Raw genomic sequence first — 58,937 nt, 5'->3', positions numbered from 1 at the left:
AAAATAAGAGAGCTAGTCTCTAAAACAGACATGGCTATGGCTGGATGCTAACATGTCTGTTAGCTGTCAGAATTCCGAGAAAAAAAATCTGAATTCTAAGATTAAAGTCAGAATTCTGAGAAAAAAGTCTGAATTCCGAGGAAAAAAACAGTCCGAATTCTGACTTTAATCTCAGAATTCTGAGATTAAAGTCAGAATTCTGAGAAAAAAGAATTCTGAGATTAAAGTCAGAAATGCTAATGCTACATCCACAGGGACACACATACACACAAACAAATCAAATTCCTAAAATAAACATGAATTTAAAGACGATTTATGAAGAACTGTATAAAATAAAACTTAAATTGTTGCATTTCTGGGAGCACGTTTATTTTTCTATTGGAAGCTTTTTCTCTCACCCTTTTTTCAGTTTCTTCCAAAACTAAGTTCAATCAGTAAAAGAACACACAAGTGTTAGGAAGGGCAATTAAATTGTTTATTTTATTACAAATGTACAGCTTATGAGTTTCCATTATGATTGACCTTTGTTTTTTTTCTCCATAAGTCACCGTTTTTCTTTATACAGTCATCGCCCTCCGTTCAAACTAATCTCTCCCATCTCTGAAAGAAAGCGTGGTGCAGGTTAAAGAAAAGCCGAGAGAGAAAACGGGCCAGGCCGCAGCGCGCCGCTGTGGTTAAGAACAAAAACCTGCAAACCGAACGACTCTGTGCGCGGATTGGTCCAACTGACATCCCCACTCTCTGGACAAAAACAGTGTAAAAAGTTTAAGCGAAATGGAAGCATTTAACATTCAAACTAGAGGCACCCTAAGTAGTGTCTACCCAGTGTTAGGAGGACCGGGCCGCGTGCATTTCAGACCCGTTCCCCGCCGCACGGTGAGATGACTGTAGCGTTTGGCCAAAGCGCCTTTCCTACCAAACGGATCCTGCACCTGATGCATGCTAAGACCTTTGGGAGAGCGCAGGACATCAATCCGACTTCAACCAGCTGCTGTTTGAAAATAGTGCAACTCACACCGAGATCAATCTGCGGTTCCTCCCTCTGTCTGTGGATCCTAAACATATAGAGCGAGCGAAACCGCGGCGTAACCAAACGCCTCAAACATCGAGATCAATTCACGCCGAGAGAAGACGTGGCAGCCTGAAGCCTTTAGGCCGACAAATAAACATAAATATCCCACAAACGTAACCCTAACATGGAGCTTAATAGAAAATAGCATGAAAATATATGTTATTTTTAATATTTATATATATTTATATATGGCTCTAGTCTAAAACATGGGCACTGATGATTGAAGGAACTTGCTTTTCTTATACAACCTCCCCATTTCTGTCTGTTAAGTAAAAAAAAAAAAAAATTTAAACTCATTCAGTCAAATAGGAGATAATGAAGATGATGTGCAAAGGCATTCGACATCCAACCGTACATGATGAACGAGCCGGACGAGATTCAGCAATCCCCCCCTTCCCCAAAAGAGTGTTCAGTCACCGGACAACGCAGTGCAGCTAAATACGCCGTCCTGCTAAAAGGCAGCAGTTTGAGACAAATGTTTAGATGCACGGCTGTTTGATCACCTTACTGACGGCCAAGCTAGAAGCGAGTTGTGGAAAGGATCTCATCAGCATCCATCCTTAGAGAAACAAGCAAATTTGTTCGGCACACTACGGCGAGCTGGACCCCCTCAGTAAGGGGAAAAGTGCACAAAAAAAAAACACACTACAATTGTTCCCAATGTTGTCTCCTGTTGGCAGAGTTCAGGAACAAACACGACATCTGCGGCCCAGATCGGCTCACCGTCTGAGCTGGAGAACAGCTCGTGCGCCTGATTGTGCTTGCCAGACGGTCCTGAAAGTAATAAAAAAAAGACAAAACAACACATGGCAAAGCGGATCAAGTACTCCCTCATAAACAGAGGACATAAAATCAGAACGTTTTCTACTTTCCAGGTCGCCAGATGTGGCGCTTTCTGCAGAAATTGGAATCAGGACGTAGTGTTTTGTTTGCTAGCATGCACGCAGGTTGATGGCTGCCAGGCTCTTCCTTGTAAACAAATTGGACCAAGTATTCTTTTTTTTTATATTATCCCGCTTGGCACTGCAAATGATTCTGAGATGATTCCACTGGCTCTGTAGAAAAGAGGCAGAACCTTTTTCTGTTTTTTTTTCTTGTTTTTAAGAGAAATGAAACACAAAAAAGACAAGAGGATCCAGTTCTGTCTGGGATGTGGCGAAGGGGCAGAAAACTAACTGCTCTCTCCTTTGGCAACTGTTTGAAAACCCCTTGAACCACGACGTAAGGTAGGAAGAAAACAGAAAGAACAGAGTGCTTAGAAATGCTGGGGACCCTCCGACGAGTCTCCCAGTCAGAGGGCGGGGCCTAGGCTCCCAGCTGTCTCCCTGCTGAATCAGATCTCATATCAACACAATAAACATACAAATAAAAGTTAAATCAAAAAGGACAGTCAGTTAAATTGTCATTAGAAAAACGATATGATAACAAATCATCATTATTCCAGTGTAAGTGTTTAAGTCAGTAAAAAAAAAAAAAAAAAAAGAGGTCGTTAGAGCTGCAAACCGATCTGATCTGCGGTTTGAAAGAAAATAAATGAAAACATGCCGGATCATGCTGTGTACCAACAACAAGACAGCCACGGGTCGGAAGCTGGAAAGTCTGAGGGCCCCTCCTCCTCAAAGTGACCTGCCCCAGGGCGGCGGTGAAAGGAGAGACGGAGGGGAGAAGAAGAAGAAGAAAGGGGGAAGAGGCGGCTCCGTCCACCTCTCTCTCTCTCTGTGGTGTCGTCAATCTCGCCTCGGTCGAAGCACAGAGGGACGGACGTCGGACAAAATAAATAAAGCAGTAACGTTTCAGGATCCGGTTTCTCTGTACATCTCCCAACATCAGGTTTCATGTTTGCTCCTCACAGTTTCAGCGGTTCACTTTTATTCCCGTCTCAGATCCTCCTACTTTCGCTCCCACGCCGGCGCCTTCGGACAATCTTTGCTTCTCGCTCATCTTCCAGACCTTCCTTTTCTTCCTCCACCTGTAGTCTGATCGGATCGCCGCTCTTTCTCCTTTCCCCTGAAAGCCCCCCCCGCCATGCATCGGCCTGTCATCTCCCTCTCTCTCTCTCTCTCTCTCTCTCTCCCGTCCATCCGTGCGTTTGTTCGCTCACTGCTTCTTCTCACGTGTCGTTATAGTGACGAGTTGCTTGGCGGCCTTGGCGATGTCGTAAGCGCACTGGATGACCTGCTGGGTAAGCAGCTGATAGTCCACTGCCGGGGCCCCGGGCTCCAAGGGCGCCGCCTTGCGACACTCCACCTGCAGCCGCGAGGCGCTGGAAGCCAGCAGGCGCAGGGAGCAGTGGACGGCGTCCAGAGCCGGCCGCTGTAGAGACACATCCACAATTAAAACGCTGATCTATTGCGTCACAATTCTGCCAAACATCCACATGTGCAATAAATACTCGTATGACCATTTATTCAAAACACATGCATGTAAACTACTCTGCATTGACATTTTGAATGTTCTATGAGAGCAGACTTCACGCTCTGAGGCTCCAGAATGGATGCTCCTTTGCTCTGCTTAAGGTTTGACTTTTATGCGTTTATAGATTCTCTCCTCCTTGCGTCTGGACCTGTTTCTGCTCGCTCCTGTCAACTCTGGTCACTTTGAAGGCGTTACTCACTAGGCAAAGGGACCCGCCTTTGATTGGCTACTTTTCAGGTAGTCCCGCCTCTTGAAGCTCTACTCTTCATTCTGCTAGCAAAGCGACTTCGGGCTAACAGCTTTTCTTCAAGAGATGGTAAGCAAAGCCATTATTAGGTATAACATGGTCTGGATGAATACTGGATTCTGATTGGCTGTAGCAGAGGTTTCAAGTAAAGTACAAATTTTGAAACCATTTTGCAGAAATAGCGTTGAGTTCTAGGCTTTATACAGTAGCCCAGCAAAGCCTTGTTTTTGCTTTGAGAACATGCAAATTGAAACGGACGGACGGCCGTAAACAGTGCTGCAGACAAGAGGCCGGCTTGTTTTGTTTTTATGACCGAAATTGCGGAAAACAACTCGTGAAGTTTGACCCGCTAGAAGAGCGAGGTGCACGAGAACGCTGACCCTTTTTCCACCTGGATCTCCGCTCTTTTTGGCCCTCATGTCCCTCCGTCGTCGGAATAAACTCGCCCCCACTTCCTCGCCGCCTCGGCCGTATCTAGACCCACAGCGTGTAGCACAGACCACGCTTCAATATTGTGCATAATTTAAAAATGTCTGTGTCAAGCTCACTGCAACACACTGCTGTAAGAGTATAACCAGGAAGCGAGGTAGGAGGGCAAAATAGGTTTAGCGCCACCGCAGCAAGGGAGGGAGAATTACGCCCAGGAGCAAATGGATAAAAATAGACCGGAGGAAAAAAAAAAGAAATGAATCGATACTTTTGCGGACGTATCGATGCATCGGATCGTCGGCTGTTGGATCGATGCATCGATACAAAACGATTATTATTTATACCCCTAACTGCGACACACGCAGACGTCCTGGTTTCTGAGCATAAATCAGCCTTTACATGTTAAACATGCATGTGAGGAGTAGTTTATGAGCATCTGTATGAAGTAAAGCTGCTCACAGGAGTATTTATTGCGTGTTTTTATTTTGGCAGAAAATTGACGCCATACTGATCTAAAAAATAAAATCAGTAGAAATCAGAGGAGGAGCCTTACTTTGGGGAAGAGAGACGCCATCTCAGTGACAGCAGAGTGGATCTTCTCAGAACATGGAACAAAGCTGATGAAAAAGAGTCGACACAGAACAGATATCACTCAGTCAGGAACTTTAAGGCTTCCAGATTCCCGAACTCCACCTCTCAAAGCGTCTCTTCCTTTACCTGTCGTGTTTAAACTCCTGGGCGGCCCTCAGCAGCTCCTGGATGTTCTTTGTCACCTGCTCCGTCTTCAGTATGACGTCCTCCGTGCACGGCAGGGTGGGATCCGGCTCGCGGGCCTCCCCGCCTCCCTCCTCGGACTCACCCCGACCCTCTTCTTCGCTGCTCCGGCCAACACTGGGAAGGGAAGCCAGATTAAAGATCTGCTGGAGTGTTTCAGAGAAATGTCATGGTTAGCTTGATGGTGCTGACCTTTGTAAATGATCGTGTGTGTTGTCATAGTCGCTGTCTGTGCCACTGCCGTGCTTCTCTGGTTTGGACACCTGGACAAAGTAACAGAGACGTGACTCAATGTTGCTGACCCTGTTTTTACCAGTTGAGCTCCGAGTAAACCTTATAAATTGGTTAAAGAGGTAGGGAAGTCATTTTTAAAATTTCCAATCATTCTTTCTTAAACATGTATATAAATGTACTCTACACAACCTTAACTGAGAAAGAATTAATATAGATGTAAATAAAATAAAGGAAACATACTGTTAGATGTCTACTTTGAATATATATATATATATATATATATATATATATATATATATATATATTTTAGGGATGGAACAGTTCACAAAATCCACGGTTCGGTTCACGGTTTCGTGGTCATGGTTTTCGGTTCGGTTATGTTGATTGTTACACCGAAATCCCATAAAAATTAATGAAATTAATGAAAAAATCCTAAAAAATTAATGAATTGTAATTATTTTTAATGATCCGTGGAAACCCTGGATTATTAAATAAATGAATTCAAAGCAGCATGTTTTGCTGCTTTGAATTTAATCATCTGGCGCATGCCCTCTACGATCTCCAAGGAACTCAGAGCATGTGTTGTGAATTGGTGCAATAGAAATAAACTGAACAGAACTGAAATTGAATTCTGCAAAACTACTAGGAAAAAAAAACACCTGGAGGTAAAAAAGGGTCATATTTGTCAAACCAGCCCAAACAGAATTCAGGATGATATAAAATCCAAATCTGCAGGGCATAGATTTATGAAAGATGGGAGCTATCACAGCTTTAACCCCTAGAACCCTACGGACCCACCGGTGGGTCCAGCTGCTACGTGACCTCGTAATTTTAACAAACCCCCAGTATTGATGTAAAAAACATATTTGGCACAGTTTGGTGACATTTATGGATAAATGTGACAAAATGGCCTCTCCGCCTAAGAAATTTCTCACTAATACCATTCTAAAATAAATATGATTCATCTGATTGAGTCCAAATTTGGTATATTTTTACACAACATTTAGATTTAAAAGTCTGTACTACTTTTTTGTGCTATAAATAATATTTTGGTAGTGTTTTGCAATGTTCATTTCAAAGAAAAGTTTGGCGAGGTTAAAAAAATGCAAAATATTTTGTATTTTGTCCCTAATATTTCAGGCAGGGTCAAAGCTACAATGGTGCTGACACCAGAAAACCATTCTATGACATCTTACCTTTACAGAGGTACCAAAAGTTTCTTCTTAAATCTAATAGCTTTGAGGCTATAAGTTATTTACTTTTGTGTGTTTTTGTCAGGCAGAAATTTATTTATACCCCCTGAGGGTGTAAGAGGTTAATAGCTTGGTGCTTTTTAGTTAATTTTTTTTAACCCTGAATAGAAGCTGCAAGGTATTTTCTCACCATGTATCTACCCATCTCTGTAGATCCCGACATATGTTGGACTCCATACGGCGCCGGACCACTTATACCCCCCTTCCTCACCTGCAAAACAAAGAGCGACACCCGTATGGAGAGAAGAAGAGAGAGGGAGGGATAAGACCAGTTAAGAAAAGGCAAAAGAACATTTAAGATCCACTGATGAGCAGAAAAAAAAGGAAAAGCAGAGGAAAGCAGCGTGCTCGCCCTGATACTGAAATTATCTGTAAACCCAACTAATAGCTTGAAAACTCCTCAAAATCACGATGTAAAATATAAACATAAACATCTGACGGTATTCTAGATGTGAAACTGCTACAGTGAAGATGAAAAACACAGACAGACAGAACGCTTACATCCAGATGAGAGGTGGCTGCACCGCGGTGATGGAGGGAACGACGGTGAAGAGACAGAAGGAAAAACACAGACATGAAAAACTGGCTGGAAGGAGCTGGTGACCTGGACAGCAGGAGGGAAAGGAGGGGCTAACTGAGGCCGAGGGCAGAACTGACTGGTCCGATACCCAAAAATGTTTCTACCAGAGATGTTAAAGTGTGTGTTCATGCTTCCAGATCCAGCAGCTGCAGCTGAGCTACCAGGGAGGTTATTCAGGGTGGGAAAGGGGTGCAGGCATAGAGAGCGGAGGATCTGCCAGGCAAGAGAAGAACTGAGACGTTCCAGCTTCTACATCTTTCTCCTTAATATCCCAAACATTTGATAAATGTGATAAGAAAAATGTACTGATTATCGATCAAAAATGGATCTTTTAAGGAGAAAGATCGGTTAATAAGATGCAAGAGATAAAGAGGGGTGAAAAATACACAGGACTGGACTTCCACCCAACGACGGGAAGTGGTTTACGGGGGTTTCTAACTTACGCTGGGTGTGTTGAGGGGCTGCAGGCGGGCTGCCAGGGAGTCCAGGGCTGGGGGGCCATGGGCTGTGGGCCCAGGGGCCGCCCCCGGCTCATACATTGAGATGGCTTGGCGTTCCCTCCGGTAGAGGTGGGGGTGAGGGTTGGCCGCAGCGGGCGTAGAGAGCCCAGAGGAGTCGGCTCCTGAACTAAAACCGCCGCCAGAAACCACACCGCTCCCCCAGTGACCTCCCCCTCCTCCACCGGGGCCCCCAAACCCATGGCCGGCTGCCCCCCCAGCCTGCTGGCCCCCCCGTAACGCACTGTTCTCCGTCTGCATCCGGGTGATCTATGGGAGAGCGGGAAGGGAGGAGGATGAGAGAGGATGGAAGGGAGGAACATGGGGAAGGGTTTAAACTGAATGGTCAAAAAAAAAACAGGCATCCATAATGACACGTGAAATAATAAGCTTCTCATGGGGGGAGGGGTGAAAAACACACAAACATGGATCAGGTCTAAACAAACACCTGCCTTAGAGCTGGGAGCTGGAAAAGTTTCCAACCAAGAATAAAAATGTAATCCTAAACCAGAGCTTCTTCACTTTTCTACAAGCTTATCTGCAGCAGGACGTCTCTGTGAATCAGGAGAGGGAACTCCTCCTGGTAAAAACATCCCTTTATAAAATCTGCTCCATCCTTTTAATGCATCTCGCTGATTTCTCCTCGTTTCTCCGTACCTCCTTCTGCAGCCGCCGGACCTCCTCACTCAGGTTGTTGTTGACTTTCATCAGCTGCTGAACTTTGGCTTCTGATGAGGCCAGGGCCTTCTTTACCTCCAGATACTCCTGCAGCGTGATGGGACCATCGGACAGGTCGGACGAGTCCATACTCTGGGAAGAAGAGGTGGGGAGAGACAGAGGACGAAGAGGATAAAATGAAAAAAATAATTTGCTATTTTTATTTATTAACCCTGTAATGCCAAATGTATCGTATTTGATACATACGGTTTCTGAAATGTTTTGCATCTGACACCTTTTGCAAAATCCTATTGTACACAATCAGATATACCTGATAACAGAGGGCAGAAGACTACACAAAAAATAATCTTGACTTATCGCATAGCAATAAATTATTAATATCAAAAATGTATTTCTGTTTTTTCTTTTTACATATTTTGTTAAAAGGCCAAATAAGGACTTCAAACCAAAAAAAAGTAATTTTCTGTTTTGTTTTATTCTTGGATCGGGCTTTAAAGGGTTAAATGATAGAATCATTATTAAAAGGGGTCATAGAATGCAAAACCCAGTTTACATGGTCACTGATGATAGTTCTTTGGGTGAAATGGACGCGCAGAGAAGTTCCAACCCCATCAACGCCTCCTTTCTCTGCAAATCTCACAATTCTAATCTTCCACCATAAAACGGGCGAATCCAAACGAAGCACCGAGTTGACGTCAATTCGGGGATGTTGCCTTATTTGGTTCTGGCCTGTACTTTTGTCACGCCCCCAAACTGACATACAGACCCGCCCACTGGTTCACGGCCCAAGAACATGAATAGAGGTAGATGGAAGACACCCGTTTAGCTGTTTAGCCAACAGTTGGGTTTACTTCTACAAAAATTACCAAGGAGGCAGTTTCTCTATTGAAAATAAGCCAGAATGAGGCGATGGGGGGCAGGGAGCCAGCGGGGCACTGAGCGACCGAACCTGACCCGACACTTTAGTCGACCAAAATCCCAGACGATTTTGAAATCCCCCCCGGATACTTTTTTTTGGTATGAAAAGTAGGACATGTCCAGGAAAAAGAGGACGTCTGGTCACCCTACCATATCAACAATTTGATGTTTCAGTGAGTGAGTGCTTGTTGCTATGATGCGTCTTTGCTCAGCAGCTTTGCTCGTTGTAAACCAACCAATCAGAGCACAGCTCATCTAAATATTCATCATCATACCATAACAGGAAGAAAACTTGTTGTTTCATTCTAGGGCTTTTAACCAGGCTGCATTAGGGCTCATAGAACAGCAAATATGTCATTTTCAGCCCAACCAATGTTACACACCCTATTCAGAGACCTATTCATACCCTATAGAATAATTCTATGACCCCTTCAATAATGTCTCTTTAAGCAAATGGGGTCCAAATGTTAATTTGGTAAAAAATGGAACGTTTTTCAGGGAGATGTTTGGACAGCTTCAGCCTCGCTCTCGCTTTATTTAGCCATTATTCCCAAATGGACCCAAATCTACTCCTCATTAAAACTCATTAAAACTGAGAATAGAAGAAAAAATTGTGTTGCATCTTACAAGAAAGTTTGAAGTTGTTGATCTTCTTTTGAAATGAAACAATATATATATATATATATATATATATATATATATATATATATATATATATATATATATATATATATATATATATATATATATATATATATATATATATATATATGTACCGAAAACCCCTCGTTTTCCAGCCACTTTTGCTGAAATTTGGATTTTCCAATTCTCTGCGTTTCACATCCAAATATATTGCAATATAATATATCTAATGAAACTGTTTTTTAAACATAAAGCATTTTAAATGACATGGTAATCACATTTTATGAATTTGAATGCCAATTAAGGCCTCAATTTAAGGGCAAATACACTCATTTTAGGAAAATTTTACTTCTTTTTTGATTGGCTTTTCTGTGATGTATGCCCAACCAGTGGCAACCCTCCAAAGACAGAGAAATAAAAAAAACACATTTGACATGTTTTGGTTTAAATAAATGGTTACACTTTTTTGACATTTATCACCAAAAATTAGAAGACTTTCTCTTTAAAATGTTTAAAATGCAGCGCTGTAGGATATTAGATGCACATCTTTTAAATGCCATTTGGCTCTGACTTTAGTGCATAAAGTAAAACCAGGCGGGTGGTGAGGGTTAAGCTGTGTGTAAATGAAGCGTACAGCTGTGTGGGGAGAGCAGAGGAGGGCCGAGCAGCCGTCCCATCAGACAGTAGAGCCTTAGTTCTCGCTCTCTGTACTCCACCCTCCCACTTCCTGTGGCCTGAAGCAGACCCACAGTCGGCTTTACTCCACTAAAGCAGTTCTAACTTCCAAAGCTCTTTTTATGGACACCAGCCCTGCTATCTACTGACCCCCCCATCATTTTTCTTTCTCCATCTTCCTCTCTGCCTTCTCCTGTCCAGCCCTGCGGTTTAAACTAATACAGTGCATGAACAATGCTCCACTGAGATCGACCCAGAATAGCTGATGATGTCACCCAGGAGCTATGACACACCCTCGAATGGACATCCTACACTAGATGCTCCATCTTGCTTTCAGGGATCCAGACATCTAATAAAGGAAAACATTCTTGGGATCGTCAAAACAACTCACAATGTTGAATTTTTAAGAAGAATACAGCTGAACAATTAAGCGGATTGATCGATTATTAAAATAATAGCTGACTAATTTTGTAATCGATTAATCATCAGTAGAAATACTCTAAAACATGCCTGTAGCTAACCCACTAAGAGCAGTAACGATACCAAAACCATTTAAACCATTTAAATATTTAGCATTTATGATAAAAAAAAAAAAAAAAAAAAACTTCATCTGTCAATCTGCTTCATCCAGGACTCCTCAAGTGGAAAAGTTTTAGTTTCACTTCGTTTAATTTAGTAAAAATTCTTCTTTATGGAACCTTTTGCTATCCGATATCGATCCGAATCGATTTATCGAAAAGGAGCTTGGAGAATTAATTTAATCAGTGGTATATGGGTAAGTTAAAGGGCGATAAGATCTTAAACTTGTGGAAACCTAGGAAGCAGGACAGGCGTGGTGTTTTCAGCTGTCCGCTTCTTTAGTGACTCACTTTTATAGAGTTGCGTTACATCGCGCTGGCTTTGCATCAAATTTAAAAATAGCTTTGGCAAACTTAATGTAGGAGCCATAATGATAAGTGAGCATGTGTTTGTATCACGTGGGACATAGTTCAGGGTTCCTACAGCATAAGGCAAGTTCAATTCAAGACTTTTTAATGCCACTTGAAATAAAAATTTAAGACCAAATTCACAAGAAACACCAGAAAAACCTGCTTGCGAGAACTTAACCCAAAGGTTTATTTTAACATAAACCACTGCACTAATGTTTCAAATTTTGAAAAGCTTCCCATACAGGAAGAAAGCTAAAAACACACAAATGACAGATATATTTTAACAATTATTTAACTGAATTCACAAACTTTGTTTTAGCAGGGAACAAAACAAATCAGTTTTTAAGCCACAACATAACCAGTGCTAAGTCTTTTTTGCAGCTATTTTTCTTTGTATGGTTTTCTTAGTATGTTTGATTTGGTGATAAGTGGAGGCGTTGCAGAGACAAGGGTGGAACTAAACTGAGAAATACCGGCTGTTTCTCCGTAACTCCATTTTGACGCTTTGTGATTCGTGCTTCGCATGTGCGACTCCACTGCCTTAATTCCCATCGTTCTGAGCTTAAATGACTTCTTGCACTAAATCCACTGAGCCTCATGTATGTTCCCTGGTTTTAGCCATGGAGAAAACTCTTGGCTGGAGACAATTTTCGTTACTTTTACACTTGCTCATATTTTCCAGAAAAAAGTTAATGGCGCATCTCCCAAATGTCCCGGCTGCAACAACGCTTTTATTGGTTCCGCTATCGGGACCGAACCAATAATGGCGAGCCGTTATTGATTTTTTAAATAATAAATTTTTTTTGTCAATTTTAATGTTTTATTTAGATTACAAAAATAAATCGCAATAAAAATAATCCTATTTATGATGTTTTAAAAATTAAGACGTACGAAAGACTGATTTAAGACATCTTAAAACCAATTAAGGCCTTAGTTTTATTTTGAAGAATTCAATGCCTTTTAAGAATTTTTAAGGACCCGTGGGAACCCTGCAGTTGCTGTGGTGACACTTTTGGCGACAGCTGATTGCTGGTGTAGATTCTCAGTCATCCAGGTCATAGTTCGTTTTGCACCGATACCAGTATCGGGCGGGGCCCCGATCCAGCACTAAAATGGTGGTATTGGTATCGGCGATTACCAACAAATAGGGCACCGAAACCATTTTGAAAGCCAAAAGTTATTTCAACTATTGTCACCCATTCCAGGTAGGCAACAAAAAGTTCTACTGGATTCACTTTGTTTTTGTCTTTTTCCTGCTTCACAAAAGTAGGCAGCAGCTTGAAAAAGCCATGCTGGTGATTATTTTACATCCAAGTAGTATGCAGTTCTTCATATATACACACTAACATCAATTTTAAACAGATGGTATCGTATCGGCCAATACTTCACAGCCAGGTATCAGGGCCATAAAATGGCATCAGCCTAAAACTAGTCATAGTCATTTAAAAAAGGTTAAAAAACAATCCACTGGACTTTGTTTCCAAGTTTGAAGACATTTCGCTTCCCACCCAGGAAGCTTTTTCAATTGAAAATGTCAAAAATTCCCTACAACTTTCAGAATTTGTACTTTTTTCTAGATCGTTTTTACAATGCATGTTGGCTGCATTTAGACCTAAACCGTTTAGCTTCACCATAAGGAGTTAATAATCAGTATTAGAAGATGGAAGTTCAAAGAGCTGAACTGTTTGGCAATGTATCTGTTAAACCAATGGTGGCACAAACTTTACCCCCCAAACAGAGCAAGCCAGCGCGTAGGTTCTCACCGCCTCACCTTTGCTCGGTTACTGCGCTTCGTGTTGTTGTTGTTCTGCGTGGTCAGCTCGCTGTCCGTGTCCTCATCAGAGGCTACGTTGTCGTAGTCGTGCTCGTCATCATCAATCCCCAGATCCAGTGGGTCTGAAGAAAAGAGAAAAGAGGACGATTCCTAAAGATTTTAACCAAACATTCAAAGCAGTTTAATCTTCCTTGAGAAAGTTTTAAATAACACCAGTATGAAAAAGGGAAATAAAATTCTGACAGTATAACCTGAAATTAAAAAAAATCACCATGTTATGATAAACAGTGATGAAATGATACGTATTTATATGTCTGAATTAAAAAAAAAAGATCAGTCAATATTTGGCCGATTCAGTGATCGCAGCAGTTCCTGAATCTTTTGGGTGTGCCTCCTAGGGGTGGTGCAGAGTAATTGCATATATATATATATCAGGGCTCAACCATTGCCCGATCTCCCGGGGCAAGTAGTTTTTATTGTCGGGAGAGTACAAATTTCAATGATCGCAAAAAAAAATTATCACTCAAAATTACTTTAAAATCACTGACATTCGACGAAAACGACCCAAAAGCTTTGCTGGCAACATTTTTGCTTTTTTGTATACATTCTCGCGTGATTTGAAAAAGCCGGGTGATTTTTGTCCCCCTAGCGTTAATTTTGATGTAGTTACCAAGACGACAAACAAGCCAGAAAGCGCTATCATATGGCAGTCTTCTGTACAGTGATGAAGGTCATACATTAAAAAATTTTCATTCATTTTTTTTCTTTCAGACATTGGAGAGGTGCATTTAAATGTTATAGAGCTAAACATGTTAGATTGGTGACCTGTTATGTTATTATTATTGTCTTGTTGCTGCATTTATTTTGTCAGAGAAAACTGATCCTGAGTCAGTTAAAAGTCAGGGAATTCTGAAATGATGTCAGACTGTGGAAACCCTGAATAAAATAACTATGGATAATGATTCTCTAGAAAAGTCACATTATATTAATAGTATTATCTTGTATAAACATACTGTGACTCTAAGATAAAAGTTATTCATTGGGACATTGACTTTTATCTTGTGTTTTATCTTAAGTTTTTTAACCTGTCAAGCATTTTTTAGATTTTTAACATTACAATTTATATTTTTCCAAGCACACAACAGTTTAAAGCAAAGTTTAGTTTGAAAAGAATGTGCAGGAAGGATTGAAAAGCATGTTAACACGGTAATGTAGGCTTGAGTTCATTATCTGACACATGCAGATACATACCAGGAACTTGGAAACTTAAAAAATACTGAATTACAAAAAACATAAAAAAACATGTTTCATTGATATATATACAAAAATGAACAAACACGGCAAAATCCTTCGTCATCTTTGCATTCGACAGGCTGCAACCGTGTCCTGAATTTCTTGTTTTCCAACCACTTTTGTTGAAATATAAATTTTCTATGGATTTTTCCTAACCTCGAGCTTCTTTTCCGAACATATGGCTTTGAGATCAACCGGAAGCAGTTCTGACACGTGGTGTCAGTTATATTTGATAAACCGGAGGAAATTGTTTTTATAGGTGTATTTTTTTTTTTATAAAGCTTTTTAAATGCCACAATAATCACATTTTAATGAATTTTAAAGCCAATTAAAGCCTTAATTAAAAAAATTATTTAATGATTTTTTTTAATGACTCACGGAAACTCTGTAATGTTTAATTCTGTTACACAGTAGCATAAATAGCTAAACATAAAATAATAGCAATTTTTAGGTTGTGTGTTTAGAAATTTAAAGTGGATTTAAGTTGATTTTATTTCAATATTTATTCTACTGCTGTTGACTTTTCATTACTAGGAGCAGATTTAGAGACTTTTTTCAAAAACTTTGTGGTAAACTAAAGGAGAAGTTTAGAAACCTCTGCATCAGTGCATTCAGCAGCCTGGAGATGCATTGCTGCCTTCACCATTCGGTATCTATTGATGTTTAATTTGATTTCTTATAAAAATGTTTGTTTGTTTTTTTATTTGAGAATTGTGTGACTTTAGTTATCATTATCATTTTTGTTTCCCCTTTTTTCTCCTTCCATCTTATAAGCCTCCTCCTTTCTAAAGGCTAATCCATGGTAACCTTTCCTCTCAGTCTTACCAGTAGGGCTGCTGAGTCCTTTCCCCTGCTGTCTCCGCTTGGCGTCGCTCAGGATGTCAATGATGAGCGTGGCAAACTCCCGGGCGTTGAAACGGGCCAGCTTCTGACGGCCCTGAGGGAGGAAAAAGTCCAAACTGATCGTTAAGGACCTTCACACACTGCCGCAGCCTCCTGACCTTCACTCAAACCTGCACGCATCTGTTTGCAGGCCCCGTTTCAGAGTGACTCCTGTGGTCAGCTACCATGTGTCGTGGAAAAACCCGGTAATACAAGACACTGGGCTTCCAGAGAAACAATTATGCGCTAAAGCACATAAACCCTGCAATTACGTAGAGCTTGCCGGTATTTGCAGGAGACAAAAAAAAAGAGGACAGTTTAAAGTAATGTGTCCCAGTAGAGCTAAGATAGAGTCTGATGGAGAAAGAAACAGCACCAGGTCACAAAGGAAGGTCATTTATTCTGCTAAGATCTAACAAGGCTCACGTAACACAGTTTTTTTGCACAGTTTCCTTTTCCTGAATCTTTGATGATGTGCCGTTTCTGTACCTGGTTCCGTGTGGCAGAGTATTCAGGATTGACCGGCAGGAACGGGACGGCGCTCCGCTCCGTTACCAGAGTGCTGTGGTTCTGTGTCGTCAACCACACTGCAGAAAACAAAACAATCAATTACATGCGTGTGTGTTAAAGCAACAAGGTCAACTAAGCTGGCGCATGCTCAGCCACCCACATCCAACTCACAGTCCAGCCACCCACACGGAGGCAGAAACAGTTCAAGAAAAACTCTTCAGTACATTTAAAATCTCAGTTTGACGTTTCGGCGAGAAGATGAAGTGTGTGGATGTCTCTGAGCCACTTACCTGCAGCTTTTCTGCCTGAACATTTTATTGCTGTTACTGAGAGAAGAAACCCAAAGAAGAAAAAGAGCGGAGGAGGAGGAAAGACGAGGAATCTGTGCTGCACTTCCGTGCTCCTACTCTCCTCCTGCCCTCACCACATTTGGCCTTCCTCTCCAACAAGAGCTTTTCTTTCTCCCTCAGTCCGTCCTATAATCCCTCCCTGCTGCATTAAGCCTCATTTTCAGCAACCCCTCCCCACAAAAACTGATTTTATATCCAAGTTGATTGACTAGAGGCATTTCAGACTTTTAGCTAGCCACGTGTCGGTCAGGAATTATAAAATAAAACATATTCTCATTCTCACCAGTATGGATGGGTGATATTCTATCGTGTGCGATACATCGTCAAAGAAATTCCCCACAATAACAATTTGAATTTATCGTTTTTATCATGAGATGACTACTTATCAAGTTGTGTTTGCAGTTGCACCACTTTGTTTTTTTTTAATAAGCCAAGTTAGTTTTGCTGTTTGCATCGTTTGAATTAATTTGGAATTTGGTGTCTCATATTTCAGACTTATTTGATTGGCATCACTACAGTTTTACAGTACTTGAACTTAATTGATATTAGGGATGCACGATATAATTGGCCCCCTATCGGTATCGGCCTTAAAACTGAATATCAGACATCGGCCACCCCACCGATATTTAACCCGATATTTGATCAGCTTCTGAGTTTCTAAAGTTTAAAAAAACAAAAGAAGTACTAATTCTTCTTCTTCCTCTTCTTTACAAAACTTCTAAATACGAGGGAAAAAATATATTGATACATTAAAATATCCTAATATCTTCATATGCTGATATATTGCCATTTAAAAACACCATATCAATCTCTTTTACTAATGAAATATTGCTATATGTCATCGTTATGCTACGAAATCCCCCGAAAATTCACGAAATTTTGCCATATTTCTATATGTTGATATATTGACGCGGTATCGATCTATTTTACTAACAAAATCTCACAAGAATTTGCAAAATATCACGAGAGTTTGTAACAAAACGATGAAATTTCACGAGATTTTGAAAGTAAAATAGATCGATACCGCGTTTTTAAAAATCTATTTGATATCAGCATATGAAAATATATTTGAGTATATTATTTTTCAAAGTGTCAGAAATGGATAACAAAACTGCTATTTTCAATGACTACTTATTTTTTTCCAGCTTTAACATCAGTATCGGTTATCGGCTACATGAGTTTTAAAATATCGGCATATCGGATATCGGCCAAAATCCCAATATCGTGCATCCCTAGTTGATATAGTTTAGTGGTTTCTAGTATTTTGTAGGGCTTTCAAGACAGAATTTAATGACAGATTTATAATACAAAATATTTTGCTGGTGGTTTTTATCGTCGCTTATCGTTACAGTGATAAATAAGAGAAATTATCGTGATACATTTTTTTAGTCCATATCGCCCATCCCTACTCACCAGTGCGACAATTTTTGTTTTGTGGGAAAAAAGAGAAAAGAACTGAAGGAAAAGAAGTTTCCCTCAGCTTCAGCACCAACTGTTCCTCCCCAGCTGTTTCTGCGCACTGCCGGTTAGCTGGCCTATATCAGTACAGACTTATTCTCAACTTCAATTTTGCGACACAATCTTCCCACCTGTAATCAAAAATGTTAATATTTCAACCTGTAAAGCAGACACTGTGTCTGCTCTTAAGACTTTGCTTAAAAGTTTCCTTTTTAATAAAGTTTCTAGTTAGAATGGTTCAGGTTATCCTGAGCAATCTCCGTAGTAATGCTGCTATAGGCTTAGACTGCTGGAGGACATCATCGCCTCTAAGTTGTTCTTTCCGCTTTTTCTCATCATAGTAGCTTCATCTGGTCTGTTCCTGTTTGACTGTGACTCAATCCTGGAGAGAAATATCACCTGTGCTGCAGCTGTCAACACCTGAAAGAGTTGGGTCCGTTTTTCAGTGCTTAGTCCCATTTCTCTCCTAGACGTGGCGACAGGCTCAGCTTTTCCTGAGACTACTGTAACTGGAAATGCTCTCTTTCATCCCTTTGACATAAAAAATGGCTCTGAGCTGCTTAACTGTTTCTTTCCCAGACAGAGCCACATGTGGAGTTCAGTTACTATTACTCTTTCTAACATAGAAAGTATTTATAGAGCAGTGCCTCTTTCTCTTATATCTCTTCTTCCATCCCATTAAACCCCAGTCGGCCTCGGCAGACGGCCGCTCACACTCAGCCTGATTCTGCTGGAGGTTTCTTCCCGTTATAAGGGAGTTTTCCTCTCCACGGTCGCTGCATGCATGCTTGGTGTGAGCGTTTGCTTTCAAATCAATGACAATGTGGGCAAACATCACTGTTGAGCTGAATTCATGCCCCGCCCTCCTCTGAGTATAGGGGAGAGTGTCTCCCAACCTGGAGACAGGTGAAGATAATTAAGCGATCAGTTGGGAGATGTTCAGTCACTAAGCAGCAATGAGCACTATGAGGGTGCCTGGGTGAATGCACTGCAGGAAAGTTTGTTCCAAGGAGAAGGAGCCAGTGAGCCACAGATTATTTGAATATTTAGATTGAAATGTTAAATTATTAAGAAAAGTAAAAAGAAAAAAAGAAAAAGAAAGAGGAATCATTTAAAATATATTTGAGAAAGTAAATTAACACTAGAATGTTAAAATGTATCACTGAATAATTCTTTGAATATGTTTGATTTTGAGTTTAAATCTTATATTTTGTTTCAGGAACAATTTTGTTATTTAAAGGATGTTAATCATTGTGTTTTCTGTTTATATTTAAAGGTTTTTCACCTACTACTACTACTGCTGCTACTACTATTGTTGATTGAACTTTCAAATAAAAGAGAAAAAAAGGAAAGAATCAACTTTGGTTGTTCTGAGTGAAATCCTGTGAAATCTCTGGAAGCAAGCTGCCTTTTCAAGTGGGGGAAACCTGCAGTTTAAATACCAAACAAAAAAGTGTGAACCACTTGAAAATCACTGTCTCTTCATGCTCTTCAATGAGAACGAATCTTCCAAAGTCAATGGCTGGATGCGATCTGCCTGCTCACACTGTACATCTAAAAACTACGTTGGACTCAGCTCCGCAGTGAGATGGCGCTACTCGGACTCGTCTATCCGGAAGCCAAACAAATAGAAGGGGAATTTGAAGCTCACTAGCGTGAAACGCGCTGCCTTGGCAATTTGTGCAATTTTGTGCTGAAAGCCCTAAAAGGGTAGCCTCGTGAGACCATCCTGATCTCGCGAGCTTTCAAGGTTTCACTCGTAGATCAGTCTGGAGACTCTCCGTTAAAGAAAATTTGGAGCCGTTCACCAAACGAACGTCCAATCAGCGTTGGCTTTGAGGCGGGTTGAGGTGTGACGCAACGAGAAGCGCGACAGTTCAGTCTAAAGAACATGGCGGCTTCAGCCGATGAAACTAGCGTTAGCGTGGCCATCGAGCAAGTTTTATCGGAATTACAGAGTATCGGTCTGTGACAGTGTACGTCACTTCCGCAAAAGCGCAATTAATTTAGGGTAGTTAGCGCCATTTCTGTGGTGAAGAGACAGCAGCAACAAACAAAAGAAAACTAACAGAGAGCAGACGTGTTCTAGTTGCTTCTTTGGAAATAATGGGACACTGGTGCTGCGTCAAAGGATGCAATAGTAATTCTAAACAGAAAACAGCAGATGGGGCCTTACGGTTTTTCGTATTCCCCACTTGGAAAAAAAATACGGACCGCAGACAGAGGACTTAACAAAGAGGCGTCGGGCTCCGTGGGTCGCTGCTGTAAGAAGGAAAGACATCATGTTGCATAAAATATCTCCTCATGTTCGTGTTTGCTCTCGGCATTTTCACAAAGGTAAGTCCTTATAAATATACACTAATAGAAATCAACACGCTGAAATGGTTTGCTTATAAAGTTGCAGGAGTTCGTGTAAACCTACTGAAACATGCTGTGGAAGAGAAGCGGAAAGTGATGTTTGTTTTATTTCTTTTTTAGACCGCTAAAATTTAATAAATAATGCATTATCTGTATATAATCATTTACACAATCTGCAATACAAATATATTTTTTTTTATGAATAAATATATATAAATACACTGTACATATAAAAACACTGTACATATAAAAACACTGTACATACCCACTCGTCAGCCAACTCAGTGCATTTATTCATCCTGTGCAATCTACTTAAGTTTATTTATTATAATCCTTTGTTCGTCTGTAAGCTTTTCAGTTTATTTATTTACCTCTGGCCTTACTAATCCGATGTACTTGTGCTGTTTCGGTATAGCAAATTTCCCCACTGTGGGAAACATAAGCATATCTTATTTTATAACTCATCTAATCTAATGGGCTCTGTTATTAAGGTGCTTTATATAGTGTTTTGAATAGATGTGTAAAACACTCAACCTTTCATCTACTTTGCAGGTCAACCCGCATATGAGATGATGGAAACTGACCCAGACTGGGCTCCATCCCTGCATCTGGGCCACACTGACATCAGACCAACAGACACAGACCGCTCTTTAAGACGTGGTTATCGGGAACAGCTGAAAAAGAATGCCCTGCAAGCAACTGAAACGGGGCTCCATCAGGCTGATGAAATCCTTCAGCGACAGGATGAAGTTACACATGAGGCGACAGAGAACCCTAACCAGAAACAGACTGACACGCAGAAGGCTGCTGAAAACGTTGGCCGGCCAAACACCAAGGATGACACAGAAGGTGGTCGTCAGGAAGGACAGACAGAATGTAACCTGTGTGTGCTCAGGTGTGCAGAGATGAACCGTCTTTTGGAAGAAAACAGAGAGCTGCGGCGTGAACTTGATGAGCTGCGGATCTCTGATTGCTTCTTTGGAGACAGTAATGAAAAAGTCAAGTACTATACGGGTCTACCAAACTTGGCAACCTTTATGGCTTTGTTTAATTTTCTGCTGCCTCTCATGTCTGCTCAAAATAAAATTCTCAGTCCATTTCAAATGCTTCTGTTAACCTTCATGCGTCTGAGATTGGATCTGCCCTCACAACACCTTGCTTATCTCTTCCGTGTTTCACCAAAGACAGTGTACAGAACATTCAATGAAATGCTGTCATTTTTATATGCAAATCTAAAGCGTGCATTTGTGTGGCCAGATAGAGACACCTTGCACAAAATTATGCCTCATCAGTTTGTGGATGCCTTTGGACATAGAGTCACAGTGATTATTGACTGTTTTGAAATTTTCACAGAGAAACCAGCTAATAAATGAATGCAAGATCAAGTACTGTTTCAACTTTATTCTTCTTTTTTTATTCTTCTTTTCACACAAATAGAATTTTGCTTTTTTTAAAGTTACTTTTGAAAAATAACAGCAAAACAAATATAAGTTTCACCATCACTTCAAATATTAACTATGTTTCTTAAGTTGTAAAAATGTGTGTACAATAAAGAGTGGATTTGAAATTTGAAACAAGTGTTGTTATTATCTTTTCAATCAAGCAGAGAATTTATGAAAATGCAATACAAAATCTCAAATACATAAATAATGCAGAACAGTGCAAAGCCTCAAATGTTTTACTTTTTCTTTCTCCCTCGTATATAGCAGATTGCTCTTTAGATTAAATTAGAAGATTTTCATTTTTCCTGGACTTGTTTTCACTGTGGTCTTCCTTAGAGATATGACCTAACAGGTGATATCTGTGAAGAAGACTGCAGATCCCAGTGAAAACCGGCCTGGGTAAAGTGAACAGCAAATACAGTGTGCAACTTATCAATGTGCAAAAATTATGACAAGTTTTTTCGTTCAGTCTGATGAGCAGCACAAACTGCTCTAATAACTGCAGCTATCTGTGCAACTGCCCACAACATCCGCCTTGTCACTGTAATAATAATATATAATATCGTTCCCTAGCAGCTTTAGAAAGTTTGTCTGGGTAGGGTATCCGTTCAGTTTTCTTGTTCTTTTCCATTTAACTGATAATCCTCACTGCTGGCAGCGCTCTCCTCTTGTTTTCTGCTGTTTTGTTTTTCTTCCGCTCACCACAAAAATGGCGCTAGGGGGCGTGTCAGTCACGTGTCTGACAAAGACCGATTTCTTCACTGAAAGAAGAGCAAAACACTGCTCTGGAGGCTTTTCTCAGAGGAAAAGATGTTTTTGCTCTTCTCCCGACTGGTTTCGGCAAGAGTAGCCTGGCTTGTGGTTGTGTTTTCGTCGTCGCTCTGTTAGTACGTCATATGCTTCGTTGATCTGATGGGTTTATTTGGCCCGTCTATCACCAACTTAGGCCAATCAGCTAACCAGTATTTTCGCCCCTTCCCAAAATTACTTCAACGGAAGGTTTCCAGATGGATATGCGGAGCAAATCCATCTGGCAGAGTCAGGTTACTAAAAGGCGACAACATATTTGGATAAAAACATTAACAAACGTGGATACTACGGCCATTTCACTCATTGCACCTCCATCATAATAATTCTGTGTTTTCATCTGAGAGGAAGAACAAGAAGAATTCTTGTTTGCGCTCTGATCGATTTGCCCACAACGGCCGACTGAATTTCAAACACAATTGATTGTCTCCCGACCTTACGATTCCTGATCGGGAGGCGGTCATTAGAGGCTGATCGCCCCTCGTTACCCCCTGTACACTACATGACGCACGATCAAACTGCAAAAAAGGAAAATCTATACAAGTGTAATAAACTTGAATTAAGCATTTTGGTCTTATTACACTTGTCCTCAATGTATTTTCTTAGTAAGACTAAATATTGTTAAGATTATTTGACTTGTTTTAAGAAAATTCATTTTTTTCATCCCAACTAGATAATAAGACTAATTCTGAGCAGCTTTTTTCTTAAAATAGCACACATTGTCGACTGAGTAGCGTTAAAATTTAGACTGTGAGTACATGTTTACTTGTTTCAAGACAATAAGACAATCCATATTAACCTGTTTTAAGAACTAACCCCATCTCATTAAGATATTCCAGCTAATCAACTGTGATTGCATTCAAATTGAAAGGGTTATTCAGATTGTCATTCATGATTTAGCTTTGAGATTCTGAACCTCACCAGGTTCGCTTAATTTTGTGACATTTTTGCTAAAATATTCATAAAAAAACGTTTTGAAGTTTTTGTCAAGTGTATTTTTCCCATACATTCACTACACCTAAATAATGAAATTAATTCTAGCTAAGAAACAGACTAGTTTTAAGCCTTTAAATTAACTGGTATCAAGTACATTTGCCTTGTTTTTAAGCCTGTTGGATGCTTGTTTTGAGCAATAATTTGTTAGAAGTTATTTAATTCTAAGCAATAATGACTAATAAATGAGAATAAATTGCTTACAATAAGAGAAAAAATCTTAACGAGTAAAAGAAAAAATAGATTTTTCTACTTGATTTAAGTTTTTTTGGATGCTTACTACTTGGATATTATGTTCTTGTTTTAAGAAATCTTACCGAGTCTCATTTGCTTGCTGCACTGGCAGATTATTTTGCTCAAAATAAGGAATTATTCACTTAAAACACTATATTTTTCTTATTTTTTAGAAGGCATTTTTCGTTGTGCAGGCTGAAAGTTGGCCTGATCGAAAAATTCTTGCACAGTTGGAAAGTCAGCCTGAAAAGGGCAAAAAATCTCACAGTGTATGAAAACTCTTTACCAATCCGTCTAGGGGATTTTACTCAACAGGCTCTGTAATGTGCCTTAGAGCAGGCATCCACAATCTCGGTCCTCAAGGCCCGCTGTCCTGCAGGTTTTAGAGATTTCTTTGCTCCAGCACAGCTGATTTTAATTGAAAGCTGATTAACAGGCTTTTGTTCTACTGCAATCATTATAATCAGCTGTGCTAAAGCAGGGAAACCTCTAAAACCTGCAGGACAGCGGGGATCGAGGACCGAGGTTGGGGATGCCTACCTTATTGCATGTGTGCTGCACACAGGTGCTACATAAAGCAACTGATCTGAATTGAAAGAGAAGGACAGCACTCACCTGCGTCGTTTTCCCTGCGATCCACCTCATCATACACATCCATAGCTAGTTCTTCAAACAACCGGTTGTTCAGCTGCAACACAGACGAACAATTTGCTAATAAAATAGAAAAGGTCCAAAGGGAACATTTTAGAAGGCCTGAATTACTAGCAGACCACAGTTCTGCACAGATGGATCTCAACAGGACAAGATTCAATCTGGCAAGGAAGCAAAAACTTGCCTCATCATAACAAAATGTTTAACGTTTTAATCTTCAGATTAGATTCTTTATCCTATAGCTGCAATATTCTGTTCTTTCCTTACATTTGGGCATCAAAGGATATGAAACGTTTTCTGTTTCAAGGTGAGTTTCTATTACTAAACTTATTTCTATTCATCAAACACCAACATGAGATGTTTTGTAAATTAGAATATAAAAAAAAAAAAAACTACCCAATTTGTGAAAATCCAGATGCTCGTCTTAAAATAGCTCAATGCTATAAGTAAGCAATGTGTGTGGAAATATTTGCACATGTCAGCTTTTACCCACCAGGATAGAGCTTCAGATAGTTTTCCCATCCTAAATCGATAGGAATATTATTGCAGCACTATTTTTTTTTTTTAAGAAATAGAAACAGTTGTTGTAGTAGCATCTAGAAAAAAAAGGTGTTGTTGATCTAATGTCAATGATTTAAAAAGGTAATTATAGAGAGCCAACTGTAAATGTTCGAGCTGTAACTGAAACATACCGCTTGCAGCTTCTTCTTGGCAGCCTTGGCAAGTTCAGAGAGGTCAAGACTAAATTAAAATAAAACAACGACAAAAACAAACAGTCAAACAGCGGGCACGTGAGGACAGGAAATACAAAGACAGCGGCCATTCAGAGGACAACATGAAAATAGAGAAGAGAGTAAGAAGTTAGGAGAAAGCATCAGTGTGCATCGAGGACCGGATCCTTTAGCTCTCAGATCAGTGGTTTAGAGCAGACTCTAACCAAGCCTTCAACTGTTCTCTTTAATACATGGAAATCCATTTATTGTCCCACGATGGGGAAACTGATTTCTGCATTTAATCCATCTCTTTGGGAAGCAGTGGGCTGCCATTTAGTGGCGCCTGTGGAGCAGTGTGTGGTTAAGGGTTTTGCTCAGGAATAGGGGTGTAAATCACATCCATCATGGCGATTCCATTCAGTATCGATTTCCTGACCCAACGATTCGATTATTTTTCGATATTCAAGAATACACCACGATACGATTCAAATATATATATATATTTTTTTTTTGACACCTTAATAGCTAGACAATGTTTAAAATTTGAAATAAATCAATGAACGCTGTAATATCGTTATGCTTTTTTTTGAGAACCAACAGCAAATAACAGAAGTAGAGAAGTTGTACTCCACCTATTCCTATTAAAACCTCATTCACTGAAAAATAATAATACCCCAGCGTTATAGATTCTGAAGGCCTTGCATCAAAAAATGCTGCACATAATCAGTGCAATGAGTGTGATGCAATACCTCGGCTCCAGGCGTCCCGCCCCCTCCACAGACTCTCCGCTGCTCCTATCCCAAATTGTAGCTGACGGCAGACAGGAGGCCGGCTTGTTTTGTTTTTATGACCGAAATTGCGGAAAACGACTCGTGAAGTTTGACCCGCTAGATGAGCGAGCTGCGCGAGAACGCTGGGACCCTTTTTCCACCTGGATCTCCGCTCTTTTTGGCCCACATGTCCCTCCGTCGTCGGACTAAACTCGGCCCCACTTCCTCGCCGCCTCGGCCGTATCTAGACCCACAGCGTGTAGCACAGACCACGCTTCAATATTGAGCATAATTTTAAAATGTCTGTGTCAAGCTCACTGCAACACACTGCTGTAAGAGTATAACCAGGAAGCGAGGTAGGAGGGCAAAATAGGTTTAGCGCCACCGCAGCACGGGAGCGAGAATTACGCCCAGGAGCAAATGGATAAAAAACATGAATCGATTCTCTTGCGGACGTGTCGATGCATCGGATCATCGGCTGTTTGATCGATGCATCGATACAGAACGATTATTATTTACACCCCTAGTCAGGCACCCAGAGTGGAGGCTGTGGGGATCCAACTGGGTAGTTACAACTTTCTCAGAGCACAAGAGTATCGCTCTATTCACTAGGCCAACACTCCACCTTACCAAGTATTTTGTATATTGTGTATATTTTCCAAAAAAATCCCAGTCGCCATCATGTGACGGGGCCTCGTTAATAACCTGGAAGCTGATTGGCTGACTGCACGTAATAGTTGTTAATTTGTTTCATAAAAGAAGGCTCTCAGTAGCCTTCAATTGTGCTTTTTAAGTAGCTTTATATGAGCAAAAGAAAATGCACTGGAAAAAAACTAAATCTAGATAAGTCATTTTTTCTTAAAATAGCTGCATTTGTTCTTGGATTGAGGAGATAAAAGAGACATTTTGCCAATGGAACAATTTACACTTAAAATAAGAAAAGTGCATATTATCTCATTATCTTATTTTAAGAGTAAAAATACCAATTCTATTGGCAAACTATCTCATTTACCTACTCAAATTAAGGGTAAATACACTTAATTTAAGACATTTTCACTTATCTCTAGATTGTTTTTGCAGTGTAAAGACCTTTTTTTAAAAAAGAAAAACAAAAAACAAGGCTTCAATCAAATAAATGCATACATTTGGATTTTAAAATTAAAAACTTTTGAAAACTTTGAAATACTCCATGGAAACAACATGGATGTGCTGTAGTGGATCCTGTATGAAGTCTAGGATCAAAGATTACAACAAAACATTTTCTCCCAAATACGTTCAAAATCTTTATGGTTAAACTTCTCAGCTGTTTTCCATTTTTAATCCAGAAAAATCCCATAGAAAGTTTACAACTTTAGAAATATGTAAAATTTCACAACCCTATTTCCCAACAAAGTTGAGAATCTGCATATCAGTCATTGTCTTTACAAGAAGGTCAGTGATTTCTTAGCGATTTTTTTAACTGCTTAGATTTTATCTCATCTTTTTCCTGGTGAGCTGGATTTGTGATTAAACTTTAACCAGTCATGCATGAAAAATTATAGAATTTAAGAACAAACTGATTTTATAGATGTGCCGTCTTCCAGATTAGGAATTCTAAGTACAGTCTTTTTTTAGAGGTTCTCTATAACAATAACTCATTTATAAAACCAGCAGAAATGTTTTAATTTGTCTCTTTTTTTTACTTTAAAAGGATTAATTCTGGTGAAGAATGCAGACAAACGAAAGACTGGAGAAGAAGCTGTTGAGGAGAGTAAAGATACCTCTGTGTCGGGCACTTAGGACGAGCTCTGGCTCCACCAAGCGCAGCGAAAAGGAAGAGGATAGAGGAAGAGTGAGAAAAAGGAAGAAACAGAGAGAAAGAAGGGGAAGACAAGCCACATCAAAACAGCTTTAATAGTTATAATGAGAAACCCGTCCACCAGAACAGAGCAGACAGGAGGAGGTTAGATGGCGGCTCAGAAACAGGACTCACATCTAAGATTGGCTGGGTTATTATTTTTGTTTTGTTTTCAACAACAAAAAATAGTCAGAAATTTGGTACCAACTGTTTTAATAAATTCTATACATGCACTCTGGCGACACCATGTGGTAAGAGCACTTTTTAAAACTTAAAACATTGGTGGGTTAGGTAGTTCTAAGTACTATTACAGATATTCTTCATGCTATCTGTCAGTTTAAAACAAACAAATGATGTCACTTTCCATACCTGTCCGCCATTTGAGGAATGATATAGTGGCCATTTTTGTGATCTAAAAAAAGAGGAAAATAGGAAATTTGTCAAAGGTTATAAATATATAAAACAAATTATTTATATGTGGATTTATCTGCTCAGCGTATCAGAGAATATGATCATAACTCTGTTGTGACAAACTTTTATTTAGTATTTGGATTGGTACTTGGTGTCAGCGAGCCTTAAATGTCAGCACTTTTACTTTGGGAAAAAACAAAAAAAACACTTCCACAACCAAACCGTACGGAAAAGGATTAGGGCCAATGAAAAAAAAAAAAAAGTTAACTGATTTTTAAATTTTATTTCAGTTTATTATGGGAAAAAAGTCAGACTTCTAACTTTTTTCTCAGAATTCCGACTTTTTTTCAGATTTCTGACTTTTTTCTCAGAATTGCAACTTTTTTCTCAGAATTCTGACTAATCTCAGAATTCTGACAGCTAACAAACATGTTAGCATCAAGCCATAGCCATGCCTGTTTTAGAGACTAGCGCTCTTGTTTTAATGACCTTCTGCTCCTCCATCAATGAGGGGACCCCTCATTAATGGAAATAAAATAAAAAGTTGCCTAATTCCGTCATTTTCCACCAATGTGTCACTGGCCCTCTCAAACAACTCACATCTTTGTCAGTAAAGCTGAGGGCTCCACATCTCTTCCTTCATGGTGCCCATCTACATTAAGATCCACAATTCTGAGAAAAAAGTCAGAATTCTGAGAAAAAAATCAGAATTTTGAGAAAAAAAGTCAGAATTCTGAGAAAAAAAGTCAGAATTCTGAGAAAAAAGTCAGAATTCTGTGATTAAAGTCAGAATTCTGTGATTAAAGTCAGAATTCTTAGATTAAAGTCAGAATTCTGAGAAAAAAAGTCAGAATTTTGAGAAAAAAATCAGAATTTTGAGAAAAAAGTCAGAATTCTAAGATTAAAGTCAGAATTCTTAGATTAAAGTCAGAATTCTGAGAAAAAAAGTCAGAATTTTGAGAAAAAAGTCAGAATTCTTAGATTAAAGTCAGAATTCTTAGATTAAAGTCAGAATTCTGAGAAAAAAAGTCAGAATTTTGAGAAAAAAGTCAGAATTCTTAGATTAAAGTCAGAATTCTTAGATTAAAGTCAGAATTCTGAGAAAAAAAATCAGAATTTTGAGAAAAAAAGTCAGAATTCTGAGAAAAAAATTCAGAATTTTGAGAAAAAAAGTCAGAATTCTGAGAAAAAAATCAGAATTTTGAGAAAAAAGTCAGAATTCTGACTTTTTTTTCCCCATGTTAAACTGAAATAAAATGTAAAAATCAGTTAACTTTTTTTTTCAGTGGCCCTAATCCTCTTTCGTACAAACATCTATTATTAAAAAAAAAGAGCAGTTGCTGTCACTATGCAGATTATTTTTAAAGAGCTAATTTGTCTCAATGCTGACATAATATGCAGGAAAACTCTTTTAGATTATTCATCTCAAAAGTTAGAGGAGTTCAGATGACTCATTGCATTTCATTTAATATCTGCTGTACGGTTTTATGGATTAAAATGATTACCTGGTCGCCGGCCACACAGGTAAAAGGCTAGTCTGTCCGTTAGCTCATACTGACACTCTACCAGCCGCTCTGCCAGCTCGATGTGGCCGGCCTGCCTGGAAAACAAAACAATAAAAAATTGATTGTTTCTCTTCTTTGCCATTTCTGCTGGACTTCTTTGAGACTTGACTGCAAAGGCAGTAAAGTTTCCACGCTTAGAACCGTACCTAGCATAGTCCATCGGTGTGCGCCTGTTGATATCGGGCGCTCCGGGATCTGCGCCGTATACGACCAGCAGCTCCGCCTGCAGGATCTGCCCTGCCTTCGCCGCGACATGAAGCGGGGTGGTGCCTTTCTCCTGCAGGATCAGCAGCAGACAAACACACGCATAACTTTAGCACTGAACCATTTATTACAGTTGCAAGTAGATGATTGTTTCCTGACCGGGTGGAAGAAGTTGGCCTGAGCGCCGAGGGACAAGAGGCGAAGGCACGTCTCTAAACTCCCGGTCCGCACACTCGAATGAAGTTGCTGAAGATGAAGTGAGCAGAAACAGAGAAAGGTAGCAGTCTTTTATTAACCTGCTGGAACTCCACGGCACCAGAGATCATTACACATCCTGCTGCGTCATCCAGAAGTCACCCTGCTGGGGCGTTTGGGTAACGTCAATGCTGTCATACTCATCGACATGAGGTGGAAAAGATGCAGCATTTCTGCTCAGGCATGCTGCTTCAGAGTATTAATGGCTCCATTTTCTAATTGCCTTAAACTATTCATGAGCACTAATCAGCTGGATATGAAGTGAGGAAGGTAGACTGCAACATACTGGGACAACAGCAAACTTTGTCCAAGTTTAGAAAAATGCTTCACATTACAGCTGCCAGATTTTAACCAAAATCTATTTTTAAATAAAATCCATTACACTGACATATATGAGCAAATTATTTTGTTTTTGTCAAGCGGAAAGGAAAAATAACTATTCTCTATTTCGTGTGGAAGTTGAAAAAAATGTGTTTAAGGATTGGTCTGTCTAGTTTATCGACAGTCACCATGTAGTTAATTTGTAACTTAACCACTATGCTGTTTTCTTTTCTTTTATAAGATCATTTAAGTGTACAGATAACAGACTGTTTGGTAGAACAGTTGTTATTTCGTTGTTAATATTTTTAATCTCCACTGGTTAAAACTAGGGCTGCAACTAACGATTATTTTAAAAATGGATGAATCGGCCGATTATTTTTTCGATTAATCGATGAATCGGACAAAAAATATTTTTTTATATTAACCTCTTTATTCCAAAATAAACATTTTAGACAGAACAAACAAGCACACAAGTACAGGTTGCTCATTAACTGTACTGGTGCAATATGAAAAATAAATGTTTGTGTTAAAACTACGCAAACTTACATGAGAAATGTAGCTGTACATCCACAAAATATAGGGTACTTTGTTTCTTAAAGCGCAAAAAAAGACATTTTTGTTTTTAAAAGCCTCTAAGGGGTTCAAACAATAGGCCCCCCCATTTCAACAAATGAGGTTTTTTAGACTAGAAGAGTTCTGCCTTTTAAGACAGGAAAGTACAGCAGTTAAAGTTGCTACTTGAGAAAATACTGAACCATAGAGATAAAAATAGCCCTGCGATTCAAATTATAAATTGTATTTGGAATAAAAATGAGAGAACTAGGGGTGCTAAAAAACACATCCTCCAAAGACAGATATTTACATGGGAATGTGGCAGATAATTAATTGACATATTACTGATCTTGCTGGATTTTATTCTGCTTTACTTCCATAAATTGCAGGATCATCTTTACTTTATCTTTGCCAGAAGATTTAAACTTTAAAAGCCTTGCCCTCATAATTTGCAAGTTAGTTTATTTATAAAGTAAATATAAACGCTGCTTAAGCTAATTCAAATGAAATTAAAAGTAAAATAAGTAGCCAACCTTATCACTGTCTGTAACCTACTAACACGGTAAGGAAAGCATCAGATGAGCTACCTGAGAAACTAACGTTACGTTTCCCCACTTTAAAACGAAACAAACATGGCCGCTCATCCTGCTGATCAGCTCTCTTCACTGCCATCGAAGGCTCCAACGTGTTTTCTTATCAGGTGCTGCATCATAACAGTGGTGGTTCTGTGCCATGTTCATTTGTTTTTACAAAAGTTGCATGTTACGACTTTTTTTCCCTTTACAAAGTGCAGGCTATTTTAATTATTGTGATCAATTTGCGCCGTCAATCCCGGTGCATGCGCGCTTCATTTGAAGTCTGGACGCTGAGGGTAAAAATCCTGCTGCTCTGACTGCAGCGCTGAGAGGGACTCCTGCTGGGTTGAACGGGGTTGGGATGGGGGAGGCTTCCCACGGCAGCAGCTGCCGACGGCGGCAGATGACACATTAATCGCGCGACACAACTAATCGATGATGAAATTCGTTGCCAACGCTTTTAACAATCGATTTTTTATCGATTTTATCGATTCGTTGTTGCAGCCCTAGTTAAAACTGACATTGGGTATTAGAATTTCATGCTGGAGCCTTAACTTTTTCGACACAGGCAAGGAACTTATATATACAGGTGCTGGTCATAAAATTAGAATATCATGAAAAAGTAGATTGATTTCAGTAATTCCATTTAAAAAGTGAAACTTGTATATTATATTCATACATTACATACAAACTCATATATTTCAGATGTTTATTTTGTTTAATTTTGATGATTACAAATGACAACAAATGAAAATCTCAAATTCATCATATCAGAAAATTAGAATATTACTGAAGACCAATAAAAACAAAGGATTTATAGAAATGTTGGCCAACTGAAAAGTATGAACAGGAAAAGTATGAGCATGTACAGCACTCAGTATTTAGTTGGGCCTCCTTTGGCCTGTATTACTGCAGCAATGCGGCGTGGCATGGAGTCGATCAGTCTGTGGCACTGCTCAGGTGTTATGATAGCCCAGGTTGCTCTAATAGTGGCTTTTAGCTCTTCTGAATTGTTGGGTCTGGTGTATTGCATCTTCTTCTTCACAAAACCCCATAGATTTTCTATGGGGTTAAGGTCAGGAGAGTTTGCTGGCCAATTAAGAACAGGGATACCATGGTCCTTCAACCAGGTACTGGTAGCTTTGGCACTGTGTGCAGGTGCCAAGTCCTGTTGGAAAATGAAATCTGCATCTCCAAAAAGTTGGTCAGCTGCAGGAAGCATGAAGTGCTCTAAAACTTCCTGGTATGTGGCTGCGTTGACCCTGGACCTCAGAAAACACAATGGACCAACACCAGCAGATGACATGGCACCCCAAACCATCACTGACTGTGGAAACTTTACACTGGACTTCAAGCAACGTGGATGAAGTGCCTCTCTTCTTTTCCTCCAGACTCTGGGACCTTGATTTCCAAAGGAAATGCAAAATTTACTTTCATCAGAGAACATGACTTTGGACCACTCACCAGCAGTCCAGTCCTGTTTCTCTTTAGCCCAGGCAAGACGCTTCTGACGCTGTCTGTGGTTCAAGAGTGGCTTGACACAAGGAATGCGACAGCAGAAACCCATGTCTTTCATACGTCTGTGTGTGGTGGTTCTTGAAGCACTCACTCCAGCTGCAGTCCACTCTTTGTGAATCTCCCCCACATTTTTGAAGGGGTTTTGTTTCACAATCCTCTCCAGGGTGCGGTTATCTCTCTTGCTTGTACACTTTTTTCGACCACATCTTTTCCTTCCCTTCGCCTCTCTATTAATGTGCTTGGACACTGAGCTCTGTGAACAGCCAGCCTCTTTAGCGATGACCTTTTGTGTCTTGCCCTCCTTGTGCAAGGTGTCGATGGTCGTCTTTTGGACAACTGTCAAGTCAGCAGTCTTCCCCATGATTGTGTAGCCTATAGAACTAGACTGAAAGACCATTTAAAGGCTTTTGCAGGTGGTTTGAGTTAATTAGCTGATTAGAGTGTGGCACCAGGGGCCATCAATTTTGAACCTTTTCACAATATTCTAATTTTCTGATATGATGAATTTGAGATTTTCATTTGTTGTCATTTGTAATCATCAAAATTAAACAAAATAAACATCTGAAATATATGAGTTTGTATGTAATGTATGAACATAATATACAAGTTTCACTTTTTAAATGGAATTACTGAAATCAATCTACTTTTTCATGATATTCTAATTTTATGACCAGCACCTGTATATATATATATATATATATATATATATATTTATATTTATATATACATATATATATATATATATATATATATATACATATATATATATATATATACATATATATATATATATATATATATATATTTATATATTTATATATACATATATATATATATATATATATATATATACATATATATATATATATATATTATATATTATATATACATATATATATATATATATATATATATATATATATATATATATATATATATATATTAGGGATGGAACGGTTTATGAAAACCGTCCTAACCGTTCGGTTCGACTGTCTCGGTTCGATTCGCGTGTGTTTCGTTCGGTTCATGCGCTGCTCCTTTTTCTCATAGGCGAAGCGTTTCCACTCCAGAGCAGAAGGTGGCGGTACTGCGACCAAAGCCAACCACCAGTAGTAAACAAGAAGAAGAAGAAGCGAAGCAGCGTAGCCGGGTGTAGCAGAAAAAAATCAGTTGTTGTGGAGAATTGTGTGGGTATGGCGAGTGGAAAGAATCTTAAAGGGAAAACATTCTAATCACAGGATCTTAGTAGATTCAATGAATCCCTGTGAAGATGGGAGATTTAAACATCTAAACAGACCAAACCACGCCAAAGAAGCAAACCCTCAGAAAGCAGTGACACTGTAAGGATTTTTGGAGAATATCCTGCTCATAAAAAAATCAGGCTAAATGTCTGAATCATTTCTTTTTATCTACCAGATATCGATAACTTCCCAACATCCTGGTGATTCTCTGCTGTAACAGCTCTTGTGTTTAAACAGAAGGTGAGCAGCAGTGGAGCGCTAAGCTCTTACCTTACTGAGGTCCTTCGTAGTGACGCCATCATCGTCCCGACAAGGTAGCTTGTGCACAAAAGCTAACATCTGGTATTTGGCTCTGATGAACTCAGACTTCGTGGTGCTGAACAGGAGGAGAAGAGGAGGTTATCGGCCAGGAGGTCATTCTCACAGCGACAAGGGTTAATGTGAAGATGAAATATGACAAGAAAGATCGAATAAATGCACCAATCAGGGGGCCAAGAACCAAACTACATCCATCTGCTTTGGATTTAAAAATGAAAATGTCTAGAGAGCTGTTCTAAGTGAATTTTCTTTTTGTTTTACACCCGTGTAAACAGAATGGCAAATAAATCTAAGTCTATTTAATTGGACTTGTGATCAGCTCGACAAACACTACAACAAAAATCTTCAGAAGTTATTATTTTTAATGCCGCTGTAAAAAAAACGTTTTGTTTTTACTTTGATATTTAGGGGGAGTTCAGACTGCTGTAGAGCAGCGCTTTGGGTCACATGACTAGAAGTGCCACAAAAACAATTATCTAATACATCCAAAGTTGAGTCAGAAGTTGTGCAGTTTTCCGTCAACAGCAAGAAAACTAAAAAAAAAAAAACTACTTCTGGTGTTTAATGCATCGTTTTTAGTTAGACTTTGCTTTCAGTTTAATACATTAAGGTTTGAGGACGTTCTCTCTGATGAATTATCAATAATTTTTCCACTTTTTCTCAGTGGTTTGGCATTTTTCTACTAGCTGGAGATTAGGGGTGTGCAAAATAATCGTGATGATGATGCATCGTGATTCTAATTTTCGTGATCTACTGCATCGATTCTTGATGTCAAGAATCGATTATTAATTTAAAAAAATGAATAAATAAAATTGCATGAATGGTTGGTGAACATTAGCCAAAAACAAGTGTAATACAACTTCCAGTCCAGTAGATGTCGCTGCAAATGTGTTGACGCACGCTGCCTTGTGTCACAAGCATTTCCGGCTGCGGGATACTGTGCCGAGTCATTCAAAAACAAAACATGGAGGATAAAATATTGCAATGCATCGCAATAATTCAAGTATCGTGATGCATCGTGATAGAATCGCATCGTGGCCTGTGAATCGTGATTCGAATCGAATCGTGACTTCTTTGGCAATACCCACCCCTACTGGAGATTACGTTGTGGTGTCCAACAAGGCAGTTGTTTTGGTCCTCTGCTTTTCTCTATTCTTTCTACTGTTGAAAATGACATTTCCCTGGTCTTACAGAGTGCTTCTATATCAATGTATGCAGATGGCTATACTTTATAGAAGAGGTCACAGATTAGCGGACAGTAGGGTTGTCAAAAGCATTGATACTGAAACGTTGTATCCGGATACGATACTCGTTTTTAAAAGTATCGATACAGTGCTACCACCAGTGGCACCTAAGCATAAGCAAGTTATTCATCTAAAGGGCAGAATAGAGGACAATGCACTTTCTGAAAATTGTGTGATTGAATAATTCTTTGCACTTTTCAGTTTCAAATTTTTTTTTTATAAGAGGTGCAGCTGCTGAGAATTATTTTTGTTTCTTAACCGGTTTGGCTAGCATCATTGTTATGTGTGCAAAGCATAGCCAAGGAAGGAAAAAGTTTTTCCTCAAGCTTGCTTAATATTGTGCACAGCATACAACCTTTATTGTATTTATTTATTGTATTTTATTTATTAATGAAAATATTTCTGTAGAATTTTGGAGTCTTTGTTTTTATCCTTGTGGTATCGAAAATGGTATTGAATATTGAATATTTTACTAAGTATCGGTATCGAGTTGAAAAGTTTAGTATCGTGACAACCCTAGCGGACAGCGGTCCGGACCAACCTGATTTAAAAGATTTATAAATGACTGCATGTGTCCAACGGCAGTGTCTAACTTCACTTGCGCTGCTTCTCCTGTTTTTACGCTAAAGCCCTCCAGGGCATTTGGCACCAGGCTACACCTGATCCAAATTAGCCAATGAGCTTTCAGTCTGGGTTGCTGGGTTTTAGACACAGCAGGCAAACCTGTGGCAAGCCGGGCGACAGCAGGCTGACAGGAAAGACAGTATGAGAGCAGGGGAGAGACATGCGGCAAAGGACCACAGGTCGGACTGAACCTTTGGCGGCCGGGTCGAGGACTAAAGGCCTCCGTACATGGGTCGCGCACGTTAACCACTGCACCACCTGCACGCTTTGCATATTTTTTTCCAACACTTTTTATATATTCACTGTGCTGGTGGATTCAAGGAAGATTATTTGCTACCCTGTTGGGAAAACTAATGAGGATCCTAATAGCAAATAAACATTATGGTCTGTTGAATTAAAACAAATATTAACACAAACTGGTTCGCTTTCTATTCCTGTGAATGTCTGAATCAGCACCAACAGGTAAAATCGAAATAAAACCTGAAATTTCAGATTACTGCAGCTCTACATTTGATAGTTTTGTTATTTCCTCCTTTAAACCAACTTATTGGGTTAAGCCGGCATAACCTGTACGATTTTTTGCCCTTTTCGGGCCGATTCTACAGTCGTGCGAAAATTTCTTAATCAGGTCGACTTTCAGCTTGATCATGCGTTGTGTCGTGTACAGGGGGTAACGAGGGGCGATCAGCCTCTAACAACGACCTCCCGATCAGGAATCTTGATGTCAGAAGAAAATCAAACATGTTGGAAATTCAGTCGGCCTTTATGAGTAGCCTCGTGAGACCATCCTGATCTCGCGAGCTTTCAAGGTTTCACTCGCAGATCAGTCTGGAGACTCTCCGTTAAAGAAAATTTGGAACCGTTCACCAAACGAACGTCCAATCAGCGTTGGCTTTGAGGAGGGTTAAGGTGTGACGCAACGAGAAGCGCCACAGTTCAGTCTAAAGAACATGGCGGCTTCAGCCGATGAAACTAGCGTTAGCGTGGCTATCGAGCAAGTTTTATCGGAATTACAGAGTATTTCTTCACTGAAAGAAGAGCAAAACACTGCTCTGGAGGCTTTTCTCAGAGGAAAAGATGTTTTTGCTCTTCTCCCAACTGGTTTCGGCAAAAGTTTGATCTATCAATTGGCTCCTCTTCGTCGTCGCTCTGTTAGTACGTCATATGCTTCGTTGATCTGATTGGTTTATTTGGCCCGTCTATCACCAACATAGGCCAATCAGCTAACCAGTATTTTCGCCCCTTCCCAAAATTACTCCAATGGAAGGTTTCCAGATGGATATGTGGAGCAAATCCATCTGGCGGAGTCCGGTTACTTTATGAGGAGGTCGAGAGAAAAATCGCTCAGAGGGCAAACAAGGATTCTTCTTCTTCTTCCTCTCAGAGGAAAACACAGAAGCATGGTGGGGGTGCGAGAGAAATGGAGTCATTTCTGTCAGACTGACAGACCGTAGTAGCCGTAGCTCAGCCATGTCTTTGTCCAAATACGTCGTCGCCTTTTCTTTTTAGGACTTTCAGCACAAAATTGCACACATTACCAAGGCAGCGCGTTTCACTCTAGTGAGCTTCATGTTCCTCTTCTACTCGCTTCCAGATAGACGAGTCCGAGTAGCGCCATCTCCCTGTGGAGCAAAGTCTGACATGGTTTTTAGACGGACGGTGAGAGCAGGTAGATCACATCAGAGAGTCGAGACGCACAGTGTGAGAACAAACATCGTGAGCTTTGAACTTTTAAACGCTGCGGTTTCGTCGTACAGTGCGAGCTGTAGCTGAGTAAAATTGATTGAAAATATTGCAGAGTGTATGCCTGGCTTTAGAAATTAAATTTATTTAAGAACCAGAGCTTATGGGGGGCTTTCCTATATGCTTTATAAATGTCTAATGCAACAAGTTTTAATTAATGTTATTATTAAAAAGCCATGTATCTGTGTGGTTTAAGGTAGGATACTTACTGGACCTTGTCCTGTGGATTTGGTTTCCGTCGACCGCTCTGCACCTGCGCAGGGTCCAGGAGACTGTGTTCCCATATAGAGTTGGCCCCGTTACTGGCCAAAGTCTGAACCATCTGAAAACGGATCAAAGATTCAGTCCAGGTAGGTTCTGTTCCCCTCGGAGGCGCTCTGCACCTCTCAGCCATTACCTGCAGTAATGTGGGAGGCCATCCGCTGTGCCTCAGGTGCTTTACTATGGAAATATGGCGGCCGAGGCTGCGGTGGACCGAACAGCACTCGTCACAGATCAGGACCCCTCGGTTGATACTGGCCCACCCTGGGTCTATCAGACAAACACGAAAAGATGCACATAACAATCACAGGATGTGTGAAGGACCTCCCAGCTCTCTACAAATACCTCCTGATGTAGTTCAACTTCTGAACAGAAAAGGTGTTTTTAAATCTGCATTGTAATGTAGAAAGTAAACTAATATAACAAAACAAAAAAAGGAGTGAGAACTGATTAGATGTTAAATGCTTCGGGGTAAACACAGGGCGGCTCGCTCTCCCCAGGGGAGCCGTTTAACCAAAACAAGAAAGGGATGGGGGTTGCTACGGGGTGATGTCACAATAACAGAACCTTAAACAATAGAGATGGAGACCAATTCATTTTTTTTAAATACGTTTATCCAGATTTTTCTGCAGCATAATTTAAACATTGGGGGGAAAAAATTAATAATTACAGTTTTTGCTGCTCTTCCTGCAAAGCTGCAAATCGGACTCCGTTAATAGACAAATCCAACACCTTTTGATTTAGCAAAAAACACGGAAGAAGTCACATCTGACCTTTCTGTGCAGAATGACACTGCAGAAGAGTTAGCCTAGCATCTGAGGTTCCCAGCAGTAGCTGGGAGCTTCAGCTCACCTTCATAGCTCAAGATAGAAAATATAAAAACAAAAATAAGAGATTATAGAGAGAACTATAATAAAATCTACAATAGGATATTTTTGTCAAAAAAATATCGAAACTTAATGTACTTCCTGAAACAAAAACTGTTAAAATAATGATTGATTTCTGTTAACTACAATAAGACGAGACAAATTCACCTAATAAAGTTTATATTTTTATTTCTTCTCCTGTGTGTCACTCAAACTGCTCCCTTTATCGCCTCCCTGAACTTCCTTATTTTTAACTTGAATTAATTTTTTTTTGTTGCCCAGTTTTTGTTGATTCTACAGGCATTATCTGTTTAATTTAAATGCATGTGTGTACTTATGTTTGGTTGGTAAAACAAACTAAGCAGTCAAAGCAGAGCATCTTCCACGTCAGGAATGGATGTTTTTATTTAAGCCTTTAAAGCCTGATCCAAGAATAAAACAAAACAGAAATTTACTTTTTTTTGGTTCGAATTCCTTATTTGCCCTTTTAACAAAATATGTAAAAAGAAAAAACAAAAATAGATTTTTGATATTAATAATTTATTACTATGCGATAAGTCAAGATTATTTTTTGTGTAGTCTTGTGCCCTCTGTTATCAGGTATATCTGATTGTGTACAATAGGATTTTGAGCAAAGTTTTTTACCATTAAATTATGCAAAAGGTGTCAGACGCAAAACATTTCAGAAACAGTATGTATCCAATATGATACATTTGGCATTATGGGGTTAAGTCTTATTATATCATAACCTTGTCTGATCTGTGACTAAAGGAATAATTTGGTTCCATCTATACTATAATAGGTAATCATAATATGTTAATTGTGTTAAAAAGAATAATATTACTAATAGTAGTGTTGCGCCTATGTCATTTTTTGGCCCTGATACCTGGCTGTGGATTATCGGCCGATACCCTCTGTTTGAAATTGTGTGTTTTATATGAAGAACTTTATACTACTTGGATGTAAAATAATTGCTATCACGACTTTGTCAAGCTGCTGCCTACCTTTGTGAAGCAGGAAAAAGACTAATATACTGAACTTATACTGAATATATAGATGTAAATTTTTTTATTGATAAAATTATTGTTGGGTGAACATTTGTGTAACTTGCACAAGATTAATGTTATGAATATTTAAGTTTACATTTTAATACTTCAATTAAAATCATAATCATGCAAGATGACAAAAAATAAAAAATAGAGATTTTATTTTTTAGCCATATCACCCAGTCCTAATTCTGATTAAAATGCTTTTATAGTCGACTAAACGAGAAGGGTTTAAATGTGACTAAAAGTAATAAAAACTAAAATGACAGTTTGACACGAAGACCAGGGGAAGCGGATGATGTGGATGGTGGTGTGCTGCTGGCCTGGGGGGGTGATGGTTCGATACAAGTATCATTATATACGAGGGTGCTGCTTGTGGTGGACCGTTGGGGCATGGCTGGGCGGTGGTGGTGGAGGTTATGGTGTGGCGCGGTCGGTGGTGTAGCTGTTGGGGGTGGAGAGGGGATTGGTTGGCGTTGGTGGAGGCGGTGGCTGGGCTGGTGTCGGGTGTGATTGTTGGTGAGTGTTGATGGTCGGTGTGGAGCGAGGCCTGGAGTGGTGGGGTGTGGGGAGGTTGAGTGGGCTCTGTGTCGGTGGCTCTGTGCTGGTCGGTTCGTGTTCTCGCGACTCTGTACAACGTGGCTCAGTGTGGTGCGATTTCTGTGGGCGCGACTCTGTGTATGGCGGCTAGCTGTAGACTTTGTGGCTCTGTGACGGTGGCTCTGTGTGTGCGGCTCTGTGTGGCGACTCTGTGTGTCCGGCCTCTATGCGCGTGGCTCTATGTGAGGGCGTTCTGTTGTGGGCGGCTCTCGTGACGTGGGCTCGTGTGAGGGCGGTTCTGTGTGGGCGCTCTGATGCACGGTGGCTCTGTGTGGGGCGGCTTCTGTGTGGGCGGTGGCTCTGTGTGCGGCTCTGTGACGGTGGTTCAGTGCTGGCGGTCTTGTGGCGCTCTCGTGTGGGCGGCTCTGGACGTGGTATCCTGTCTCGTGGGCGGCTCTAGGTGTGGCGGCTCTGTACGTGGGTTCTGTGTGGGCGCGGCTCTGATGTGGGCGCTCTGTGACCGTGGTGCATCTGTGTGGCGGTCTGTGATACGGTGGTATCTATGTGGCCGGCTCTTGTACGTGGCTCTGTGAAGGTGGCTCTTTAAACGGTGGTATCATGTGATGGTAGGTTCTGTGACGGTAGCCTCTGTGATCGGTGGGGGCTCCTAGTGTGGGCGGCTCAGTTGACTCGGTGGCTCTGTGTGGGCGGCTCTGTGACGGTGGTTCTGTGTGGGCGGCTCTGTGTGGGCGGCTCTGTGACGGTGGCTCTGTGTCGGCGGCTCTGTGACGGTGGCTCTGTGTGGGCGGCTCTGTGTGGGCGGCTCTGTGACGGTGGCTCTGTGACGGCGGCTCTGTGTGGGCGGTTCTGTGTGGGCGGCTCTGTGTGGGCGGCTCTGTGTGGGTGGCTCTGTGACGGTGGTTCTGTGTGGGCGGCTCTGTGACGGTGGCTCTGTGACGGTGGCTCTGTGTGGGCGGCTCTGTGTGGGCGGCTCTGTGTGGGCGGCTCTGTGTGGGCGGCTCTGTGTCGGCGGCTCTGTGACGGTGGCTCTGTGTGGGCGGTTCTGTGTGGGCGGTTCTGTGTGGGCGGCTCTGTGTGGGCGGCTCTGTGACGGTGGTTCTGTGTGGGCGGTTCTGTGTGGGCGGCTCTGTGTGGGCGGCTCTGTGTGGGCGGCTCTGTGTGGGTGGCTCTGTGTGGGCGGCTCTGTGACGGTGGTTCTGTGTGGGCGGCTCTGTGTCGGTGGCTCTGTGTGGGCGGCTCTGTGACGGTGGCTCTGTGTGGGCGGCTCTGTGACGGTGGCTCTGTGTGGGCGGCTCTGTGTGGGCGGCTCTGTGTGGGCGGCTCTGTGACGGTGGCTCTGTGTGGGCGGCTCTGTGACGGTGGCTCTGTGTGGGCGGCTCTGTGACGGTGGCTCTGTGTGGGCGGTTCTGTGTGGGCGGCTCTGTGACGGTGGCTCTGTGTGGGCGGCTCTGTGACGGTGGCTCTGTGTGGGCGGCTCTGTGACGGTGGCTCTGTGTGGGCGGCTCTGTGACGGTGGCTCTGTGTGGGCGGCTCTGTGACGGTGGCTCTGTGTGGGCGGCTCTGTGTGGGCGGCTCTGTGTGGGCGGCTCTGTGTGGGCGGCTCTGTGTGGGCGGTTCTGTGTGGGCGGCTCTGTGTGGGCGGCTCTGTGTGGGTGGCTCTGTGTGGGCGGCTCTGTGACGGTGGCTCTGTGTGGGCGGCTCTGTGTGGGCGGCTCTGTGTGGGCGGCTCTGTGTGGGTGGCTCTGTGTGGGCGGCTCTGTGTGGGCGGCTCTGTGTGGGTGGCTCTGTGTGGGCGGCTCTGTGACGGTGGTTCTGTGTGGGCGGCTCTGTGTGGGCGGCTCTGTGTGGGCGGCTCTGTGTGGGCGGTTCTGTGTGGGCGGCTCTGTGACGGTGGCTCTGTGACGGTGGCTCTGTGACGGTGGCTCTGTGTGGGCGGCTCTGTGTGGGCGGCTCTGTGACGGTGGCTCTGTGACGGTGGCTCTGTGTGGGCGGCTCTGTGTGGGCGGCTCTGTGTGGGCGGCTCTGTGTGGGCGGCTCTGTGTGGGCGGCTCTGTGACGGTGGCTCTGTGACGGTGGCTCTGTGTGGGCGGCTCTGTGTGGGCGGCTCTGTGTGGGCGGCTCTGTGTGGGTGGCTCTGTGTGGGCGGCTCTGTGTGGGCGGCTCTGTGTGGGCGGCTCTGTGACGGTGGTTCTGTGTGGGCGGCTCTGTGTGGGCGGCTCTGTGTGGGCGGTTCTGTGTGGGCGGCTCTGTGACGGTGGCTCTGTGTGGGCGGTTCTGTGTGGGCGGCTCTGTGTGGGCGGCTCTGTGACGGTGGCTCTGTGTGGGCGGCTCTGTGACGGTGGCTCTGTGTGGGCGGCTCTGTGTGGGCGGCTCTGTGTGGGCGGCTCTGTGACGGTGGCTCTGTGTGGGCGGCTCTGTGTGGGCGGCTCTGTGTCGGTGGCTCTGTGTGGGCGGTTCTGTGTGGGCGGCTCTGTGTGGGCGGCTCTGTGTGGGCGGCTCTGTGACGGTGGCTCTGTGTGGGCGGCTCTGTGTGGGCGGCTCTGTGTGGGCGGCTCTGTGACGGCGGCTCTGTGACGGTGGCTCTGTGTGGGCGGCTCTGTGTGGGCGGCTCTGTGTGGGCGGCTCTGTGACGGTGGCTCTGTGTGGGCGGCTCTGTGTGGGCGGCTCTGTGACGGTGGCTCTGTGTGGGCGGTTCTGTGTGGGCGGCTCTGTGACGGTGGCTCTGTGTGGGCGGCTCTGTGTGGGCGGCTCTGTGTGGGCGGCTCTGTGTGGGCGGCTCTGTGACGGTGGCTCTGTGTGGGCGGTTCTGTGTGGGCGGCTCTGTGTGGGCGGCTCTGTGACGGTGGCTCTGTGTGGGCGGTTCTGTGTGGGCGGCTCTGTGTGGGTGGCTCTGTGTGGGCGGCTCTGTGTGGGCGGCTCTGTGTGGGCGGCTCTGTGACGGTGGCTCTGTGTGGGCGGTTCTGTGTGGGCGGCTCTGTGTGGGCGGCTCTGTGACGGTGGCTCTGTGTGGGCGGTTCTGTGTGGGCGGCTCTGTGTGGGCGGCTCTGTGACGGTGGTTCTGTGTGGGCGGCTCTGTGTGGGCGGCTCTGTGACGGTGGTTCTGTGTGGGCGGCTCTGTGTGGGCGGCTCTGTGTCGGTGGCTCTGTGACGGTGGTTCTGTGTGGGCGGCTCTGTGTGGGCGGCTCTGTGTGGGCGGCTCTGTGTGGGTGGCTCTGTGACGGTGGTTCTGTGTGGGCGGCTCTGTGTCGGTGGCTCTGTGTGGGCGGTTCTGTGTGGGCGGCTCTGTGACGGTGGCTCTGTGACGGTGGTTCTGTGTGGGCGGCTCTGTGTGGGCGGCTCTGTGACGGTGGCTCTGTGACGGTGGCTCTGTGTGGGCGGCTCTGTGACGGTGGTTCTGTGTGGGCGGCTCTGTGTCGGCGGTTCTGTGTGGGCGGTTCTGTGACGGTGGCTCTGTGACGGTGGCTCTGTGACGGTGGTTCTGTGTGGGCGGTTCTGTGTCGGCGGTTCTGTGTGGGTGGCTCTGTGACGGTGGTTCTGTGTGGGCGGCTCTGTGTGGGCGGTTCTGTGTGGGCGGCTCTGTGACGGTGGCTCTGTGACGGTGGCTCTGTGTGGGCGGCTCTGTGACGGTGGCTCTGTGACGGTGGTTCTGTGTGGGCGGCTCTGTGTGGGCGGCTCTGTGACGGTGGCTCTGTGTGGGCGGCTCTGTGTGGGTGGCTCTGTGACGGTGGTTCTGTGACGGTGGCTCTGTGTGGGCGGCTCTGTGACGGTGGTTCTGTGTGGGCGGCTCTGTGACGGTGGCTCTGTGACGGTGGCTCTGTGACGGTGGTTCTGTGTGGGCGGCTCTGTGTGGGCGGCTCTGTGTGGGCGGCTCTGTGACGGTGGCTCTGTGTGGGCGGCTCTGTGACGGTGGTTCTGTGTGGGCGGCTCTGTGTGGGCGGCTCTGTGACGGTGGCTCTGTGACGGTGGCTCTGTGTGGGCGGCTCTGTGTGGGCGGCTCTGTGACGGTGGTTCTGTGTGGGCGGCTCTGTGACGGTGGCTCTGTGTGGGCGGCTCTGTGTGGGCGGCTCTGTGTGGGCGGCTCTGTGTGGGCGGCTCTGTGTGGGCGGCTCTGTGTGGGCGGCTCTGTGACGGTGGCTCTGTGTGGGCGGCTCTGTGACGGTGGTTCTGTGTGGGCGGTTCTGTGTGGGCGGCTCTGTGTGGGCGGCTCTGTGTGGGCGGCTCTGTGTGGGCGGTTCTGTGTGGGCGGCTCTGTGTGGGCGGCTCTGTGACGGTGGTTCTGTGTGGGCGGTTCTGTGTGGGCGGCTCTGTGTGGGCGGCTCTGTGACGGTGGTTCTGTGTGGGCGGTTCTGTGTGGGCGGCTCTGTGTGGGCGGCTCTGTGACGGTGGCTCTGTGTGGGCGGTTCTGTGTGGGCGGCTCTGTGTGGGCGGCTCTGTGACGGTGGTTCTGTGTGGGCGGCTCTGTGTGGGTGGCTCTGTGTCGGTGGCTCTGTGACGGTGGTTCTGTGTGGGCGGTTCTGTGTGGGCGGCTCTGTGTGGGCGGCTCTGTGTGGGTGGCTCTGTGTGGGCGGCTCTGTGTGGGTGGTTCTGTGACGGTGGTTCTGTGTGGGCGGCTCTGTGTCGGTGGCTCTGTGTGGGCGGTTCTGTGTGGGCGGCTCTGTGACGGTGGCTCTGTGACGGTGGTTCTGTGTGGGCGGCTCTGTGACGGTGGCTCTGTGTGGGCGGCTCTGTGACGGTGGCTCTGTGTGGGCGGTTCTGTGTGGGCGGCTCTGTGTCGGCGGCTCTGTGTGGGTGGCTCTGTGTGGGCGGCTCTGTGTCGGCGGTTCTGTGTGGGTGGCTCTGTGACGGTGGTTCTGTGTGGGCGGCTCTGTGTCGGTGGCTCTGTGTGGGCGGTTCTGTGTGGGCGGCTCTGTGACGGTGGCTCTGTGACGGTGGTTCTGTGTGGGCGGTTCTGTGACGGTGGCTCTGTGACGGTGGTTCTGTGTGGGTGGCTCTGTGTGGGCGGCTCTGTGACGGTGGTTCTGTGACGGTGGCTCTGTGTGGGCGGCTCTGTGACGGTGGTTCTGTGTGGGCGGCTCTGTGACGGTGGCTCTGTGACGGTGGTTCTGTGTGGGCGGCTCTGTGTGGGTGGCTCTGTGACGGTGGTTCTGTGTGGGCGGCTCTGTGTGGGCGGCTCTGTGACGGTGGTTCTGTGTGGGCGGCTCTGTGTCGGTGGCTCTGTGTGGGCGGCTCTGTGTGGGCGGCTCTGTGACGGTGGCTCTGTGACGGTGGCTCTGTGTGGGCGGCTCTGTGTGGGCGGCTCTGTGACGGTGGCTCTGTGACGGTGGTTCTGTGTGGGCGGCTCTGTGACGGTGGCTCTGTGACGGTGGCTCTGTGTGGGCGGCTCTGTGTCGGTGGCTCTGTGACGGTGGCTCTGTGTGGGCGGTTCTGTGTGGGCGGCTCTGTGACGGTGGCTCTGTGACGGTGGCTCTGTGTGGGCGGCTCTGTGTGGGCGGCTCTGTGACGGTGGTTCTGTGTGGGCGGTTCTGTGTGGGCGGCTCTGTGTGGGCGGCTCTGTGACGGTGGTTCTGTGTGGGCGGTTCTGTGTGGGCGGTTCTGTGTGGGCGGCTCTGTGACGGTGGCTCTGTGACGGTGGCTCTGTGACGGTGGCTCTGTGTGGGCGGCTCTGTGTGGGCGGCTCTGTGTGGGCGGCTCTGTGACGGTGGCTCTGTGACGGTGGCTCTGTGACGGTGGTTCTGTGTGGGCGGCTCTGTGTGGGCGGCTCTGTGACGGTGGTTCTGTGTGGGCGGCTCTGTGACGGTGGCTCTGTGTGGGCGGCTCTGTGTGGGCGGCTCTGTGTGGGCGGCTCTGTGTGGGCGGCTCTGTGACGGTGGTTCTGTGTGGGCGGTTCTGTGTGGGCGGTTCTGTGTGGGCGGCTCTGTGACGGTGGTTCTGTGACGGTGGTTCTGTGTGGGCGGCTCTGTGACGGTGGCTCTGTGTGGGTGGCTCTGTGACGGTGGTTCTGTGTGGGCGGCTCTGTGACGGTGGTTCTGTGTGGGCGGCTCTGTGACGGTGGTTCTGTGTGGGCGGTTCTGTGTGGGTGGCTCTGTGACGGTGGTTCTGTGTGGGCGGCTCTGTGACGGTGGCTCTGTGACGGTGGTTCTGTGACGGTGGCTCTGTGTGGGCGGCTCTGTGTGGGCGGCTCTGTGTGGGCGGCTCTGTGTCGGTGGCTCTGTGTCGGTGGCTCTGTGTGGGCGGTTCTGTGTGGGCGGCTCTGTGTGGGCGGTTCTGTGTGGGCGGCTCTGTGACGGTGGCTCTGTGTGGGCGGTTCTGTGTGGGCGGCTCTGTGTGGGCGGCTCTGTGTGGGCGGCTCTGTGTGGGCGGCTCTGTGTCGGTGGCTCTGTGTCGGTGGCTCTGTGTGGGCGGTTCTGTGTGGGCGGTTCTGTGTGGGCGGCTCTGTGTGGGCGGCTCTGTGACGGTGGCTCTGTGTGGGCGGCTCTGTGTGGGCGGCTCTGTGTGGGCGGCTCTGTGACGGTGGCTCTGTGTGGGCGGCTCTGTGTGGGCGGCTCTGTGACGGTGGTTCTGTGTGGGCGGTTCTGTGTGGGCGGCTCTGTGTGGGTGGCTCTGTGACGGTGGTTCTGTGACGGTGGTTCTGTGTGGGCGGCTCTGTGTGGGCGGCTCTGTGTGGGCGGCTCTGTGTGGGCGGCTCTGTGACGGTGGCTCTGTGTCGGCGGCTCTGTGTGGGCGGCTCTGTGACGGTGGCTCTGTGTGGGCGGCTCTGTGACGGTGGTTCTGTGTGGGCGGCTCTGTGTGGGCGGTTCTGTGACGGTGGTTCTGTGTGGGCGGCTCTGTGACGGTGGTTCTGTGTGGGCGGCTCTGTGACGGTGGTTCTGTGTGGGCGGCTCTGTGTGGGCGGCTCTGTGTGGGTGGCTCTGTGACGGTGGTTCTGTGACGGTGGCTCTGTGACGGTGGCTCTGTGTGGGCGGCTCTGTGACGGTGGTTCTGTGTGGGCGGCTCTGTGACGGTGGCTCTGTGTGGGCGGCTCTGTGACGGTGGTTCTGTGACGGTGGTTCTGTGTGGGCGGTTCTGTGTGGGCGGCTCTGTGACGGTGGCTCTGTGACGGTGGTTCTGTGACGGTGGCTCTGTGACGGTGGCTCTGTGACGGTGGTTCTGTGTGGGTGGCTCTGTGACGGTGGCTCTGTGTGGGCGGCTCTGTGACGGTGGCTCTGTGACGGTGGCTCTGTGACGGTGGCTCTGTGACGGTGGTTCTGTGTGGGCGGCTCTGTGTGGGCGGCTCTGTGACGGTGGCTCTGTGACGGTGGTTCTGTGTGGGCGGCTCTGTGACGGTGGCTCTGTGACGGTGGTTCTGTGACGGTGGCTCTGTGACGGTGGCTCTGTGACGGTGGCTCTGTGTGGGCGGCTCTGTGACGGTGGTTCTGTGTGGGCGGCTCTGTGTGGGCGGCTCTGTGACGGTGGCTCTGTGACGGTGGTTCTGTGTGGGCGGCTCTGTGACGGTGGTTCTGTGTGGGCGGCTCTGTGACGGTGGTTCTGTGTGGGCGGTTCTGTGACGGTGGCTCTGTGACGGTGGCTCTGTGTGGGCGGCTCTGTGTGGGTGGCTCTGTGACGGTGGTTCTGTGTGGGCGGTTCTGTGTGGGCGGCTCTGTGACGGTGGCTCTGTGACGGTGGTTCTGTGTGGGCGGCTCTGTGACGGTGGCTCTGTGACGGTGGTTCTGTGACGGTGGCTCTGTGACGGTGGCTCTGTGTGGGCGGCTCTGTGACGGTGGTTCTGTGTGGGCGGCTCTGTGACGGTGGCTCTGTGTGGGTGGCTCTGTGACGGTGGTTCTGTGTGGGTGGCTCTGTGACGGTGGTTCTGTGTGGGCGGCTCTGTGTGGGCGGTTCTGTGTGGGCGGCTCTGTGACGGTGGCTCTGTGACGGTGGCTCTGTGTGGGCGGTTCTGTGTGGGTGGCTCTGTGACGGTGGTTCTGTGTGGGCGGCTCTGTGTGGGCGGCTCTGTGACGGTGGCTCTGTGACGGTGGCTCTGTGTGGGCGGCTCTGTGACGGTGGCTCTGTGACGGTGGTTCTGTGTGGGCGGTTCTGTGACGGTGGCTCTGTGACGGTGGTTCTGTGTGGGCGGCTCTGTGTGGGCGGCTCTGTGACGGTGGTTCTGTGTGGGCGGCTCTGTGTCGGTGGCTCTGTGTGGGCGGTTCTGTGTGGGCGGCTCTGTGACGGTGGCTCTGTGACGGTGGCTCTGTGTGGGCGGCTCTGTGTGGGCGGCTCTGTGACGGTGGCTCTGTGACGGTGGTTCTGTGTGGGCGGTTCTGTGACGGTGGCTCTGTGACGGTGGCTCTGTGTGGGCGGCTCTGTGTCGGTGGCTCTGTGACGGTGGCTCTGTGTGGGCGGTTCTGTGTGGGCGGCTCTGTGACGGTGGCTCTGTGACGGTGGCTCTGTGTGGGCGGCTCTGTGTGGGCGGCTCTGTGACGGTGGCTCTGTGTGGGCGGTTCTGTGTGGGCGGCTCTGTGTGGGCGGCTCTGTGACGGTGGTTCTGTGTGGGCGGTTCTGTGTGGGCGGTTCTGTGTGGGCGGCTCTGTGACGGTGGCTCTGTGACGGTGGCTCTGTGACGGTGGCTCTGTGTGGGCGGCTCTGTGTGGGCGGCTCTGTGTGGGCGGCTCTGTGACGGTGGCTCTGTGACGGTGGCTCTGTGACGGTGGTTCTGTGTGGGCGGCTCTGTGTGGGCGGCTCTGTGACGGTGGTTCTGTGTGGGCGGCTCTGTGACGGTGGCTCTGTGTGGGCGGCTCTGTGTGGGCGGCTCTGTGTGGGCGGCTCTGTGTGGGCGGCTCTGTGACGGTGGTTCTGTGTGGGCGGTTCTGTGTGGGCGGTTCTGTGTGGGCGGCTCTGTGACGGTGGCTCTGTGTGGGCGGCTCTGTGACGGTGGCTCTGTGACGGTGGTTCTGTGTGGGCGGCTCTGTGACGGTGGTTCTGTGTGGGCGGCTCTGTGACGGTGGCTCTGTGTGGGCGGTTCTGTGACGGTGGCTCTGTGACGGTGGTTCTGTGTGGGCGGTTCTGTGACGGTGGCTCTGTGACGGTGGCTCTGTGACGGTGGCTCTGTGTGGGCGGCTCTGTGTGGGCGGCTCTGTGTGGGCGGCTCTGTGTCGGTGGCTCTGTGTCGGTGGCTCTGTGTGGGCGGTTCTGTGTGGGCGGCTCTGTGTGGGCGGCTCTGTGTGGGCGGCTCTGTGACGGTGGCTCTGTGTGGGCGGTTCTGTGTGGGCGGCTCTGTGTGGGCGGCTCTGTGTGGGCGGCTCTGTGTGGGCGGCTCTGTGTCGGTGGCTCTGTGTCGGTGGCTCTGTGTGGGCGGTTCTGTGTGGGCGGTTCTGTGTGGGCGGCTCTGTGTGGGCGGCTCTGTGACGGTGGCTCTGTGTGGGCGGCTCTGTGTGGGCGGCTCTGTGTGGGCGGCTCTGTGACGGTGGCTCTGTGTGGGCGGCTCTGTGTGGGCGGCTCTGTGACGGTGGTTCTGTGTGGGCGGTTCTGTGTGGGCGGCTCTGTGTGGGTGGCTCTGTGACGGTGGCTCTGTGACGGTGGTTCTGTGTGGGCGGCTCTGTGTGGGCGGCTCTGTGTGGGCGGCTCTGTGTGGGTGGCTCTGTGACGGTGGTTCTGTGTGGGCGGCTCTGTGTGGGCGGCTCTGTGACGGTGGCTCTGTGTGGGCGGCTCTGTGACGGTGGTTCTGTGTGGGCGGCTCTGTGTGGGTGGCTCTGTGACGGTGGTTCTGTGTGGGCGGCTCTGTGACGGTGGTTCTGTGTGGGCGGCTCTGTGACGGTGGTTCTGTGTGGGCGGCTCTGTGTGGGCGGCTCTGTGACGGTGGCTCTGTGACGGTGGTTCTGTGTGGGCGGCTCTGTGACGGTGGCTCTGTGTGGGCGGCTCTGTGACGGTGGTTCTGTGTGGGCGGCTCTGTGACGGTGGCTCTGTGACGGTGGTTCTGTGTGGGTGGTTCTGTGTGGGCGGCTCTGTGTGGGCGGCTCTGTGTGGGTGGCTCTGTGTGGGCGGCTCTGTGACGGTGGTTCTGTGTGGGCGGCTCTGTGACGGTGGCTCTGTGACGGTGGTTCTGTGACGGTGGCTCTGTGTGGGCGGCTCTGTGACGGTGGCTCTGTGTGGGCGGCTCTGTGACGGTGGTTCTGTGACGGTGGCTCTGTGACGGTGGTTCTGTGTGGGCGGCTCTGTGTGGGCGGCTCTGTGACGGTGGCTCTGTGACGGTGGTTCTGTGACGGTGGCTCTGTGTGGGCGGCTCTGTGACGGTGGTTCTGTGACGGTGGTTCTGTGACGGTGGCTCTGTGACGGTGGCTCTGTGACGGTGGTTCTGTGTGGGCGGCTCTGTGACGGTGGTTCTGTGTGGGCGGCTCTGTGTGGGTGGCTCTGTGACGGTGGCTCTGTGACGGTGGTTCTGTGTGGGCGGCTCTGTGACGGTGGTTCTGTGTGGGCGGCTCTGTGACGGTGGTTCTGTGTGGGCGGTTCTGTGACGGTGGCTCTGTGACGGTGGTTCTGTGACGGTGGCTCTGTGACGGTGGCTCTGTGACGGTGGTTCTGTGTGGGCGGTTCTGTGTGGGTGGCTCTGTGACGGTGGCTCTGTGACGGTGGTTCTGTGTGGGCGGCTCTGTGACGGTGGCTCTGTGACGGTGGTTCTGTGTGGGTGGCTCTGTGACGGTGGCTCTGTGTGGGTGGCTCTGTGACGGTGGTTCTGTGTGGGCGGCTCTGTGACGGTGGCTCTGTGTGGGCGGCTCTGTGACGGTGGTTCTGTGTGGGCGGCTCTGTGACGGTGGCTCTGTGACGGTGGTTCTGTGTGGGCGGCTCTGTGACGGTGGCTCTGTGACGGTGGCTCTGTGACGGTGGTTCTGTGTGGGCGGCTCTGTGTGGGCGGCTCTGTGACGGTGGCTCTGTGACGGTGGTTCTGTGTGGGCGGCTCTGTGACGGTGGCTCTGTGACGGTGGTTCTGTGTGGGCGGCTCTGTGACGGTGGCTCTGTGTGGGCGGTTCTGTGTGGGCGGCTCTGTGACGGTGGTTCTGTGTGGGCGGCTCTGTGACGGTGGCTCTGTGACGGTGGCTCTGTGACGGTGGTTCTGTGTGGGCGGCTCTGTGACGGTGGTTCTGTGTGGGCGGCTCTGTGACGGTGGTTCTGTGTGGGCGGCTCTGTGACGGTGGCTCTGTGACGGTGGCTCTGTGACGGTGGCTCTGTGTGGGCGGCTCTGTGACGGTGGCTCTGTGTGGGCGGTTCTGTGTGGGCGGTTCTGTGTGGGCGGCTCTGTGACGGTGGCTCTGTGACGGTGGCTCTGTGACGGTGGCTCTGTGTGGGCGGCTCTGTGTGGGCGGCTCTGTGACGGTGGCTCTGTGACGGTGGCTCTGTGTGGGCGGCTCTGTGTGGGCGGCTCTGTGTGGGTGGCTCTGTGTGGGCGGCTCTGTGTGGGCGGCTCTGTGTCGGTGGCTCTGTGTCGGTGGCTCTGTGTGGGCGGTTCTGTGTGGGCGGTTCTGTGTGGGCGGTTCTGTGTGGGCGGCTCTGTGACGGTGGCTCTGTGTGGGCGGTTCTGTGTGGGCGGCTCTGTGTGGGCGGCTCTGTGTGGGCGGCTCTGTGACGGTGGCTCTGTGTGGGCGGCTCTGTGTGGGCGGCTCTGTGACGGTGGTTCTGTGTGGGCGGTTCTGTGTGGGCGGCTCTGTGTGGGTGGCTCTGTGACGGTGGTTCTGTGACGGTGGTTCTGTGTGGGCGGCTCTGTGTGGGCGGCTCTGTGTGGGTGGTTCTGTGACGGTGGTTCTGTGTGGGCGGCTCTGTGTCGGTGGCTCTGTGTGGGCGGCTCTGTGACGGTGGCTCTGTGTGGGCGGTTCTGTGACGGTGGTTCTGTGTGGGCGGCTCTGTGACGGTGGTTCTGTGTGGGCGGCTCTGTGTGGGCGGCTCTGTGACGGTGGCTCTGTGACGGTGGCTCTGTGACGGTGGCTCTGTGACGGTGGCTCTGTGTGGGCGGCTCTGTGACGGCGGCTCTGTGTGGGCGGCTCTGTGTGGGCGGTTCTGTGTGGGCGGCTCTGTGTGGGCGGCTCTGTGACGGTGGCTCTGTGTGGGCGGCTCTGTGACGGTGGCTCTGTGACGGTGGCTCTGTGACGGTGGCTCTGTGACGGTGGCTCTGTGTGGGCGGCTCTGTGACGGTGGCTCTGTGTGGGCGGCTCTGTGTGGGTGGCTCTGTGACGGTGGCTCTGTGTGGGCGGCTCTGTGTGGGCGGCTCTGTGACGGTGGCTCTGTGTGGGCGGCTCTGTGTGGGCGGCTCTGTGACGGTGGCTCTGTGACGGTGGCTCTGTGACGGTGGCTCTGTGTGGGCGGCTCTGTGACGGTGGCTCTGTGTGGGCGGCTCTGTGTGGGCGGCTCTGTGACGGTGGCTCTGTGTGGGCGGCTCTGTGACGGTGGCTCTGTGTGGGCGGCTCTGTGTGGGCGGCTCTGTGACGGTGGCTCTGTGTGGGCGGCTCTGTGTGGGCGGCTCTGTGTGGGCGGCTCTGTGACGGTGGCTCTGTGTGGGCGGTTCTGTGTGGGCGGCTCTGTGACGGTGGCTCTGTGTGGGCGGTTCTGTGTGGGCGGCTCTGTGACGGTGGCTCTGTGTGGGCGGTTCTGTGTGGGCGGCTCTGTGACGGTGGCTCTGTGTGGGCGGCTCTGTGTGGGCGGCTCTGTGTGGGTGGCTCTGTGACGGTGGCTCTGTGTGGGCGGCTCTGTGACGGTGGCTCTGTGTGGGCGGTTCTGTGTGGGCGGCTCTGTGTGGGCGGTTCTGTGTGGGCGGCTCTGTGTGGGCGGCTCTGTGTGGGCGGCTCTGTGTCGGTGGCTCTGTGTGGGCGGTTCTGTGTGGGCGGCTCTGTGTGGGCGGCTCTGTGTGGGCGGCTCTGTGACGGTGGCTCTGTGTGGGCGGTTCTGTGTGGGCGGCTCTGTGTGGGCGGCTCTGTGTGGGTGGTTCTGTGTGGGCGGCTCTGTGTGGGCGGCTCTGTGTGGGCGGCTCTGTGTGGGTGGCTCTGTGACGGTGGTTCTGTGTGGGCGGTTCTGTGTGGGCGGCTCTGTGTGGGCGGCTCTGTGACGGTGGTTCTGTGTGGGCGGCTCTGTGTGGGCGGCTCTGTGTGGGCGGCTCTGTGTGGGCGGTTCTGTGTGGGCGGCTCTGTGACGGTGGCTCTGTGACGGTGGTTCTGTGTGGGCGGCTCTGTGTGGGCGGCTCTGTGTGGGTGGTTCTGTGTGGGCGGCTCTGTGTGGGCGGCTCTGTGTGGGCGGCTCTGTGACGGTGGTTCTGTGTGGGCGGTTCTGTGTGGGCGGTTCTGTGTGGGCGGTTCTGTGTGGGCGGCTCTGTGACGGTGGCTCTGTGTGGGCGGTTCTGTGTGGGCGGCTCTGTGTGGGCGGCTCTGTGACGGTGGCTCTGTGTGGGCGGCTCTGTGTGGGTGGCTCTGTGTGGGCGGTTCTGTGTGGGCGGCTCTGTGTGGGCGGCTCTGTGACGGTGGCTCTGTGTGGGCGGCTCTGTGTGGGCGGCTCTGTGTGGGCGGCTCTGTGTCGGTGGCTCTGTGTCGGTGGCTCTGTGTGGGCGGCTCTGTGACGGTGGCTCTGTGTGGGCGGCTCTGTGTGGGCGGCTCTGTGTGGGCGGCTCTGTGACGGTGGCTCTGTGTGGGCGGTTCTGTGTGGGCGGCTCTGTGACGGTGGCTCTGTGTGGGCGGTTCTGTGTGGGCGGCTCTGTGACGGTGGCTCTGTGTGGGCGGCTCTGTGTGGGCGGCTCTGTGTGGGCGGCTCTGTGTGGGCGGCTCTGTGACGGTGGCTCTGTGTGGGCGGCTCTGTGACGGTGGTTCTGTGTGGGCGGTTCTGTGTGGGCGGCTCTGTGTGGGCGGCTCTGTGTGGGCGGCTCTGTGTGGGCGGCTCTGTGACGGTGGTTCTGTGTGGGCGGTTCTGTGTGGGCGGCTCTGTGTGGGCGGTTCTGTGTGGGCGGCTCTGTGTGGGCGGCTCTGTGACGGTGGTTCTGTGTGGGCGGTTCTGTGTGGGCGGCTCTGTGTGGGCGGCTCTGTGACGGTGGTTCTGTGTGGGCGGTTCTGTGTGGGCGGCTCTGTGTGGGCGGCTCTGTGACGGTGGTTCTGTGTGGGCGGCTCTGTGTGGGTGGCTCTGTGTCGGTGGCTCTGTGACGGTGGTTCTGTGTGGGCGGCTCTGTGTGGGCGGCTCTGTGTGGGTGGCTCTGTGTGGGCGGCTCTGTGTGGGTGGTTCTGTGACGGTGGTTCTGTGTGGGCGGCTCTGTGTCGGTGGCTCTGTGACGGTGGCTCTGTGACGGTGGCTCTGTGACGGTGGCTCTGTGACGGTGGCTCTGTGTGGGCGGCTCTGTGTGGGCGGCTCTGTGACGGTGGCTCTGTGACGGTGGCTCTGTGACGGTGGCTCTGTGACGGTGGTTCTGTGTGGGCGGTTCTGTGTGGGCGGTTCTGTGTGGGTGGTTCTGTGACGGTGGCTCTGTGTGGGTGGCTCTGTGACGGTGGTTCTGTGTGGGCGGTTCTGTGTGGGCGGTTCTGTGTGGGCGGTTCTGTGACGGTGGCTCTGTGTGGGCGGTTCTGTGTGGGCGGCTCTGTGTGGGCGGCTCTGTGTGGGCGGCTCTGTGACGGTGGCTCTGTGTGGGCGGCTCTGTGTGGGCGGCTCTGTGACGGTGGTTCTGTGTGGGCGGTTCTGTGTGGGCGGCTCTGTGTGGGTGGTTCTGTGTGGGCGGCTCTGTGTGGGCGGCTCTGTGTGGGTGGTTCTGTGACGGTGGTTCTGTGTGGGCGGCTCTGTGTCGGTGGCTCTGTGTGGGCGGCTCTGTGTGGGCGGCTCTGTGACGGTGGCTCTGTGTGGGCGGCTCTGTGACGGTGGTTCTGTGTGGGCGGTTCTGTGACGGTGGCTCTGTGTGGGCGGCTCTGTGACGGTGGTTCTGTGTGGGTGGCTCTGTGACGGTGGTTCTGTGTGGGCGGTTCTGTGACGGTGGCTCTGTGACGGTGGCTCTGTGTGGGCGGCTCTGTGACGGTGGTTCTGTGTGGGCGGCTCTGTGTGGGCGGCTCTGTGACGGTGGCTCTGTGTGGGCGGCTCTGTGACGGTGGTTCTGTGTGGGCGGCTCTGTGACGGTGGCTCTGTGACGGTGGCTCTGTGACGGTGGTTCTGTGACGGTGGTTCTGTGTGGGCGGTTCTGTGACGGTGGCTCTGTGACGGTGGCTCTGTGTGGGCGGTTCTGTGTGGGCGGCTCTGTGTGGGCGGCTCTGTGACGGTGGCTCTGTGACGGTGGTTCTGTGTGGGCGGTTCTGTGACGGTGGCTCTGTGACGGTGGCTCTGTGTGGGCGGTTCTGTGTGGGCGGTTCTGTGTGGGCGGCTCTGTGTGGGCGGCTCTGTGACGGTGGCTCTGTGTGGGCGGTTCTGTGTGGGCGGCTCTGTGTGGGCGGCTCTGTGACGGTGGCTCTGTGTGGGCGGCTCTGTGACGGTGGCTCTGTGTGGGCGGCTCTGTGTGGGCGGCTCTGTGTGGGCGGCTCTGTGACGGTGGCTCTGTGTGGGCGGTTCTGTGACGGTGGCTCTGTGTGGGCGGCTCTGTGACGGCGGTTCTGTGTGGGCGGCTCTGTGACGGTGGTTCTGTGTGGGCGGTTCTGTGACGGTGGCTCTGTGTGGGCGGCTCTGTGACGGTGGCTCTGTGTGGGCGGCTCTGTGACGGTGGTTCTGTGTGGGCGGTTCTGTGACGGTGGCTCTGTGACGGTGGCTCTGTGTGGGCGGCTCTGTGTGGGCGGCTCTGTGTGGGCGGCTCTGTGTCGGTGGCTCTGTGTGGGCGGTTCTGTGTGGGCGGCTCTGTGTGGGCGGCTCTGTGACGGTGGCTCTGTGTGGGCGGCTCTGTGACGGTGGCTCTGTGACGGTGGCTCTGTGTGGGCGGTTCTGTGTGGGCGGCTCTGTGTGGGCGGCTCTGTGTGGGCGGCTCTGTGTCGGTGGCTCTGTGTGGGCGGTTCTGTGTGGGCGGCTCTGTGTGGGCGGCTCTGTGTGGGCGGCTCTGTGACGGTGGCTCTGTGTGGGCGGCTCTGTGACGGTGGTTCTGTGTGGGCGGTTCTGTGTGGGCGGCTCTGTGTGGGCGGCTCTGTGTGGGTGGTTCTGTGTGGGCGGCTCTGTGTGGGCGGCTCTGTGTGGGTGGTTCTGTGTGGGCGGCTCTGTGACGGTGGTTCTGTGTGGGCGGTTCTGTGTGGGCGGCTCTGTGTGGGCGGCTCTGTGTGGGTGGTTCTGTGTGGGCGGCTCTGTGTGGGCGGCTCTGTGTGGGTGGCTCTGTGTGGGCGGCTCTGTGACGGTGGTTCTGTGTGGGCGGCTCTGTGTGGGCGGCTCTGTGTGGGCGGCTCTGTGTGGGCGGTTCTGTGTGGGCGGCTCTGTGACGGTGGCTCTGTGACGGTGGCTCTGTGACGGTGGTTCTGTGTGGGCGGCTCTGTGTGGGCGGCTCTGTGACGGTGGCTCTGTGACGGTGGTTCTGTGTGGGCGGCTCTGTGTGGGCGGCTCTGTGTGGGCGGCTCTGTGTGGGCGGCTCTGTGTGGGCGGTTCTGTGTGGGCGGCTCTGTGACGGTGGCTCTGTGACGGTGGTTCTGTGTGGGCGGCTCTGTGTGGGCGGCTCTGTGTGGGTGGTTCTGTGTGGGCGGCTCTGTGTGGGCGGTTCTGTGTGGGCGGTTCTGTGTGGGCGGCTCTGTGACGGTGGCTCTGTGTGGGCGGTTCTGTGTGGGCGGCTCTGTGTGGGCGGCTCTGTGACGGTGGCTCTGTGTGGGCGGCTCTGTGACGGTGGCTCTGTGTGGGCGGTTCTGTGTGGGCGGCTCTGTGTGGGCGGCTCTGTGACGGTGGCTCTGTGTGGGCGGCTCTGTGTGGGCGGCTCTGTGTCGGTGGCTCTGTGTGGGCGGTTCTGTGTGGGCGGCTCTGTGTGGGCGGCTCTGTGTCGGTGGCTCTGTGTCGGTGGCTCTGTGTGGGCGGTTCTGTGTGGGCGGCTCTGTGACGGTGGCTCTGTGTGGGCGGTTCTGTGTGGGCGGCTCTGTGTGGGCGGCTCTGTGACGGTGGCTCTGTGACGGTGGCTCTGTGTGGGCGGCTCTGTGTGGGCGGCTCTGTGTGGGCGGCTCTGTGACGGTGGCTCTGTGTGGGCGGTTCTGTGTGGGCGGCTCTGTGACGGTGGCTCTGTGTGGGCGGTTCTGTGTGGGCGGCTCTGTGACGGTGGCTCTGTGTGGGCGGCTCTGTGTGGGCGGCTCTGTGTGGGCGGCTCTGTGTGGGCGGCTCTGTGACGGTGGCTCTGTGTGGGCGGCTCTGTGACGGTGGTTCTGTGTGGGCGGTTCTGTGTGGGCGGCTCTGTGTGGGCGGCTCTGTGACGGTGGTTCTGTGTGGGCGGTTCTGTGTGGGCGGCTCTGTGTGGGCGGCTCTGTGACGGTGGTTCTGTGTGGGCGGCTCTGTGTGGGCGGCTCTGTGTCGGTGGCTCTGTGACGGTGGTTCTGTGTGGGCGGCTCTGTGTGGGCGGCTCTGTGTGGGCGGCTCTGTGTGGGTGGTTCTGTGACGGTGGTTCTGTGTGGGCGGCTCTGTGTGGGCGGCTCTGTGTGGGCGGCTCTGTGTGGGTGGCTCTGTGTCGGTGGCTCTGTGACGGCGGCTCTGTGTGGGCGGCTCTGTGTGGGCGGCTCTGTGTGGTGGCTCTGTGTGGGCGGCTCTGTGTGGGCGGCTCTGTGTGGGCGGCTCTGTGTGGGCGGCTCTGTGTGGGCGGCTCTGTGTGGGCGGCTCTGTGTGGGCGGCTCTGTGTGGGCGGCTCTGTGTGGGCGGCTCTGTGACGGCGGCTCTGTGTGGGCGGCTCTGTGTCGGCGGCTCTGTGTGGGCGGCTCTGTGTGGGCGGCTCTGTGTGGGCGGCTCTGTGTGGGCGGCTCTGTGTGGGTGGCTCTGTGTGGGCGGCTCTGTGTGGGCGGCTCTGTGTGGGCGGCTCTGTGACGGTGGCTCTGTGTGGGCGGCTCTGTGTCGGTGGCTCTGTGTCGGTGGCTCTGTGTGGGCGGCTCTGTGTGGGCGGCTCTGTGACGGTGGTTCTGTGTGGGCGGCTCTGTGACGGTGGTTCTGTGTGGGCGGCTCTGTGTGGGCGGCTCTGTGACGGTGGTTCTGTGTGGGCGGTTCTGTGACGGTGGCTCTGTGACGGTGGTTCTGTGACGGTGGCTCTGTGTGGGCGGCTCTGTGACGGTGGTTCTGTGTGGGCGGCTCTGTGACGGTGGCTCTGTGTGGGCGG

General features: G+C 47.9%; 1 protein-coding gene across 1 annotated transcript; it reads right to left on the bottom strand.

Moving 5' to 3' along the window:
* Positions 1 to 453: 453 nt before the first annotated feature.
* On the bottom strand, positions 454 to 40,709 carry git1 (G protein-coupled receptor kinase interacting ArfGAP 1; the record flags this gene model as incomplete). Its single annotated transcript, XM_038273370.1, has 21 exons — positions 454 to 3,385; positions 4,717 to 4,780; positions 4,881 to 5,054; positions 5,130 to 5,200; positions 6,555 to 6,635; positions 7,448 to 7,771; positions 8,159 to 8,311; positions 13,115 to 13,239; positions 15,236 to 15,347; positions 15,782 to 15,879; positions 24,060 to 24,132; positions 24,788 to 24,836; positions 27,339 to 27,365; positions 27,785 to 27,827; positions 29,332 to 29,426; positions 29,538 to 29,668; positions 29,755 to 29,841; positions 34,328 to 34,433; positions 38,196 to 38,308; positions 38,384 to 38,528; positions 40,522 to 40,709. Coding segments are annotated over 21 exons (2,475 nt in total), but the record flags the coding sequence as incomplete, so codon positions are not given.
* Between the last annotated feature and the right edge of the window lie 18,228 nt (positions 40,710 to 58,937).

The sequence above is a fragment of the Cyprinodon tularosa genome, unplaced genomic scaffold, assembly GCF_016077235.1.
Source record: "Cyprinodon tularosa strain WSP-4 unplaced genomic scaffold, ASM1607723v1 ctg87, whole genome shotgun sequence".
Classification (NCBI taxonomy): Eukaryota; Metazoa; Chordata; class Actinopteri; order Cyprinodontiformes; family Cyprinodontidae; genus Cyprinodon; species Cyprinodon tularosa.
Note: the sequence above shows the minus strand (reverse complement) of the source record. Positions and strands in the feature narration are given on the sequence as shown.